The 72089-nt window shown below is 40.2% G+C and overlaps 1 protein-coding gene across 3 annotated transcripts; it reads left to right on the top strand.

Annotated features, from left to right (window-relative positions):
• The first annotated feature begins 27293 nt into the window (after positions 1–27293).
• LOC110628052 lies at positions 27294–45445 on the top strand. Of its 3 annotated transcripts, none has more exons than XM_021774496.2 (2): positions 27294–27875; positions 45240–45445. In XM_021774496.2, the coding sequence occupies exons 1-2, from the start codon at positions 27307–27309 to the stop codon at positions 45256–45258; spliced, it is 588 nt and encodes a 195-aa protein (XP_021630188.1). In that variant the 5' UTR covers positions 27294–27306; the 3' UTR covers positions 45259–45445. The 3 variants fall into 3 exon arrangements, 1 of the variants encoding a protein (XP_021630188.1); XR_006347904.1 differs by lacking the exon at positions 27294–27875 and adding an exon at positions 43613–44014; XR_002489953.2 differs by lacking the exon at positions 27294–27875 and adding an exon at positions 43613–44027.
• Positions 45446–72089: the final 26644 nt, after the last annotated feature.

The following is a 72089-nucleotide window of genomic DNA, read 5'->3' as shown; positions in this document are numbered from 1 at the left end:
TTGTGAGTAATAAGAGTCGGGTCTACACTCGTTACATCTTTTGGGAATCAAGTGAAAGTAAACGCCTGACTTTTTAACAATTCCACCAGACAAGATCTTGCTTTATTGGTTAATGTTGTGCCGAAGTGTACCTTCCCTTCCTCTCCTATCTAGACCTCCTCTACTGGATCTGCTGCTTCTAGTTTTACATGATATTTCAGTTTTTTTCGCAAGTCAATGGGCATGGTCGCTTTTCTGAGACTTTCTATTGGGGTTCGTAATCTTTCTTGGTTAACCTTGGATGGCCTCGGACCACTTTTATGCCACTTGGAGCTGGAAGCTTGATCAGACCAAATTTAGACCATTTTATTACGTTGTTATTAATGTTAATATACACTTTTTCTGCTTAATTTTGTGATTTTGATCTTATTTTGCAGAAAATAGTGTAAATAAGTAATTTGGTGAAAATGCTCTTAAAACTGCCTAAAACAGGATAAAGGAGAACAAACATGTTTGCACAAGCCAAGTGGCAGCTGAAAAGGAGATAAATAAAGAAAGTACAATCAGCAGAGTAATTTGAAATTCAAATTTCAAATCTTCAAGAAGTCTTTCCCTTATTGAGGAAGCCAAATCTCAAGAAGATGTTCTTGCCTCCCAAGGATTTAAAATTCAAAATTCAAACGAGGACATTCAAAATCCAAAATTCAAAATTCAGCATTCAAAATTCAAAATTCAAAAGAAGGCTCCACCTCATCAAGAAAACCTAGGACAACACTTTCATGCTATAAAAGCATAAGGAGCCGCACGCCCCCCCTTAGACTCTCTCTCCCATTTGGCCACACACCTCCTTCACTCTAAGCCGCCGGCCACTATTCTCCTTCTTCTCTTTCTTTTATTTTTTATTTTGTTTCAGCCATGAGTGGCTGAAACCTCTTTTTCTAGTTGAAGATTAGGTAAAACTTTAGTTGTTTTATAGATTGGGAGATCTGAACATACATTGTTTATCTTTTGTTTTTCAATATTTATGCAATTTTATGCTTAATTCCATTCTTGCTTTGTGTTTTAGATCAATAGGGCCCATTGATTCTTGATTGCAAGGTAATAATTTATTAGTTTGGATAGTTTTAAGTCCGTAATTGCTTGGAGTATTCAAACACAAGTAGCTCTTGGTGTAAAAACTAAGGAAATTACATGATCTAGCAATATCACCATGCATTTGGGTAGCTAGAATTAGATCTCTCTATTTCTTAATGCAATTGACAGTTATTAGATGGCAAAGGCCCAGGGACGTTCCTTGGCAACTTGTTGACTAGTGATTAGTTAGAGGACGTTCCCTAACTAATTTATGCTTAAGAAGGGATATGGTGGTGAGAAGCGTCTTCCACCTCCATAACTAATTTATTGAATCAAATAAAAGAACCTAAATGTCAATGATCAATCCCAACAACTAAAGTGGATTCAATTCTTCAACTAGAGTTTTTCTCATTATTGAATTTCTTTACTTTAATTATTTGCTTTACTTTATTGCTTTCAGTATTAGTTTAATTTAATCAATCTCAAAACCCCCATTTTTATTTTACTTTCAGTTTATTTACTTGGTCTTGATAAGGAAAATATGTAATTATCAATTCCCTGTGGATTCGATCATTTTGCCACTATCTACAGTTGTAAAATTGTTGATAACTAAAAAGGTTATTTTTGACCGGCTTCGACAACCACACAGTCAAAGCTTAAGACATATAGTACCTGTAACGACCCCAAAATGGACCGTCACCAACGCTAGGATTCAGGTCGGCTTAAGGCCGCCAGAACCCGTAGCAAGCCTGCTATACTCTCTGTGTACCTGTAAATCTCATACATGATCATATATTTTCTGTGAAAATAAAAACTCTTTTCTGAACCAAGGCTTAACCTGTGCATGCACTATCTCTGTACTCTGTACTCTGTACTCTGTACCCCTGACTAGAGCTTGCTCTAGATGGGTTAACTCATACCTGTTAAGCCTGGTTTTTTTCACATACTCTGTAAAACATATACATATACAGATCATGTACATAACACAAGATTTACAACACAAAATAACTAAGTCAAGCACCATTCTAACTTTATACACAACTGTTACGTCTCTTTAACATTACATGTCCACTCTAAGCTATTACAAATCTCTTTACTCTTTCTGTACTCTGCTGACCTCCCCTGTACACTGTACACTGAACCTGCAAAACTGGGGTTAAGGGAGTGGGATGAGCTCTATAGCCCAGTGAGTAGAACAGTAAAACAAGTCATTAAAATATGATCTCATGGAATGCATCATATCACAGACAATTCACATTAAGGGTAAATCTGTCACCACATAGTCCCAGTATCTGTTCCGTGCTAGGCCGTAGAATGGGGTCCTGGTCTTCCTGTACTGTATATGTATATGTGTATATAACACCTGTACTTACCATTTTCCAGGGCGTAGACTGGGCACCTGGTCTTTACTATACCTGCCAGGGCGTAGACTGGGCACCTGGACTTTTCTATACCTGCCAGGCCGTAGAATGGGGTCCTGGACTTCCTGTCTGGAACTATTGGATCATTCAGCAGTTACCCATATCAACAAATAAGTATGCAACGCAACATCTTTGTGGATTCTAATGCAATCAGCCTATTGCATAATCATGGTGCATGAAATATGCTAAAAGCATTCAATGTCTCAATTAAAATGAGTATTAAGTTTAGTTCCACTCACCTCTGACTATCTGGACTGACTCTGCAAGTTCTGAACACTCTGGAGCAGTACTCACGGCTGCTCTCTCTGGTTCCTCTGGTCTGTACCTACACAGATAGACTCAACTGAGGGACCAAACTAGCTTATGACCAATTCTATTAAACTCCCCAAGAATCCCCTTAAACTCACTCAAACATTCATGCCAAGCATATAAAGGAAGGCTAGATAGGACACTTTCGGCGGCAGGTTCGGCGGCTGAAAGTCCTCTCCAGAGCCGAAACTCATGCACCTTCGGCGGCCAAATCTCAACTTTCGGCAGCCGAACCCTTTCGGGAGCAAGTTTCGGGGGCTGAAAGGCACTCCAGAGACGAAAGTTTCTAACCTTCAGCGGCACCTTCGGCGGCCGAACCTCCCCTCCAGAGCCGAAAGTCCAAAGGCTCGGGGGAAGCTTGGGCAGCCGAAGCCACCTCTTCAGCACATTCGGCGGCCGAACCTTCCTTCGGCGGCCGAAGCTGGGTTCATCAGCAAGGCAGAACCTTGCTCTGCCTCACGCCAAAATGCACCAATCTTCCTCCAACTCAAACACCTCAACTCCTCAACATGCATACACCCAAGTATATGCTCAAAGGGGTCAGAAACTACCTTAAAACCCCAACAACACAAACATATAACACATATACAAGCTGTTCTCACAAAAATAGCAAAAACACTCTCTTTTACCCTAATCATGCAACTCTCCCCCAAAACCTTAAAAAAACTTCCATAAATCATGAAAACAAGCTCAGGATCTTCACTTACCTCTTGAAACCAAGAAGATGAACGATCCTAACGTGGAGTTTTGGAGCAACTCTCCTTCAAACTCTCCAAACTTCAAAATCTCAAGTGTTTAGTGCAAAACCTTCAAAATAACATAAAAATCAATCAAACCTTTGCATGATTTGATGAAAACATGAAGAAAACTTAAGAGGGACAGGGTCTCACCTCAGAAAGTGAAAGAAACGGCAGAGGTTATCCTTTCAACCGACTGAGGGCCTTTTATAGGTGGCTGGCCAGACCACCTTCGGCGGCCTATCGTGAAACCGAAAGCCATGCATGTTCGGCGGCCGAATGTCACCTTTGGCGGCCGAACCTGGCTTTTCTGCCTTGGTTCTTTTCTTTCAAACACTCATTTCTTTTTAACTTTAAAACATGAAAACATACTAATGACTTTAGAAAAAAACATAAATCTCACCCGTCTAAAGATTCTGACATCCTGGATTCCACCGGACGATAGGAATTCTGATGCCGGACTCTAGCCGGGTATTACATTCTCCCCCCCTTAAGACCATTCGTCCTCAAATGTTTATAAACAAAAAAAAAAACACATAAAAAAAAGGAAACTCACCTCAAAACAGATATGGATACTGCTGGAGCATCGACTCCCGCGTCTCCCAGGTACACTCTTCGAGATTATTGTGGTTCCACAGAACTTTCACCATCGGAATTTCCTTGTTCCTTAGCTGCCTGATCTGCGTGTCCAGAATCTGTACTGGCTGCTCGATATAGGTGAGATCTCTATGAATCTCCACATCAGGGTCACTCAGAACCTGATTCGGACCTGACACAAACTGCCGTAGCATAGAAACATGAAATACCGGGTGAATTCTCTCCATAGAAGTAGGTAAATCCAGCTTATACGACACATTTCCGATCCTCTACAAAATCTCAAAGGGTCCAATGTACCGTGAAGCTAGCTTACCCTTCTTTCCAAAACGAAGCACTCCTTTCATTGGAGACACTTTCAGCAATACCATACTACCCTCCTGAAACTCTATCTGCTTTCTGCGTACGTCTGCATAGCTTTTCTGTCTACTCTGAGCTGTTCTGATTCTCTCTCTGATCATAGGCACTGTTCTAATGGTAATCTCTATGAACTCTGGCCCTGCAAGAGCCTTCTCTCCTACCTCTTCCCAGCAAACATGTGATCTGCACTTCCTCCCATACAACGCTTCATAAGGAGCCATCCCGATGCTAGCATGATGACTGTTATTGTAGGCAAACTCCACCAGAGGTAGATGTTGCCTCCAAGAACCGCCAAAGCCTAACACACACATTCTGAGCATATCCTCAATGGTCTGGATGGTCCTCTCTGACTGTCCATCAGTCTGCAGATGGAAAGCAGTGCTAAAATCCAACCTCGTGCCCATCGCACTCTGCAGACTTCGCCAAAATCTGGAGGTGAACTAAGGTCCTCTGTGTAATACCCGGCTAGATTCCGGCATCGGAATCCCTACCTTTCGGCGGAATCTCCGTTGGAATATGGAATTTTGATGATACCAGAGTCTTCTAGAGGGGTAAAATGTGATTTCTAAAATGATTTTTACTGATTTCATGGTTTTAAATGAAAGAGAATTTAGTTTTGAAAAGAAAAGACAAAGGAGGTTTTTGCCAGGTTCGGCCGCCGAAAGTGAAGTTCGGCCGCCGAACATGAGTAGGTTTCGGGAGTGCTTTTGGCCTCCGAAAGCTATGTTTGAACAAACCAGGTTCGGCCGCCGAACCTCAAGTTCGGCCGCCGAACATGGGGGTGTTTCGCATGCACATTAGGCCGCCGAAGGAGGTTTGGCTGGCCACCTATAAAAGCCCCTCAGACCGAAAATGGGCGAGATTTCTCCCCATTCTCGAGCTCAGGTGTGTTCATGTCCTCCTTTGGTCATTTTCATGTTTTCTCTTCATCTCCTTCATATTTTTATGAGTTCCATGGTTGTTTTGAAGAGTTTTCAAGCTTAGATCAAAGTTTTGGGAGCTTGGAGACCCAAGGAGTAGTTTCCTCCCATCTCCAAGTTAGAGCTCGCACAAACCCTCGATCTTCAAGAGGTAAGTGTGGATCTATGCTTTCTTTTACGTTTCATGAAATTTTAAGTGAGTTTTAAGAGGTTTTGATGGTTGAATATGGGTAGATATGCATGTTAGGGTTCATGTGGGTTTTATGCCCAATGTATGATAATGTATGTTCTTGTGATGTTTGTGTTGGGGTTTAGGACAGTTTTCAAGCCCCTTGAGCTTATGGGAGAGAGTATGCATGATTGGGAGAGAGTATGTGAGGTTTGGTTTGTTTTGGTGGTTTTGGCCTATGAGGGTCATAAACTATCTATGTATGCTTTAGATGTTGTTTTTGGGAGTTTAAGCTTGTTTGAGCTCCTTTGTGCATGGTTAAGGATGTATGCCTGTGTTTGAGAAGTTGGGTGCTTGTTTTGGGGTGTATGGAAGGTTTGGGAGGCTTGAAATGCACAAAGGCTGAGTTCTGGATGAACTCAGGTTCGGCCGCCGAAGGTGGTTTCGGCCGCCGAACCTACCTGAGGATGCAGAGATTGGCCGCCTAACCTTGCCCCCGAAAGTTTAGTTTTGGCTTGAAAGTAGACTTTCGGCCGCTGAAGGTAATGTTCGGCCGCCGAAAGTGCCTGACTTTCGTCTCTGGAGAGAGGGTTCAGCCGCCGAAGGTGCCGCCGAACCTGCCTGACTTTCGTCTCTGTCTGGGACTTTCGGCCGCCGAAGGTGCCGCCGAAAATGCCCTGTCCAGCCTTTTCTTGAGTGTTTTCTATGCATGTTTAAGTGATGCTTTAGGGGGTTTTTGGGTAGTTGTTTATGAGTTGTTTAGAGTATGTTTGGCACCTCACTGGAGTCCACCTGTGTAGGATCGGACCCGAGGAACCGAGGTGTTTAGCAGTGTTAGCTGCTTCAGAGTTAGTCCAGAGCTAGCCAGAGGTGAGTGGAACTAACCCTTATGTTTTAAATCAAATGTTTTTAGCATGTTCATGCATCATGAATACCATGTTATGCAATAGGTTGTTTGCATTAGAATTCACGAATATGATGCATTGCATAATACGATGATGATGATGTGGATGGATACTGGATGATCCTCTAGCCCTCAGTATGTTATGACATGATATGGAATGATATGATATGGCATGTACGATATGATATGAGATGAGAAGTCCAGGCGTGGCCGTATCGCCCCTGGCATATAGTATTGTTGACTTGTTATGGTACGAGATTGATATGTAGAGGGCTATTGGTGACAGAATCATCCTTGAAGTGATATATTTGTGATGTGATGCATTCCATGACAGCATATGTTAAAATGAATTGTTTTCTCTTATGGTTTCTGCTCACTGGGCTTTTAGCTTACCCCTCTCCCCTAACCCCAGGTTTGCAGGGTCAGAGGTAGTTCAGGAAGACGGCAAGATATGGTTATGGTCATGATATGTAATAGAATAGTAGTGGACATGATGTAACGTAAGGTTATGTATTGTTGTAAATAGGAGTTGTATTGCATAATGATATTATGATATATGTTCAGAGTTATTGTAACGACCCCAAAATGGTCCGTCACCGGCGCTAGGATTCAGGTCGGCTTAAGGCCGCCAGAACCCGTAGCAAGCCTACTATACTCTCTGTGAACCTGTAAATCTCATACATGATCATACATTTTCTGTGAAAATAAAAACTCCAAGGCTTAACCTGTGCATGCACTAACTCTGTACTCTGTACTCTGTACTCTGTACCCCTGACTAGAGCTTGCTCTAGATGGGTAAGTCATACCTGTTAAGCCTCATTGTTCACATACAGTAAAACGTATATACATATACAGATCATGTACAAAGCATACATCACTAAGTCAAGCATATTTCTAACTTTATACACAACTTTAATATTACATGTCCACTCTAAGCTATTACAAATCTCTTTACTTTTTCTGTACTCTGCTGGACTGTCCCTGTACACTGTACACTGAATCCTGCAAGACTGGGATTAAGGGAGTGGGATGAGCTCTATAGCCCAGTGAGTAGAATAATAAAATCAGTCATAAAATATGATCTCATGGAATGCGTCATAACACAGACAAGCCACATCAAGAGTAAACCTGTCACCACATAGCCTCAGTAACTTCCGTGCCAGGGCGTAGAATCGAGCACCTGGTCTTCCTGTCATATATGTATATGTGTATAACACCTCTGTACTTACCATTGCCAGGGCGTAGTCAAAGGCTCCTGGTCTTTACTATACCTGCCAGGGCGTAGTCAAAGGCTCCTGGTCTTTACTCAGAGACTATTGGATCATTCAGCATTTACTCACACCAACAATAAGCAATGCAATGCAACATATTCGTGAATACTAATGCAATCAACCTATTTGCATAATCATGATGCATGAAATATGCTAAAACATTCCATTGGTTCATTAAAAACACTAAATTTTGTTCCACTCACCTCTGGCTCTGGACTGACTCTGCAGGTTCAGTAAACTCTGGAGCAGTACTCACTGCTGCTCTCTCTGGTTCCTCTGGTCTGTATAAACACATAAAGACTTAAATGAGGGACCAAACTACCTTAAATGAACTACCCAAGAATCCCCTTAGTTTCACTCTAAAACTCATGCCAAGCATGCAAAAGAAAAGCTGGACAGAACACTTTCGGCGGCAGGTTCGGCTGCCGAATGTCCTTTCCAGAGACGAAACTCAAGCACCTTCGGCGGCACCTTCGGCGGCCGAATCCCCCCAAACAGAGCCGAACATGTAAAAATACTCGGGGGCCAGCTGTGGCAACCAAGCCACCATGCAGGAGGTTCGGCGGCCGAATGAACCTTCGGCTGCCGAACCTGAGTTCATCCAGAACTCAGCTTCAACGGCAAACCATCTCCTTCTTCCCTTCAACTTCTCAAAACATGCATACTTCAACTATTCAACACACATATACTCAAGTATATGTTCACAGGGGTCCAAAACTATCTAATAACCCCAACAACCAATCAAACATAACACATAAACATGTATACATGCATAAATCATCAAAACTACCATTGTTTTCACCTAAACATGCATCTCCTTCCTTAACCCCATAAAACCTTCAGAAAACATATAAACAAATTCCAAATCTTCTTACCTCCTGTATAACTAGAAGATAAACAATCCTCACGTGAAGTTTTTGGACAAACTCTCCTTCAAACACCTTAACCCTTAAGACTTAACTTTTATGCACAAAACCTTCAAACACTTAGCAAACTAACAGAAATTCTGTATGAGCTGCTGAAAAATGCTTGCAGATGAGTCATAGAAGACGTGGCTAATACATGGCAAGAATCTGAGGCCAACATCTGTCAAAATGCATGACTCAACTGGCTGGCCAACTCATCTTCGGCTGCCCAATTACATGCAAGACCATGCAACGTTCGGGGGCCGAACTTGAACTTCGGAAGCCGAACACTTTCAGCGGCCGAACTTACCTTCGGCGGCCGAACTTACCTTCGGCGGCCGAACTTGGCTCAACTGCCTTAGGTCATTTCAACTCAAAACTCACTTCTATTAACCTTAAACCATCAACACACATCACACCACTTAGGAAAACATAAATCCTACCCTTTTTATAGAATTCCGACACCCCGGATTCCACCAAACAACAGGAATTCCGGTGCCGGACTCTAGCCGGGTATTACATTCTCCCCCCTTTAAGAACATTCGTCCTCGGATGTTCCTAAAACACACAAATAAAGGAGGAAACTTACCTCAAAACAGATGTGGATACTGCTGGAGCATAGACTCCCGTGTCTCCCACGTGCACTCTTCTAGGTTATGGTGGTTCCACAAAACTTTCATCATCGGAATCTCCTTGTTCCTTAGCTGTCTGATCTGTGTGTCCAGAATCCGTACCGGCTGCTCTACATAAGTGAGATCCCCTAGAATCTCCACATCAGGCTCACTAATAACCTGATCCGGATCTGACACAAATTTCCGTAGCATAGAAACATGAAACACCGGGTGAATCCTCTCCATAGAAGTAGGTAAATCTAGCTTATATGATACATTTCTGATCCTTTGTAAAATCTCAAAGGGTCCAATGTAGCGTGGAGCTAACTTACCTTTCTTCCCAAAACGAACTACTCCTTTCATCGGAGACACTTTCAGCAATACCCAATCTCCCTCCTGAAACTCTAACAGTTTCCTGCGAATATCTGCGTAGCTTTTCTGTCTACTCTGTGCTATTCTGATTCTCTCCCTGATCACTGGCACTGTTCTACTGGTAATCTCTACCAACTCTGGTCCGGCAAGAGCTTTCTCTCCTACCTCTTCCCAGCAAACAGGTGATCTACACTTCCTCCCATATAATGCTTCATAAGGAGCCATCCCAATGCTAGCATGATGACTGTTATTGTAGGCAAACTCTACCAAAGGTAGATGCTGCCTCCAAGAACCGCCAAAGTCTAACACGCACATTCTGAGCATATCCTCAATGGTCTGGATGGTCCTCTCTGATTGCCCATCCGTCTGTGGGTGGAAAGCAGTACTAAACTCTAATCTCGTGCCCATAGCACTCTGCAAACTTCGCCAGAATCTGGAGGTAAACTGAGGTCCTCTGTCTGAAACTATAGACACTGGGATTCCATGCAATCTCACTATCTCATCCAGATAAACCTGTGCTAACTTATCCACAGAATAGTTACTCCTAACTGGAATGAAATGAGCAGATTTCGTGAGTCTGTCCACAATCACCCATATAGAGTCTATCCTGTTGGACGCTGCTGGTAAGCCTACTACGAAATCCATAGCTATGTTTTCCCATTTCCATTCTGGAATCGGCAGTGGGTTAAGCATTCCAGCCGGCTTCTGATGTTCTAACTTTACCCTCTGACAAGTCTCACAGGCTGTCACAAACTGCACCACTTTCTTTTTCATGGCTGGCCACCAATACACTCTCTTTAGGTCTCGATACATCTTGGTGGCTCATGGGTGAACACTATACCTTGCATTATGAGCTTCCCTCATAATGTCTTCCTTCAGACTGCTATTATCTGGTACACAAAGTCGACTTCCAAAACGAAGGATCCCTTTGCTGTCAAATCTGAACTCTGCACTGTTGCCTGACTGAACAGTCCTGGCAATTTTCATTAACTCAGGGTCCTCGTGCTGTCTCTGTGCTATCTGCTCCAGAAACACTGGTGTCACTCTCATCTGTGCTATCAACGCACCTGTACCAGACAACTCTAGCTGTAACCCCTCCTCGATGAGCTTGTAAAGCTCCATCACTACTGGTCTTCGCTCTGCTGCTATATGAGATAAACTGCCTAGTGACTTCCGACTTAAGGCGTCTGCCACAACATTCGCCTTACCCGGATGATACTGGATCTTACAATCATAATCACTAAGCAATTCTACCCATCTTCTCTGCCTCAAATTCAGTTCTTTCTGGCTTAAGATGTACTGTAAACTCTTGTGATCAGTGAAGATCTCGCATTTAACCCCGTAGAGGTAATGCCTCCACATCTTGAGTGCAAAGATAACTGCTGCCATCTCAAGGTCATGGGTGGGGTAATTCAACTCGTGCTTCTTTAACTGTCTGGAAGCATAAGCAATCACCCTATCCTGCTGCATCAGAACACAACCCAATCCCACTCGAGACGCATCACAGAACACTGTGAAATCCTTGTCACTAACAGGCAGAGCTAGCACTGGTGCTGTAGTCAATTTCCTCTTGAGCTCCTCAAAGCTCTCTTCACACTGGTCTGACCAGATAAACTTCTGGTTCTTCTGAGTCAATTTGGTTATAGGAGCTGCTATCTTCGAGAAGTCCTGTACGAACCTCCTGTAGTAACCTGCCAGTCCCAGAAAGCTTTTAATCTCAGTCACTGTAGTGGGTCTGGGCCAGTTAGCTACAGCCTCTATCTTCTTGGGATCTACCTCAATACCATCTGCTGACACCACATGTCCCAAGAAAGAAATGCTCCTCAACCAAAACTCACACTTCGAGAACTTGGCACACAAACCATGCTCTCTCAGTGTCTGCAGAACTATCCGCAGATGATGGGCATGCTCTTCTGCATTTCTGGAATACACTAAGATGTCATCAATAAAAACAATCACAAAGTGATCCAGAAACTCGCTGAAAACTCGATTCATGAGATCCATGAATGCTGCAGGGGCATTAGTCAACCCGAACGGCATCACTAAGAACTCATAGTGCCCATATCTGGTCCTGAATGCTGTTTTAGGCACATCTGCCTCTCTAACTCTCAACTGATGATATCCGGATCTCAGATCTATTTTAGAGAAACAACCTGCTCCAGCTAGCTGGTCAAACAGATCATCAATCCGAGGTAGAGGATACCTATTCTTGGTAGTGACCTTGTTTAACTGTCTATAGTCAATACAAAGTCTGAGGGATCCATCCTTCTTTTTAACAAAAAGTACTGGAGCACCCCAAGGTGAGGTACTAGGGCGGATGAAACCCTTATCTACCAAGTCCTGCAACTGTTCTTTTAACTCTTTTAACTCTGCTGGCGCCATCCTGTAGGGAGGAATAGAGATAGGTCTGGTATCAGGCAGCAATTCTATTTCAAACTCTATCTCCCTACCAGGTGGTAGTCCTGGAAGTTCGTCTGGAAAAACATCGAGAAACTCTCGGACTACTGGTACTGCAGCTGGTTCCCTAACCTGACTGTCTAGCTCTCTCACATGAGCTAGAAACCCCTGACAACCTCTCCTAAGCAAACGACGAGCCTGAAGGGCTGAAATCATACCTCTGGGTGTACCTCTCCTGTCTCCTCTGAAGACACACTCTGACCCATCCTGGTCTCTGAGACTCACTACCTTGTCTCTACAGTCCAAGGTAGCACCATATGTAGATAACCAATCCATCCCTAGAATGACATCAAAATCTGTCAAATCTAGAACCACAAGGTCAGCTGGAAGGCATCTACCCTCAATAAACACTGGACTGAAATGACAGACTGACACTGCCACTGATGGGTCACATTTGGGTCCACTGACCCAGAGAGGATACTCTAACTCAGAACTGATCAAACCCAACCTCTCTATGGCTCTCGAAGCAACAAAGGAATGAGAAGCACCGGGGTCCATCAAAGCATACACATCAGAACACCCAATGATAAGATTACCTGACACCACTGTGTTCGATGTATTAGCCTCCTCCTGAGTCATAGTGAAAATCCGTGCTGGGGCTACAGGATTTCCACCTCGGGAACCTGCTGCTGAAGTAGAGGCTGCCCCTCTCCCTCTACCTCTACCACTACCCTGAGGTATAGCTGAAGCCACTGGCTGCCCTACTGGCTGTGCTACACTGCCTGAACTCATCTGCTGGGAAGGTGCCACAAAAGTCACCTGAGGACACTCTCGAGCAAAATGCCCTACCTGTCCACATCTAAAACAGGCTGACGATCCCAACTGACAAGCTCCTCTGTGTGGTCTCCCACATTTTCCACATACTGGAACAGCTGTGCCAGAGCTTGAGCCACTACCCATTCCCAGACCTGACTTAACTTTACTCCAGAACCCTTTCCTTGTTCCTCTCGCTCTATCCCATCTCTTACTGCCTGTAGAACCTAAACTGGGGGCCTTAGAACCCGAAGCCTGTGCCTTTGACTGTTTCTGTATATTGGCACTAGCTTCCATCTTTCTGGCTGCATCTATTATAGAGTGAAAACTCTCCTTTTCTGCTGGAAGGATCAAAGAAGAATACCTAGGATGAAGTCTCATGGTATATCTCCTCGCCTTCTTCGGATCAGTATCATAGGCCTGACCCACGTACTGAAGCAGATCTAGGAACTTATCTGTGAACTCATCAACAGTCATCTCATCTGTTTGTCTCAACTGTTCAAACTCAATTATCTTCATCTCCCTGGAACTGTCAGGAAAAGCCCACCCTGCAAACTCATTAGCGAACTCTCCCCACGACATACTATTCATTCTGGGCTCTATATAGTTCTTGAACCATTCCCGAGCCTTCTTACACTTCAGTGTAAATCCTGCCATCTCTATGGCTCTACTGTCATCTGTACCCAACTCATCAGTGATCATCTTCACAAATCTCAGGTACTCAAATGGATCATCTCCTGTATTGAACTTAGGAGCATCCAATTTAAGGTATTCAGTCATCTTTACCTTACTTCCAGATGAACTAGATGGAAAAATTTGGGCAACAGGGACTACTGGTTCTGTTTGTGGTGGTGGAGGTGCTGGTGGTTCATTTATTTCTGGGTGTGCTGCACTTAGATGTATAGGGGAGGGTGGATACATAGGATATGGTGGATATGATGGGTAATAGTGAGGATATGGCATATATGGCATGTATGTAGGATATGGGTCAAAACGAGAGTATTCCGACATACCCTCCATCGGATACTCTGGATCCTGAAACAAGGATGGATAACCATAACCTGAGGCCTGAACACCTCCCTCGGATTCTCCCATACCTTCATCCATAGACGGATCAGTCTCCATAGCCTCCCTCTCTTCCTCTGATCTACCTCCTCTAACTACTCCTCTTCTGCTCTCGTCTACAGACCTTCTAGGGTCTATTGACATGCCTTCCCTGCTAGATCTTTGCGACCTTGCCCTTGGCAATGCAGGAGGACGAGCAGCTACTCCCTCACTATCTGATGGGACTCCAGTCAATCGAGCTGATCGACGAGTTCCTCGCATCTTAACTCTGAAAACAACACATACTATAGCATATCAGCACATAAACACATATATCTTAATCATAAAAACACATGCATATGCATCTCATAGCAGCAATCAGACAGGACTCAACATCCTATCCTAGTGGACATGATTCCTATTGTGCTTGACCAACTCTAATCTCTATGAGCCCGACACTCTCTCTATAGGTCCGATCATATGAACCTAGGGCTCTGATACCAATCTGTAACGACCCCAAAATGGTCCGTCACCGGCGCTAGGATTCAGGTCGGCTTAAGGCCGCCAGAACCCGTAGCAAGCCTACTATACTCTCTGTGAACCTGTAAATCTCATACATGATCATACATTTTCTGTGAAAATAAAAACTCCAAGGCTTAACCTGTGCATGCACTAACTCTGTACTCTGTACTCTGTACTCTGTACCCCTGACTAGAGCTTGCTCTAGATGGGTAAGTCATACCTGTTAAGCCTCATTGTTCACATACAGTAAAACGTATATACATATACAGATCATGTACAAAGCATACATCACTAAGTCAAGCATATTTCTAACTTTATACACAACTTTAATATTACATGTCCACTCTAAGCTATTACAAATCTCTTTACTTTTTCTGTACTCTGCTGGACTGTCCCTGTACACTGTACACTGAATCCTGCAAGACTGGGATTAAGGGAGTGGGATGAGCTCTATAGCCCAGTGAGTAGAATAATAAAATCAGTCATAAAATATGATCTCATGGAATGCGTCATAACACAGACAAGCCACATCAAGAGTAAACCTGTCACCACATAGCCTCAGTAACTTCCGTGCCAGGGCGTAGAATCGAGCACCTGGTCTTCCTGTCATATATGTATATGTGTATAACACCTCTGTACTTACCATTGCCAGGGCGTAGTCAAAGGCTCCTGGTCTTTACTATACCTGCCAGGGCGTAGTCAAAGGCTCCTGGTCTTTACTCAGAGACTATTGGATCATTCAGCATTTACTCACACCAACAATAAGCAATGCAATGCAACATATTCGTGAATACTAATGCAATCAACCTATTTGCATAATCATGATGCATGAAATATGCTAAAACATTCCATTGGTTCATTAAAAACACTAAATTTTGTTCCACTCACCTCTGGCTCTGGACTGACTCTGCAGGTTCAGTAAACTCTGGAGCAGTACTCACTGCTGCTCTCTCTGGTTCCTCTGGTCTGTATAAACACATAAAGACTTAAATGAGGGACCAAACTACCTTAAATGAACTACCCAAGAATCCCCTTAGTTTCACTCTAAAACTCATGCCAAGCATGCAAAAGAAAAGCTGGACAGAACACTTTCGGCGGCAGGTTCGGCTGCCGAATGTCCTTTCCAGAGACGAAACTCAAGCACCTTCGGCGGCACCTTCGGCGGCCGAATCCCCCCAAACAGAGCCGAACATGTAAAAATACTCGGGGGCCAGCTGTGGCAACCAAGCCACCATGCAGGAGGTTCGGCGGCCGAATGAACCTTCGGCTGCCGAACCTGAGTTCATCCAGAACTCAGCTTCAACGGCAAACCATCTCCTTCTTCCCTTCAACTTCTCAAAACATGCATACTTCAACTATTCAACACACATATACTCAAGTATATGTTCACAGGGGTCCAAAACTATCTAATAACCCCAACAACCAATCAAACATAACACATAAACATGTATACATGCATAAATCATCAAAACTACCATTGTTTTCACCTAAACATGCATCTCCTTCCTTAACCCCATAAAACCTTCAGAAAACATATAAACAAATTCCAAATCTTCTTACCTCCTGTATAACTAGAAGATAAACAATCCTCACGTGAAGTTTTTGGACAAACTCTCCTTCAAACACCTTAACCCTTAAGACTTAACTTTTATGCACAAAACCTTCAAACACTTAGCAAACTAACAGAAATTCTGTATGAGCTGCTGAAAAATGCTTGCAGATGAGTCATAGAAGACGTGGCTAATACATGGCAAGAATCTGAGGCCAACATCTGTCAAAATGCATGACTCAACTGGCTGGCCAACTCATCTTCGGCTGCCCAATCACATGCAAGACCATGCAACGTTCGGGGGCCGAACTTGAACTTCGGAAGCCGAACACTTTCGGCGGTCGAACTTACCTTCGGCAGCCGAACTTGGCTCAACTGCCTTAGGTCATTTCAACTCAAAACTCACTTCTATTAACCTTAAACCATCAACACACATCACACCACTTAGGAAAACATAAATCCTACCCTTTTTATAGAATTCCGACACCCCGGATTCCACCAAACAACAGGAATTCCGGTGCCGGACTCTAGCCGGGTATTACAGTTATAGTATTGTGCTTGGCCCGAGTTGGATAATCCCTTTGTACATGAGTTTTATTTTATGTTGTTACATGTGATGGACCGAGTTTGACATAGGGTATGCTGACCCTAGGGGTTCTATGAGTTCAGTCATAGTGCATACACAGGTCAAACTGGTTAAAGGTAAAGTTTTAAATGTTTTATGGATATGTTTGATCATGTTTGGGATTACACCAGCTGTACAGGATGCATAGTAGGCTTGCTACGGGTCCCGGCGGCCTTATGCCGATCTGGATCCTAGCGCCGGTAGCGGTCCGGATTTTCGGGTCGTTACAGAAATTGGAACAATTGGTACTCACTCTCACCAGACTATTCCCTTAAAGTGGGAGGTCAAGGGTTCGAGCAGTGGGGGAGGCGACCTAATTCCCAGAGGAAGGAATTGGGCCAAATCCACTCGGGCTAGGGCGGGCAGTAATGGCTCCCCCGAGGGACAAATCCTGCCTGGAACCCGTGAGGGTGAAGGGATGTTAAGAGCTGCTCACAGTGGCTGGGCCCAGAGGAAGGTCACGGGCTGTGAGCGGTAACAGTGCCGGGGTTCACGTCCGGGCTGTTACACTCTGTCTGAAACTATAGACACTGGAACTCCATGTAATCTCACTATCTCATCCAGATATACCTGTGCCAACTTATCCACAGAATAGTTACTCCTAACTGGAATGAAATGAGCAGATTTCGTGAGTCTGTCCACAATTACCCATATGGAGTCTATCATGTTGGATGCTGCCGGTAAGCCCACTACAAAATCCATAGCTATGTTCTCCCATTTTCATTCTGGAATCGGCAGTGGGTTAAGCATTCCAGCCGGCTTCTGATGTTTCAGTTTCACCCGCTGACAAACCTCACAGGCTGTCACGAACTGCGCCACTTCTTTCTTCATGGCTGGCCACCAATATACCCTCTTCAGATTCTGATACATCTTGGTGGCTCCTGGGTGAACACTCTACCGCGCATTATGAGCTTCCCTCATAATGTCTTCCTTCAGACTACTACTAGCTGGTACACAAAGTCGACTCCCATAGCGAAGGATCCCTTTGTCATCAAATCTGAACTCTGCACTGTTGCCTGACTGAACAGTCCTGACAATTTTCATCAACGCAGGGTCCTCATGCTGTTTCTGAGCTATCTGCTCCAGAAACACAGGTGTCACTCTCATCTGTGCTATCAACGCACCTGTACCAGACAATTCTAGCTGTAACCCTTCCTCTATGAGCTTATAAAGCTCCCTCACTATTGGTCTCCGCTCTGCTGCTATATGGGATAAACTGCCTAGTGACTTCCGGCTTAGGGCATCTGCCACAACATTTGCCTTACCCGGATGATACTGGATCTTACAATCAAAATCACTGAGCAATTCTACCCATCTTCTCTGCCTCAAATTCAGCTCTCTCTAACTCAGGATGTACTGTAAACTCTTATGATCGGTGAAGATCTCACATTTAACCCCGTAGAGGTAATGCCTCCACATCTTGAGTGCAAAGATAACTGCTGCCATCTCTAGGTCATGGGTGGGGTAATTCAACTCGTGCTTCTTCAACTGTCTAGAAGCATAAGCAATCACCCTATCTTACTGCATCAAAACACAACCTAATCCCACTCGAGACGCATCACAGAACACTGTGAAATCCTCATGACTAACAGGCAGAGCTAGCACTGGTGTTGATGTCAATCTCCTCTTGAGCTCCTCAAAGCTCTCTTCACACTGGTCTGACCAGACAAACTTCTGATTCTTCTGAGTCAGTTTGGTCATAGGAGCAGCTATCTTCGAGAAGTCCTGAACGAACCTCCTGTAGTAACCTGCCAGTCCCAAAAAGCTTTTAATCTCAGTCACTGTAGTGGGTCTGGGCCAGTTAGCTACAGCCTCTATCTTCTTAGGGTCTACCTCAATCCCTTCTGCTGATACCACATGTCCCAAGAAGGAAATGCTCCTCAACCAAAACTCACACTTCGAGAACTTGGCATATAAACCATGCTCTCTCAGTGTCTGCAGAACTATCCTCAGAAGTTGGGCATGCTCCTTTGCATCTCTGGAATACACTAAGATATCATCAATGAAAACAATAACAAAGTGATCCAAATACTCGCTGAAAACTCTATTCATGAGATCCATGAATGCTGCAGGGGCGTTAGTCAACCCGAACGGCATCACTAAGAACTCATAATGCCCATATCTAGTCCTGAAAGTTGTCTTTGGCACATCTGCCTCTCTAACTCTCAACTGATGATACCCGGATCTCAGATCTATTTTAGAGAAACAACCTGCTCCAGCTAGCTGGTTGAACAGATCATCAATCCTAGGTAGAGGATACCTATTCTTGGTAGTGACCTTGTTCAACTGTCTGTAGTCGATACAAAGTCTGAGGGATCCATCCTTCTTTCTGACAAAAAGCACTGGAGCACCCCAAGGTGAGGTACTAGGGCGGATGAAACCCTTATCTACCAAATCCTGCAACTGTGCTTTCAACTCCTTTAACTCTGCTGGCGCCATCCTATAGGGAGGAATAGAGATAGGTCTGGTACCAGGCAGCAATTCTATTTCAAACTCTATCTCCCTATCAGGTGGTAGTCCTGGTAAGTCGTCTGGGAACACATCGGGAAATTCTCGAACTACTGGTACTGCGGCTGGTTCCCTAACCTGACTATCTAGCTCTCTCACATGAGCTAGAAACCCCTGACAACCCCTCCTAAGCAAACGACGAGCCTGAAGGGCTGAAATCAAACCTCTGGGTGTACCCCTCATGTCTCCTTTGAAGACACACTCTGATCCATCCTGGTCTCTGAGACTAACTACCTTCTCTCTACAGTCCAAGGTCGCACCATATGCAGATAACCAATCCATCCCTAGAATGACATCAAAATCTGTCAAGTCTAGAACCACAAGGTCAGCTGGAAGGCATCTACCCTCTATGAACACTGGACTGAAATGACAGACTGACACTGCCACTGATGGGTCACACTTGGGTCCACTGACCCAGAGAGGATACTCTAACTCAGAAATCATCAAACCCAACCTCTTTATGGCTCTCGAAGCAATAAAGGAATGAGAAGCACCGGGGTCCATCAAAGCATACACATCTGAACACCCAATGATGAGATTACCTGACACCACTGTGTTCGATGTGTTAGCCTCCTCTTGTGTCACAGTGAAAATCCGTGCTGGGGCTACCGGATTTCCACCTCGGGAACCTGCTGCTGAAGTATAGGCTGCCCCTCTCCCTCTACCTCTGCCACTACTCTGAGGCATGACTGGAGCTGCTGGCTGTACTATACTACCTGAACTCATCTGCTGGGATGGTGCAAAAGTCACCTGAGGACATTCCCGAGCAAAATGCCCTTCCTGTCCACATTTATAACAAGCTGAAGATCCCAACTGACAAGCTCCCTTGTGTGGTCTCCCACATCTCCTACATACTGGACTGCTTGCACCAGAGCTTGAGCCACTACCTATTCCCAAACCAGACTTAACTTTACTCCAGAACTTCTTCTTTGTTCCTTTTGCCTTTTCCCATCTTTTGCTGCCTGAAGTTACTGCATTAGGGGCCTTAGAACCCGAAGCTTGTGCCTTTGACTGTCTTTGAATATTGGCACTTGCTTCCATTTTCCTGGCTGCATCTACTATAGAGTGAAAACTCTCCTTTTCTGCTGGTAGAATCAAGGAAGAATACCTGGGATGCAATCTCATAGTATATCTCCTTGCCTTCTTCTGATCAGTATCATAGGCTTGACCCACATACTGAAGCAAATCCAGGAACTTATCTGTAAACTCATCAACACTCATCTCATCTGTCTGTCTCAACTGCTCAAATTCTATGACTTTCATCTCCCTGGAGCTATCAGGAAAAGCCCACCCTGCAAACTCATTGGCGAACTCTCCCCATGACATACTGTCCACCCTGGGCTCCATATAATTCTTAAACCATTCTCGAGCTTTCTTACACTTAAGTGTAAACCCCGCCATTTGTATGTCTCTACTGTCATCTGCTCCCAACTCATAAGTGATCATCTTCACAGTTCGAAGATACTCAAATGGATAATCTCCTGGATTGAATTTAGGAGCATCCAATTTTACATACTCTGTCATTTGCACCTTACCTCCAGATGAGCTAGGTTGATGCCTTTAAGCAACAACAGGGGCTACTGGTTCTGGTTGTGATGGTGGAGGTACTGGTTCATTTAACTCTGGGTGTGCTGCACTTGGATGGGTAGGGGAAGGTGGATACATAGGATATGGTGGGTAATACTGAGGATAAGGCATATATGGCATGTAGGTAGGATATGGGACAAAACTAGAGTACTCCGACATACCTCCCATCGGATACCCTGGGTCCTGAGGAAAGGATGGATAGTCAAAACCTGAGACCTGAGCGCCTCCCTGCGATTCTCCCATACCTTCTTCAGATCTGCCTACACTCATGCTTTCATCTATAGACTGGTCAATCTCCATAGCCTCCCTCACTTCCTCTGATTTACCTCCTCTAACTGTACCTCTTCTGCTCTCGTCTACAGACCTTCTAGGGTCTATTGACGTACCTTCCCTGCTAGATCTCTGAGACCTTGCCCTTGGCAATGCAGGAGGATGAGCAGCTGTTCTCTCACTATCTGGTGGGACTCCAGTCAATCGAGCTGATCGACGAGTTCCTCGCATTTTAACTCTGGAAAACAACTCATAACATAGCATATCAGCATATATTTAACTCATATATCTCACTACTGCACATGCATATCATGGCATTTCATAGCATCAAATAGACAGGACTCAACATCCTATCCTAGTGGACATGTTTCCCTATTGTGATTGACTTCCTCTCACCTCTATGAGCCCGACACTCTCTCTATAGGTCCGATGATGTGAACCTAGGGCTCTGATACCAATCTGTAACGACCCCAAAATGGACCGTCACCGGCGCTAGGATTCAGGTCGGCTTAAGCCCGCCAGAACCCGTAGCAAGCCTGCTATACTCTCTGTGTACCTGTAAATCTCATACATGATCATACATTTTCTGTGAAAATAAAAACTCTTTTCTGAACCAAGGCTTAACCTGTGCATGCACTATCTCTGTACTCTGTACTCTATACTCTGTACTCTGTACCCCTGACTAGAGCTTGCTCTAGATGGGTTAACTCATACCTGTTAAGCCTGGTTTTTTTCACATACTCTATAAAACATATACATATACAGATCATGTACATAGCACAAGATTTACAACACAAAATAACTAAGTCAAGCACCATTCTAACTTTATACACAACTGTTACGTCTCTTTAATATTGCATGTCCACTCTAAGCTATTACAAATCTCTTTACTCTTTCTGTACTCTGCTGATCTCCCCTGTACACTGTACACTGAACCTGCAAAACTGGGGTTAAGGGAGTAGGATGAGCTCTATAGCCCAGTGAGTAGAACAGTAAAACAAGTCATTAAAATATGATCTCATGGAATGCATCATATCACAGACAATTTAAATCAAGGGTAAATCTGTCACCACATAGTCCCAGTATCTTTTCCGTGCCAGGCCGTAGAATGGGGTCCTGGTCTTCCTGTACTGTGTATGTATACGTGTATATAACACCTGTACTTACCATTTGCCAGGGCGTAGACTGGGCACCTGGTCTTTACTATACCTGCCAGGGCGTAGACTGGGCACCTGGACTTTCCTATACCTGCCAGGCCGTAGAATGGGGTCTTGGACTTCCTGTCTGGAACTATTGGATCATTCAGCAGTTACCCACATCAACAAATAAGTATGCAATGCAACATCTTTGTGGATTCTAATGCAATCAGCCTATTGCATAATCATGGTGCATGAAATATGCTAAAAGCATTCAATGTCTCAATTAAAACGAGTATTAAGTTTAGTTCCACTCACCTCTGACTATCTGGACTGACTCTGCAGGTTCTGAACACTCTGGAGCAGTACTCACGGCTGCTCTCTCTGATTCCTCTGGTCTGTACCTACACAGATAGACTCAATTGAGGGACCAAACTAGCTTATGACCAATTCTATTAAACTCCCCAAGAATCCCCTTAAACTCACTCAAACATTCATGCCAAGCATATAAAGGAAGGCTGGACAGGACACTTTCGGCGGCAGGTTCGGTGGCCGAAAGTCCTCTCCAGAGCCGAAACTCAACTTTCGGCAGCCGAACCCTTTCGGGGGCAAGTTTCGGGGGCTGAAAGGCACTTCAGAGACGAAAGTTTCTAACCTTCGGCGGCACCTTCGGCGGCCGAACCTCCCCTCCAGAGCCGAAAGTCCAAAGGCTCGGGGGAAGCTTGGGCAGCCGAAGCCACCTCCTCAGCACATTCGGTGGTCGAACCATCCTTCGGCGGCCGAAGCTGGGTTCATCAGCAAGGCAGAACCTTGCTCTGCCTCACGCCAAAATGCACCAATCTTCCTCCAACTCAAACACCTCAACTCCTCAACATGCATACACCCAAGTATATGCTCAAAGGGGTCAGAAACTACCTTAAAACCCCAACAACACAAACATATAACACATATACAAGCTGTTCTCACAAAAATAGCAAAAACACTCTCTTTTACCCTAATCATGCAACTCTCCCCCAAAACCTTAAAAAAACTTCCATAAATCATGAAAACAAGCTCAGGATCTTCACTTACCTCTTGAAACCAAGAAGATGAACGATCCTAACGTGGAGTTTTGGAGCAACTCTCCTTCAAACTCTCCAAACTTCAAAATCTCAAGTGTTTAGTGCAAAACCTTCAAAATAACATAAAAATCATTCAAACCTTTGCATGATTTGATGAAAACATGAAGAAAACTTAAGAAGGACAGGGTCTCACCTCAGAAAGTGAAAGAAACGGCAGAGCTTATCCTTTCAACCGACTGAGGGCCTTTTATAGGTGGCTGGCCAGACCACCTTTGGCGGCCTATCGTGAAACCGAAAGCCATGCATGTTCGGCGGCCGAATGTCACCTTCGGCGGCCGAACCTGGCTTTTCTGCCTTGGTTCTTTTCTTTCAAATACTCATTTCTTTTTAACTTTAAAACATGAAAACATACTAATGACTTTAGAAAAAAAACATAAATCTCACCCGTCTAAAGATTCCGACATCCTGGATTCCACCGGACGACAGGAATTCCGATGCCGGACTCTAGCCAGGTATTACAGTACCCATGTTAATAACAATACTATAGCAATTTAGGACTGGATGACCGAGTATCACGTTGCATGCAAACGGAATATCTACCACCACAAACTCTGCATATCACTCTCGCTTATATTTTTCATCACCCAACACCAGGGGGAGGTTAATGGTGCCCAATACCGCCACAGTCTTGTCTCTCAATTCTACTAAAGGATAGGAAACTCTAGTGAGACTATTTTTATCTAAGCCCAACTTGTTGAAAACATTAAAGATAAGAAGATTAACAGAATTACTTGTATCCACAAGCTCCCGCCTTACTTCGTATCGATTCAGTAGGATCTTAACGATCAAGGGATCATTTTGAAAGAAGCCTACCGCCTTATCAGCAGGACCGAATCTTACCTCCTATTTGGTCCATAGCTCTTGATGGACGGAGAGGACGTCCCCTGCCTCGTGCTTATTTTTTCTATTATCCTTATTAGGTCCTCCCATAATAACATGTACCATTTCGTGCATTTTGAGTGTGTGGAAAGATGATGAAAAATTGGTTGTGATCCAAATGAATACAAAGGATTCAATAAAACTTTTCGGCAGCAAAATCAAATGATATAGATGAGATTTAAACTAATGACGTGACTAGAATGGAGCTAGACTGCGATTGGCTAGCACCTACAAGGAAGACATGTGAGGTAGTGGTGGGTGCCCATGACAGTCACTCCGACACTCAAGTCAGTAACCGGATGAGAGAAAGTGTAAAGAAACGTTTAGAGTTTTAGTGTTTAAGAATTACATGCCTTTATCTTTATGGTTCTTCCTTTATATTGTAGGAAGATCATGATGAGTATGATATTTCTCTGACAATCCGGCGGTAATTCGACCGTCTGCTTGATATGGGATGTCCCCAACTATTTAGATGGAAATCCCGCAATCATAGGTATAATACAGATATGCTAGACTGCATTTACTAACTGTAACTTCATGCCGAGACTCGCCTATTAAGAGAGTGACGAGTCTTTACACGAGTGTCAAGGTGTCTGGATTTCCCTTACTTCGAAATGGACCGCGTTCATGACTCACCAGACTATTGCCACGTAGACATATCTCATGATCACAGCTCATGACTTGACAATTGTTATATAGCATCACTCCTTACATAATTTTATCTTTTCACATCAAACTTTAATAGATTTTAAATATTTAACTAACAATAATATATTTGTACTAACAACATTATATATAAAATTAATTTGTATTATTTTTAATTATTAATATAAAATTTTTAATTTTTTTAAATAGAATTAAAATTTTTTTATACTCTTTTTATTTATTATTTCATAAAATTAAATAATAAATAAATATTCAAATTTTAACTAAATAGTAGTAATTTATAAATTTTTGACTATTACTATAAATATTAAAATATTTTAATATTATAAGCTATTATTATTAAAAGTAATTTAGATATTTTATTTAGCTAAAATATTTATTTAATATTAATATTTAAAATAAAATAATGCAATAAATTAATGAAAATAAACTAATTCAATGTCCTAACTTTTTGTTTTGCCTTTTCTTTTATTTGTTTACTTTGTTGTTAGCAATCAACATGATTAAAAAAACTTTCTACATGTTGAAATATGTTAGAAGATCTTGACAGTATAATTGGATAACAACCGAAATGGACAAAATCAACACATTTCTTAATAATAATAATATCTTAAAATTAATAGTATATTTAACAAATAATATTTTAGTTTGAAATTTAAAAATATAAAAAAAATTTTAATGTTAAAACTATTAGTATATTTTTTCAAAAAAGCATAAGAAAAAAATTTAATAAAAATTATTGGAGAAAGAGATAAAAATAATCTTTTTTATTTTTTTAAATTAAAAATTTAGAATAATAAGTAATAAGGAGTTTTATAATAATAAAATTAAAGTTGAGAAAATTTTAAAAAAATAATAAATTGAATAATTAAATTGAAAACAAGACTAGAATCTAAAATTAAGGGAAAGTAATGTTATTTATATGACTCATTCAAAGTAATGTTATTTATATGACTCATTCATATATTTATATAAATAATGCGTGGAAAATCTAAATAGAGTCTAATGTTTCAGAAAGTCCCATTCAAATGATTAAATATTTTTTTTTAGTTTGCTGAGATAGGTTACAGAAACTTCTCTCCCTCTTCACAGAAAATTCTTACCTATAAACAATTAATTAATTCTAAGTCACTGGGATCATTTTCATTAGCAATTCTCAATTTTATTATATTTTTTATTTAATCATTCAATTTTAATTTTTCTCTTAATTTTTTTTTAAAGAAATATCATTAAATTTAGTCTTATCTTTTATTACAGATTTCTAGATTACTTTAATTATAATATTGTTTCTCTTTCTTTACCTTTTATATGATTGTATCTTTTTTAATTAAAATTTAATAAATTTTAGATATTTAATTAATAATAATATATTTACACGGACAACATTATATATAAAATTAATTTTTATTATTTTGAATTATTGAATATAAACTATTTAATTTTTTTTAAATAGAATTAAAATTTTTATACTCTTCTTATTTATTTTTTCATGAAATTAAATAATAAATAAATATTCAAATATTAACTAAATAGTAGTAATTCAATAATTTTTAAATATCACTATAAATATTAATAATATGTTAATATGATAATTATTATAAGCTATTATTATTAAAAATAATTTTAATATTTTATCTAGTTAAAATATTTATTTAATATTAATATCCAAAATAAAATAAATAAAAATAAGATAATGAAAATAAACTAATTCGATGCCCTACCTTTTTTTGCCTTTTTCTTTTATTTGTTTACTTTGTTAACTGTTTGGAATTAACATGGTTAAGAAAAAGTTTTTCATTAATAATAATGTTCCTACTCGTAATTTTTATTTATTTTAATTTTTTATATATTTTAAGAAATATAATTTTTTTATTAATTTTTTAATTATATTTATTTTAAATACATTAAATTTTATTAAATACTAAAAGATATTTTGAAAAATTTTTTAAAAATAAAATAAATAAAATAAAATTATAATAATCAATTTATATGTTATTATAGTTTAGAAAAGAAAAATTAATAATAATTTTAAAATAATTAAAAAAATTGAAGAAATTTAAAATTTTAAAAATTTTTATGTTAAAATTATTAATATATTTTTTCTTAAAAAATAAAAAAATTAAACAAAAACTATATATTGAAAAAAAGAGATAAAAATATTTTTATTATTTTTTTTTAATTTGAAAACTTGCAATAATGAGTAACAATGAGTTTTATGATATAATAAAATTAAAATTGAGAAAATTTAAAAAAAAATAAATTAAGTAATTAAATTTAAAATACTATTAAAATTAAAAGAATCTAAGTAAATATGCATACATCTAGATTTCCCCTAATTTGACTTGTTTGCGTCAGTGGTTAGGACAGCAGCAGTGAATTTGTATTAGGTCTTGGTCATCCCGCGTCTTCTTGGCAGGTCCCATCCCCGATTTGAAAAGTTCCAAGCAGCTTGTTCCGCTTAATTTCCTTCGTATCAAACTAAATAACCATTAGTTTCTCTTATATATACATTTCAGGATTCTTCTACATAAAGCTAAATTTTGTTCCATAGCTACTGCTTATAATGAGTGTTGTTGAAGAGGCTGCTGTCGGAGCCGCTCTTGGATTTTTGCTTCAAGCAATTAAAGAAGCAAAAGAAAAGGCAGTCTTCTTCAGAAGAACCCTTCAAAGTCTCCAGGATACGCTTCAGAACGTGAGGCCGATCATTCATGAAGTCCTGAAGATTGAAAATGCTCCTACTGATGCATGCAACAGATTTGTCCAGATGTTGAAGAAAGCTGAGATGCTTGTTGAAATGTATTCGGACATCAGTAAATGGAAATTGCTTAAGAAGCGTAAGGTCAAGAAGCTGATTCAAGAAATGGATGCTTCAATTCAAAGGTTTATGACAAGGGATTTTCAGGCTGAACAACTTCTCTACCTTGCAAAAATTAACGAGAAAATGGATCGTGTAATAGTATTGTTAGGGTTAGATTGTGATGCAGTTAATGGAAAAGAATTCAGTACTGAGACTGTAACCAATGGGAAGTCATCAAAGCCCAAGATTGAGAATGGGAGTGAAGGTCAGTCATCCAATCCTAAATTTGAATTCCACTGGAAAAGCAAGGGAAAATGCATTGACATTCGCTTCTGGTAAGTAGTTTCCTTTTCCAGTTTACAGATCCATGGGATTTTAGCCTGATATTTTTCTTTGTAGCTGTAGGGTTGCTTTTCTTGTCAATGCATGAGCATAAATATCTCGGTAATTCTACAAATATGGATTACTTCAACTGATATAAATAAAAGGAGTTACTTTTTTTAGGTTAATTTATATAGACTTTCATGAGATTTGACAAAACGCCTAGAATAGTCTCTTATTAAATTTTTATTAATAAATTAATTTTTAAATTTAATTTTCATATAATAAAATAAATTTTCTATTAATAAAAAGTATAAATTCTTGTTAGTTGACCATTTGATTAGATATTTTATATTTTTAATGATCAAAATACGCTTTTAAGTGATGAATATTTTTTTTTAATAAAAAGTTATATTATTCATTATTTTAATAATAAAATATTTAAAAATTACTATTTTAATTTTTAAAAATCGATGAATTTATAGTTTTTATCCATTATTATTTTTTATTTATTATCATTATAAATAATCTTAATTTTTAAAATATAAAAATTTATATTCATAATTTTTATACTTATAAAAATCAATTTAAGAAGATTCCAACTATAATATATAAGTATAAATTAATTTTTAAATTAAGTATAAAAATATATAAAAATTAATTTAGACGGACTCCTAAATATAAAGTTAATTTTTAATTAAGTATAAAATTAATATTTAATTTTTAAATCTGTCATTTTTATACTTACATAATATAAAATTAACTTTTAATTAAAAAAATTAACGTTTAATTAAAATAATGAATAAAATTAACTTTTAATTAAAAAAAAATAGCCACCTTGAAAGGTATTTTGATTATTAAGAAACATAAAACCTCTACTTAATGGTGAACTAATAAAAATTTGTACATTTTATTAATGGAATAACTATTTTGTTAAATGAAAATTAAATTTAAGAACTAATTTGTTATTGAAAATTTAATAAAACAATATTCTGTAGATTTTGTCAAATCTAAGGGAGATATCTGTAAATTACATTTGTTTAATACGACTTATAGACTATTAAAAGAAGTAGCCTTCTCTTTTTATTTAATCATAAAAGTGAATATCTCAAAATTAATAGTTGAGAAGACTGAATTTAAAATTTGACCCACTTAGAAAAAATCAACCAAATCATTCGTGATTAGCAATAAAAAAAAAGTTATTTGTATGTGATCCTCTATATATGCTACTAGTAGACCATGAATTTCTATTTTATTGGAATTGATGTTGCTGAAAATCAAATGACGATGTAGTTTAAACAAAACTATACTGTGATTGGCTAAACTTGTAAGGAAGAGAATGTGAAATGGTGATTGGTGCTCATAGCAGCCACTTCGATACTCAAATCAATATGCTGAAGAGTGGAAAGAATGCAATGAATTGCATAAAACTTGAGTAGTGTTTAAGAATAGCATATCTCTACTTCTGTAATTATTCTCCTTTTATATTGTAAGGAAGTGGGTATAAATATAGTATTTCCTGATATTCAGACAATAATATGGTCGACTTATTGATAAAGGATTTTCACCGGCTAATTGGTCGAGAATCTCGTGATCAAAGGTGTGAAAGGATCTGCTATATTGTAGTTGTTAACGGTAACTTCCTTATGGAGTCTTGCCCTAAAGTTACGAGGGCAGTCTTGTCCAACCTGAGACCAACCTGTCCTGAAGCGCCCAGGTCTCCTTTTCTCTTTGGATCCTGGCACCATAGTCATCCGGGTCTTACTTTCTACAAGTGGACCACATATTGGTTTATCAAATCCTTGCCATGTGGCCCAGTCTTATGGTGACAGCTCACTGCCTACTTTGAGCGAATCTCATGTAGCATCAGAGGTCCCCCACTGGACTTTGATTCTTTAGATTCAAAGATAACAGTTGTCTTCATGATCTGGGTCATTTGGCTTATTTGTCCAGGCTGAGCACATGATGTCCTTGCTTTCTTCTTGCTTGCCCTGCCGATGAGTCAATTTTAGGATCTTGTCCTGGCAAAAATTGATCCGAGAGATATAATAATGCCTTGACAAGTTTTCGAGCATTTTTCAGCCCTTGCGAGCTCTCGGATCTTTTGTAACCTTGTTGTGCTTTCGAGCATTTTCCAGCCCTGGCATGGCTTTCTCTAGCCCTGACAACCTTTCTAGCATCAAATGCATTTGCGAGCTTTTAGGCATTTTTCTAGCCCTAGTGCGCTTTCGGCCTTTCTCTTGCCCTGATGGACTTTTGGGAATCAAATGTCTTTGCGAGTTTCCGGGTATTTTTCTAGCCCTGTTGTGCTTCCAAGCTTTCTCTAGCCCTGACGAGCTTCAGGCATCAAATGCCTTTGTGAGCTTCTGGGATTTTCCAACCCTGACGTAGCTTTCTCTAGCCCTGATGAGCTTTCTAGCATTAAATGCATTTATGAGCTTCTGGGCATTTTTCTAACCCTGGCGTACTTTCGGGCTTTCTCTAGCCCTAATGAGATTTTGGGCATCAAATGCCTTTACGAGCTTTCGGGTATTTTCCAATCCTGGCGTGGCTTTCTCGTGTTCTGATAAGCTTTCTCGCATCAAATGCCTTTACATGTTTCCGAGCAATTTTCTAATCCTTACGAGCTCCTTGGCCTTTTCTAGCCTTTACGAGCATTTTTTATCCCTGATCCTAGTCCTGATATGCCTCCAGGCATCAAATGCCTTTGCGAGCTTTTGGGCATTTTTTCAGCCTGTCGTGCTTCCCGGCTTTCTATAGCCTTGGCCTGCTTCTAGGGTTTCTCTAGCCTTGTCGAGCTTTCTAGCCTTTTATAGCCCTGACGAGCTTTTGATCATTTTTCTCATTGTAAAAAGTTTTAGATTTTCAGGAGTGATTGTAAGAGTAGCGACACATGCCTGTAATTCTCTTTGTGAGATGGGACCAACGCTCTCAGTCGCTTGGCTTGGTATATAACCAACTTGCAGCCTGGCATCAAATATCTTAAAAACTTCTTGTGAAGTAGGACTAAGACCTGGTAGGTTGACCTAGCGTACTGTAACGACCCATAAACCGGACCGCTACTGGTGCTAGGATCCAGATCAGCTTAAGGCCGCCGGGACCCATAGCAAGCCTAACATATCTCCTATCACCTGGTCAAATCCCATACATGATCAAAACATTATCATAAAAACTTTAAAACATTTCATATACCAAGCTTGATCCGTATACTACATAACCGAAGACATAAAGAACCCCCCTACTAAAGCCCTCAACAAAGCTCTAGCTGGGTCAACATAACATACATCAAGCTGGGATCACATCCGATGAACCAAAACCTAACCTGTACATGCATCAAAACCATAAGCATAAGACCTCCACTAGAGTCCTCATCAAATACTCTAGCGTGGTAAACATCACATGCCACCAGTTTGGTTCACACACAACTCAACAATAAAAACATAACATACATCATGTACAAAAAGGGACTAACCAAGCCTTAGGGCCAAGCACAATTCTAATCCATAAACATAACTCTACTTTACGTTACATTACATCACATTGTCTTCCATTACATTATATCAATTTACATTACATGTCCACACTAAAACACTAATCTATTACAAAGCCATAACCTTTACCCTTGACGTCTTCCCGGACTACCTCAGACCTACAAACCTGGGGGTTAGGGAGAGAGGTGAGCTAAAAAGCCCAGTGAGCAGAACAGGGAAAACAATAATAATAAAACATGCTTTCATGGAATGCGTCACAGCACAAACATTTCACATAACGGATGGACATGACCACCAAAACTCCCTCTGTCTGTGTCCGGCCCTCAAAGGAGCTCCTCAGGACTTCTGTAACATAACACGGTGCCCGGCCCTTCGGACTCCTCAGGACTTCATTATGCCCGGCCCTCGGTAGGGCTCCTCAGAACTTCATTAACATATCATAGCTAGGGCTATTGGGGTCGCCTTGGTCCATCCACATCAATAATAAATTATGCAATGCAGCATATTCGTGATCTCTAATGCAAGCAACCTACTACATATACATGGTATTCATGATGCGTGAAACATGCTAAAAACATTTGAGTTAGTTCTACTCACCTCTGGCAGACGCTGGACTGACTCTGCAACCGCTAACACTGCTGGCCCCCTCGGTCCCTCGGGTCCGATCCTACACAGGTGGACTCGAATGAGGTGCCAAACACACTCTAAACAACTCATAAACAACTCCCCAAAAACCCCCTAAAACATCATAGAATAACTATAGAAATCATGCAAAGGAAGGCTGAACAGGGCACTTTCGGCGGCAGGTTCGGCGGCCGAAAGTCCCTCCAGAGCCGAAAGCCATGCACCTTCGGCGGCACCTTCGGCAGCCGAAGGTTCCTTCCAGATCCGAAACTCATGCATGTTCGGCGGCACCTTCGGTGGCCGAAACTCCCTTCCAGAGCCGAAAGTCCAACTCTCAAGGGCAGGGTTCGGCAGCCAAAAGCTTGCCTCCACAGGCAGGTTCGGCAGCCGAAAGTCCTTTCGGCTGCCGAACCTGAGTTCTTCCAGAATGGCAGAACTCAGCTTCCTCATGCACAAACAGCCTCCAACCCTTCCAAAACAACCCAAAACCTCACATGCTCTCTCCCAAGCATGCATACACACTCCCACATGCATAAACTAGCCTAAACCTCCAACATAACATCACATAAACATACATTAAGCATAAAACCACCATAATCTCTAACATGCACATCTACTCTATCCCATGCATCAAAACTTCTTAAAACTTCATTAAACATAAAGGAAAGCAAAGATCCACACTTACCTCTTGAAGATCGAGGGTTGGTGCGATTCCTAACTTAGAGATGGGAGAAATCTAGCTCCTTGGGTCTCCAAGTTCCCAAAACTTGATTTAATCTTTAAAACTTCAAAACCCAAAAGGAAACTCATAAAAACATGGAGGATTTGAAGAAAGAACATGAAATCAACCAAAGGAGGACATGAACACACCTGAGCTCGAGAATGGGGAGAAAACTCGCCCATTTTCGGTCTGAGGGCCTTTTATAGGTGGCCGCTCAACCACCTTCGGCGGCCTATGCTGCTTCCGCAACTTCACCACCTTCGGCAGCCTAACGTGCCTCCTAAACTATCCCATGTTCGGCGGCCGAACCTGGTTTCTGCCCTCAAAGCCTTCGGAGGCCTAAAGCACTCCCGAAACAGCCCCATGTTCGGCGGCCGAACTTGAGGTTCGGCGGCCGGACCTTGGTCCTTCCTCCTTGGCCTATTCTTTTCAAAACTCTATTTCTTTTCCATTTAAAACCATAAAATCATGTGAAAACATTTTAGAAAACACATTTTATCCTTCTAGAAGGCTCTGGCATTTTTGAATTCCGGATTCTGACAGCGATGCCGCCGAAAAGTTGGGATTCCGATGCCAGGATCTAGCCGGGTATTACACGTACACCCGCCTTCAGGCCTGGCATTAAATGCCTTAGAAATTCCTCGGGGTTAACACCCGATCTTTTGGCTTGGCATATACCCGCCATGCGATCTTGGTATGAAATTCCTTAGAAACTTCTCGGGACTAACACCCGGTAGGTCAGCCTAGCGTATTCCCACCTTCAGGCTTGGCATTAAATGTTTTAGAAACTCATCGAAATTTACACCCGGAAGGTCAATTTGCCGTATACCTACCTTGAGACCTGGCATGAGCTGCCTTAGAAATTTCTCGAGATTAACACCCGATCTTCTGGTCTAGCGTATACCCGCCATGCGACCTTGGCATGAAATATCTTAGAAACTTCTCGGGACTAACACTCGATCGGTCAGCCTAGCATATACCAACCTTCAGGCCTAGTATTAAATGCCTTAGAAACTCCTCAGGACTAACACATGGGAGGTCGGTCTGCGTATGCCCCCATTGAGACCTGGCATGAACTTCATTAGAAACTTCTCGAGATTAACACTTGGTCTTTTGGCCTGGCATATACTCGCCTTGAGGCCTTTCTATGAAATTCCTTAGAAATTTTTTTATGATACAAGACTAACACCCAGTCTTTTGGCTTGGCGTATACCCACCTTGCAGCCTGACATGAAAATGCCTTATTGTGCGGGACCCATGCCCGGATGGCCATGTGGCCATTTTTTGAATGTGTTTCCGCGGACCAATGCATAGATTTTGGCTTGGCGTTTGCCTTGTGGCCTGGCATAAGATACATTGTTTATGCGAAACCTATGCCCGAATGGCCTTATGGCCTTTTATGAATTTGTACCCGCGGACCAATACCCGGATTATAATGTAGGACCCATGCCCGGATGGCCTGATAATTGCCTTATGGCCTTTGTTCTTGTCTCTATACTTTCGTCCATCCAATCGATTTTGATTTTTCTATCAAAAAGAAGCTTGAAGAATGCATCCGATTTTATAACATTACCATAAATCATAAATATTTCTCTAATGATAAAATAAAAGACTCAATCTTCTGACTTGACCAATTTCAAAACTCGGAGTTTGACCCACAAGCTAGACATCTGTGACATTTCCCCTATTTTCACTACTAGTAACACTCAGTCCTCCTACAACCACATGAATAATCCCTACAAGTTCATTGTCAGGGGTAGTTTCGAGAATTATTACCTCAAGCTTAGGCCTCCTATCTTTTTCTACTCTCTCTGATGAACTTTTGAATTCTGTCATTTTTATCGATTTCGTCTTTCAAATGCCAGCACTCCTCCATTTGTATGTCCATAGTCTTCATGAAAACAACGGTACTTAGTCCTGTCTCATTTTGTAGCTTTCTTAGGGTTGAGTTTGAGAGACCACCTGATCTTCTCATTGTATTTTCTAATCCACATTAGAATATGTGTTCATGAGTCATTCAATGGAATATAATTCTTATACTTACTTTGGTCATTCCTTCCTCGGAAGTCTGGATAACTTTTGTGTTTTCCCCTATATCCTTGCTTCTCCAGCTTTTGGTCTTATTTTTGGGTTCTTTTGTCCTCATCCTTCCTTTCTAGTACCTTGGAGCAGCCTATACTACCTTCCAGTCTTCGTCTTTTGGATCAACGTCTAATGAATCCTCTTCCTCGAACTTATCATTCCCTTTGAACCGCGTCTAGATTGCCCTTGTCCGAGGCCTTGAGGTATCAATAGAGACTTCCTCTCTTCCTCTGGGAGCCATGAAAGACGCATCTTCCCAAGCTTGTATTGCTAGTAAATAACGTGCAACCTTCTAACGTACTGAAATATTTGATCAATGCTCAGGTTATTGGGACCTGCCTTGTTGATAATAGGGAGTTTGTTTTGTCCACTAGTAGGAGTAAAAAAAAATTATAACATCCTTATTTATAGCAACCATAGCAGCAGCCCGTGAATTGTCGGCCATTTCTAAAGATTAAAAAAAAATTCTTTTTGAGAGAAAAGGGATAATAGATCGATTTTAATCCAAATGAACAGAGAGAATTCAATAGATTTCCTGACAACAGATTTAAATGATACTGCTGAAAATAAAATGATGACATGGCCAGAACGGAGCTGTACTGTGATTGGCTAAACTTGCAAGAAAGAGAATGTGTGGTGGTGAGTGCCAACGGCAACCACTCCGACGCTCAAGTCAGTATGCTAAAAAATAGAGAGAATGTAATGAACTGCATAGAACTTGAGTAGTATCTAAGAATAGCGTACATTTACCTCTGTAATCATTCTCTTTTTATACTGTAAGGAAGTGGGTATAAATATAGTATTTCTTGATAATTCAGTAATGATGTGGCCGGCTTGTTGGTAAAAGATTTTCTCTAGCTAATTGGTTGAGAATCCCGTACTTGAAGGTACGAAGGGAATCTGCTAGATTGTAGTTGTTAACGGTAACTTTCTTATAGAGTCTCGTCTTGAAGATATGAGGGTGAGTCTTGTCCAACTTGAGGTTAACCTGTCCTGAAGCGTCCGGACCTCCTTTTCTCTTTGGATTCAGATACCATGGTCGTCTGGTCCTTCTTTTCTATAGGTGCAATCGCATATTGATTTATTAGATTCTTATTATGTGGCCCAGTCTTATAGTAATAATTTATTGCTTACCTTAGAGCGAATTTCATGTAGCATCAGAAATCAGAACCTCTAGTATTTCTAAGGAAAGAAGAGCTCATATATTTTATGGTTAAGACTACTACAACAAGCTCATATATATATTTTATGGTTAAGACTACTTGAGCATGCTGAAGAATTATTATATATAATATATAATTATTATATTTAAAACGTTTAGATGACCATTGATCATGATGAATTCATCATTGCATACAACAGTTATATACACTGATTGCATGGTAAAATTTTATTTTCATGCTCAGTTGAAACTTATGAAGCATATCATTTAGTTGACTCCCTGGTGTTAAAACAAACAAGGATGCCATTGTGAAATTCCCATGTTTTGGAATCTCACAAAACTTTTTCTCACTTTTAAAACTTTTTCATCTCAAGTAAATGCCCCAACCGTAAAACTCACTGGAAAGGGCTGCCGCGGATTTATGTTATTAATAATTTATTTATTTTATTTCTGTAAAAAAAAATAATTATATTGGTGAATATTTTTATATTAATTTTAAACATGATTTTGATGATAAAAAGTTTGAATTTGGTTAAATGAGTGATAATTAATAGTTGTATTAAATATGATTTAAATGTTTGCATGTAAGAATTATATATGTGATTATTTTATTTATGTTAAATATTTTATATTAGCATTACAAATGTATATTAAAATTTTACTGAATAAGGTAGGATTTGTCGAAAATAAACAACATTTATTTTCTTTAAATTATTGCTTTACTTGATTCATAATGATTTATGAAACTATCTAATTTATTAATTAAATGAAATATATTTTTAAACTTATAAGTCTTGTTGAATCGAAGTGGTTCTTAGCGAATCAAGGTTGTTCACTAATATTTTGGTTTTAATAAATAATTGGACTATTAATAATGGACATACTTATATGAAACCATTACTATAAAAAACAAAGTTTCTGCGACGGATAACATATCTGTTGCAAAAAAAGTTTAGTTTTCGATGGATTGGGGTACAGATTTTGTGTCCGTAGCAAAGAATTTAATTACCGATGGAATCTGCGACAGATCAATGATAAAAAATATTTTAACAGTTAGTGACGGATTTCAGATAGATTAGTGATGAATTTAAAGAAAATTAGTGACGGATCTAGATCCGTCGCTAATTGCATTAGAGGATATATGGGTGGGTATTCGACCCACTCCAACGTTATGGAGATGGGTTTGAGCATTTCAAATTAATTTGAATGGGTTTAAAGTTTTTAATAATTAATTTAACCTTTAATAAATAATATTAACAAATAAAATTCAAAATAATGTATTATATAATTAAATTTAATATTTCATAAAACCTATATTTCTCACCCATATAAATTAGCAAATATATAACGAATAATTCTTTTTTTAACTATTTATATATAATTTTTTACTTTGTTTAATACTTTTTTCTTTATTATCTCTTTTATTTTATGTAATATTAATTACTTTTATCATTTCTTAATACTCTATTTCTCCTTGTATTTATATTATAAGATAAAATACTATATGTTAATTGATGCACAACAATTAGCCTTAAATTTTAAGTTTGATTTAACTTCTGCTGCTAACGTTTCGTTGAAGGCCCACAAAAACTTTTCGAAAAGAAAATTTTAGTAGGCACAACTTTTAAAAGTGTAATAAGGACCGTAGGCTTGTCATAAAATTCGAGACAAAAATTCTAGCGTTTAAGGAGTCAATTTTATATTTTAATATTTTTTAGATTTTTTTCATAATTTTCCATATTAGGATTTTTTTTCTATTATAAATAACTCTTTTTTTGACTATTTGGGACACTTTTTAATTTTTTAGAATTCAATAAGAAATTTCAATTTCTAGGTTTTTATTTTCTAAATTTCATCTTAACCAAATGTTATTGGTTAAAATTCCGAACGGAGTCTAAATAGTCCTATTTCAGTTGGTATTAGAGTGAAGTTCATCCATGGCCGACAACCAAGAGGCATGACTCGTTGCAATAAGATTACAAGATAAAGATAGACCTTCAAAACTTTTTTGGTTTGTTGGATGTAGAATCTGTCCTTGATTGCTTAGAGAAGGTTGATCGATTTTTCAAAGTTATGAACGTGGAAGAGGATCGAAAGGTTTTGATTGTGGCTTATAAAGCAAAGAGTGGTGCAGTAGCATGGTAGAATTATGTTCAAAACGAACTCTATCGCAGGAGGCTGCAACTTATACGAAACTGACTGTTGATGAAATAGATGATTAACAGTGATTCTTGCCTAGTAATCACGCTCCAAAAAGAGAATTTCGATATGCACGACTTTCAAAAGTGTGATATGAACCGTAGACCTGTCACAAAGTTCGAGATAAAAATTCCATCGTTTAAGGGGTCAATTTTACATTTTAATATTTTATAGATTTTTTTCATAATTTTCTATATTAGGATTTTTTTTCTATTACAAATAGCTATTTTCTTGGCTGTTTGGGATATTTTTCAATTTTTGAGAATTCAATAAGAAATTTCGGCTTCTAGTCTTTTGTTTTCTAAATTTCATTTTAACCAAACGTTATTGGTTAAAAATCTGGACAGAGTCTAAACAGTCCTATTTTAGTTGGTATTAGAGTGAAGTTCATCCATGGCCAACAACTAAGAGGCGCGACTCGCTGCAATTGAGGTTACAAGATAAAGATAAACCTTCAAAACTTTTTTTGTTCGTTGGATGCAGAATCTGTCCTTGATTGGTTAGCGGAGGTTAATTAATTTTTCAAAGTTATGAACATTGAAGAGGATCGAAAGGTTTCGATTGTGGCTTATAAATTAAAAGGTTGTGCAGCAGCATAGTGAAATTATGTTCAAAACGAACTCTGTCGCAGAAGGCTAGAACCTATACGAAACTGGCTGTTGATGAAGCAGATGATTGAACAATGATTCTTGCCTAGTAATCACGCTCAGATTTTATATAACCGGTATCATGACTATATTTAAGGGAGTCGAAGGGTGGATGAATATACAGAGGAGTGTTTGAGGTTGCAAGCAAGGTATGATGATTGTGGGAATAAAGCCCAGCAAGTTGCTCATTATAAGAGGGGACAGAATCACGAAATTTGTTGTATGATGGGAGTAACTGCAATTTTCACTTTGGCAGATGCTATTGAGATGGCGAAAAGAGCAGAAGAACGTGTTGAATGGTAGGCTCGACAATAGTCTAATCAGAACTTTAATTACAGAAATTCTGGTTCGACAGGAACTCAATAGTATAGAGGTAATTATAACGAATAGCCCTCTAGGGTTGTAAATTCTAGCAATCATCAGAATACTGTAGAAGAAAGGAGAGACAATAAGGGAAAGGCAATCATCAATATAGCAGACAAATGAGCCAAGACCAACATTTATTAGAAACCAACCGGAGACATAAGTTATCATTGCAGGCAATCTGGACATTGATCGAATAATTGTCTAGAATGCAAAGGAGTTAATAATAATCACCGACAAGTTATTGTGGTTGAATCTGAGGAGGAAAGGGATGAAGATGATAGGTCTATTGCTAGTTCTGAAGATGGGGAGACACCTATGTGGTGAAAAAAATTTTATGCTCGACGAAACAATAGGATGAGACACAAAGGAGAAAGATTTTTTAGGCAAAGTATAGTGCGGGAGAAGCAATTTGCAGGCTAATTATAGATAGTTGCAATTGTGAGAATTTGATAGCTAAACAATTGGTGGAGAAACTACAGTTGCCTACACAGCCTCACCCTTCGCCATACAAAGTTGGGTGGATTAAGGAAGTACCAACAATTGAAGTCAATAGAATCTACAGCGTGCCTATTTCGATTAGTAAATCTTACACTAAATCTGTTAATTATGATGTTATGGATATAGATTGCTGTGAAATTTTGTTAGATTGTCCTTGGCAGTTTGATGTTGATGCTTTGCATAAGGGGAAGGAGAATTCATATATATTTATGTTTACATGGAATCGGAAGAAGATTACTATTTTACCTTCTGGTTCTATGAAACATTCTAAAGTGGAGGGAAAAATTATTGTTACTGTCTCTACGGGGGTGCAAAGGCTATCAGGCGCAGTTGAGAAATCTAGAGGCACACTGTTTTATTGGTGAGAGAAAAGGTGAAGTGGAGGATGCACCATATTTACCACCACCCATCAAAGAGCTGTTGAAGGAGTTTCCTAGGGTAGTAGAGGAACCTTCAAAGCTTCCACTTTCGTGGAATTTTCAACATCGAATTGATCTCATTCTTGGATCCAAATTATCGAATTTGCGTCATTATAAGATGAGCCCAAAGAAGAGCGAAATCCTTCAAGAACAGGTTGAAGAATGATTGAAGAATTATTGAAGAAGTGGCACATTCGGGAGAGTATTAGCCCTTGCAGAGTTCCTGCCTTATTGGTTCTAAATAAAGAAGGAACCTAGAGAATGTGTGTGGATAGTGGAGCCATCAACAAGATTACGGTTCAATATCAATTTCCTATTCCTCAACTGGATGACATGCTGGATCAGTTACCAGGGTCTAAAATCTTCTCAAATATCAACCTTAAAAGTAGCTACCACCAAGTTCAGATTAAGGAGGGAGATGAATGGAAAACAACCATTAAAACTAAGAAAGGCTTGTACGAGTAGCTAGTTATGCCGTTTAGTTTGACGAATGCACCTAATACTTTCATGCAACTTATGAACCAAGTTTTGCATCCTTTCTTACGCAAATTTGTGTTGTTTATTTTGATGATATCTTAATTTTTAGTCGCAGCAAAGAAGAACAATTATAGTACCTCCGTCAAGTCATAATAGTCTTGCAAAAAAGTGAGTGGGTTATTAATTTAAAAAAATACATCGATATAACGAAGTGCATTCTGTTTCTTAGATTTGTTGTTAGTGAAAAATGGATACATGTTGATAAGAAAAAGGTAGAAGCAATACGGAATTGGCCCATTCCCAAAAATATTTTAGAAGTCCGCAGTTTTCATGGACTTGCTACTTTCTATCAGCAGTTTATCAGAAATTTCAGCAGTATCGTTGCCCCTATCACAGATTGTTTGAAGAAAGAGAGAGTGCAGAAATTTACTTGGATTGACACTGCCAACAAAAGCTTTAAGGATATTAAAGATAAGCTTACTTCTGCCCCTATTCTTACTCTACCTGATTTTGATAAATTGTTTGAGGTTGAATGTGATGCTTGTGGAGTTAGGATTGATGATGTATTATTGCAGTCTAATAGGCCTATTGCCTTCTTTAGTGAGAAATTGAATGATGCTAGGAAGAAATGGTTTACTTATGAGCAATAATTATATGTAGTATTTCAGGCCTTTAAAATTTGAGAACAATATCTGATGGGGCGAAAGTTCATTATTCACACAGATCATCAACCTTTGATTCACTTTAAGACTAAAAAATATGTGAATAAGATGCATGCTCGATGGGTGATTTATTTTGAAGTTTTTTATTATGTCATAAAATATAAGGCTAGCCATAGTAATAAGGTAGTAGACGTTTTGAGTAGGAGAGCTACTTTGTTGATTACAGTTAGTCAGGAGGTTGTGAGTTTTGAATTCTTGAAGGATTTATATGCTACAGAAAATGATTTTGCTGATAAATGAGCAAAGGTCCAAGTTGGCTAGCTTGCTGATGGATTTTTAATATATGATGGCTTTCTTTTTAAGGAGAATAGGTTATGCATTTCTCGCCCTTTTCTGTGGAAAAAATTTATTCGAAAGGTCCATGGAGGAGGTTTGAGTGGGCATTTGAGATATGATAAGACTATTCTGGTTTAGAAGAGCATTTTTATTGGACACAATTAAAAAATAATACAGGTCGAATGGTCCAGAAGTGCCCAGTTTGTCAAACTTAAAAGGGTCATTCGCAGAATACGGGTTTATACACTCCATTGCCTATTCCAGAATATCATTGGGAGGACTTGTTTATAGATTTTATTCTTGGCCTTCCACGTATTCAACGTGAATCTGATTCCATTTTTGTTATCGTTGACAACTTCTCCAAAATGGCGCATTTTATTCCTTACAAAAACACTAATGATACTTCTCACATTGCAAATTTTTTTTTCAGAAGGTTATTCATTTACATTGCATTCCTAAAACCATTACTTCTGACAGAGATTTGAAGTTTCTTGCTCACCTTTGAGTGACTTTATAGAAGTATTTTGGGACTAAACTTTGATACAGTAGTGTTGTCCATCCCAAACTGATGGCCAAACTGAAATAGTAAACTGCACTCTTGGCAATATTTTGTGTTGCATTTGCAGTGATAAGAAAACTGCTTGAAATCTTGCTCTTGTCCAAGCAGAATTTGCTTGCAACAATTTTGTCCACAGCTCTACAAAGATGTCATCCTTTCCAATTATGTATAGAAAAATTTCAGCGCATACAATTGATCTTATTACCCTTCTTATAGGTTTTTACAACAGTATTGCAACAAACAATTTGGTAAATCAACATGTGGACATTTTCAAACAGATACAACATTGCCTTATAGAAACCAATGACAAGTATAAAGTTACAGCTGATAAACATAGGCGTTTCAAGTCCTTCAATGTTGGTGATCAAGTTATAAGGTATTTACGCAAGGAACGAAGTGAAGGACAGAAAAAACTTGACCAAAAAAAGATTGGTTCATTTTAGATTATTCGAAAGATTAATGATAATGCCTATATTATTGACCTCCTAGATTATATGAAAATTTTCAAGACGTTTAACGTGGCAGATTTATTTCAGTACTACTTCACTGATAGCAACTCGAGATCATGTTCTTTACAAGTGGAAAGGAAAGATGTGGAGCAATTAGTTTTGAATCTTATGGCAGACTTGGACCAACCTTAACCTCTGCTACCAACGTCCGTTGGAGGCGCACAATAATTTTTTTTTTTTAAAAAATTTTGAGACGCACGACTTTTAAATGTGTGATGAGGGCCATAGGCTTAGTTACAAAGTTCGAGGTGAAAAATTTATCATTTTAGAAGGTCAATTTTACATTTTAATTAATTTTTTTAAATTTTTTATAATTTTCTATATTAAAGTTTTTTCTATTATAAATAGTTATTTTCTTTAACTGTTTGAGACACTTTTTAATTTTTAAAAATTCAATAAGAAATTTTAATTTTTAATATTTTTTTAAATTTTATTTTAATTAAATATTATTGGTTAAAATTTTGAGATAACTTAAATAGTCCTATTTCATTAATTAGTTTTAGTTAACACTTTTTATATTCTAATGTGGAGTGTTTAAAACTTATTTTATTGGATCTATTTACTGATTAGACTCTTCTCGTAAGTTGATAGTATATCAAATTAGATAAGCATCTTCTAATCTCTTAAAAAATATTTTAAAAAAATATAAAATTTACCCCTCATTTGAGAGTAGCTTTTTTATTTGTGATCATATTTTCATTTTAAATTACATTTATAAATAAATAAAATATTTTACTATAAAAAAAATAATTGTAGGGTTATATGTTTATAAAATTAACAATTTAAAGTAATAAATTTATATTTTAAAAATAATTTACCAATGCAATTTGCAAACATAATATCTCAATTTAAACATATTATTACTTTATCATATAATAGTTTAATTAAATATTAAAATTTAATATTTTTACTCAGTTTAACTTATTATGACAAAAAGATAAAATTTTTATTTTTATTTGATGAAAGTAATAGTACTAGTTTTTTAATTCAAACAAAAAATCTTATTCTCACCCCACTCTCACCAAGCCGTCAGCCTTCCTCTCCAAGTGTAATTAGACCTTCTCCTCCCCTCACACAGTCGGCAGCCTGCTTCTCACGCAACAGGTGGCAGCGGCCGCTAACAACCGTGGCAACGAAGCACAAAAATAATCTCCCTTCATCGGCGCTCACGTTCTGGCACCACTAGCGAGGCCCCTCAACGACGACATCATCTCGCTGTTGTTCGCATCTCTTCTTGGCATTTGGTGCATCTCGACGTCCATTTGGTCCAGCTACTCTACTATCCGGTGCTCGCCTCCGCTATGCACTACTCGCTACTTTTTGGTGCTCGCCGTCCTCGCCTATGGTCACCCGCTGCTCGCCTCTTGCCGAGAATCTAGCCGCTACACTGTCAAATCCACTGTTCGTAACCCTAGTAATCCCTCTCTATCTTTCCCTTTTTTGCCTTTTACAAGCTCAGTTGGATCATTTATGAACCTTAATTTCTTTGAATGAGGTTCAGCCTTTTAATTTCTAGGTTATGGGTTGATTTTATACTGACTTTGGTTGTGCCTGTGCGGCTGTGAATCTAATCTTATTGTTTTACTTCTGATTTTGACTTCATTTTTAAGCATTTTCACTGGTATTTTAATTTTTTATAGAATTTTTAATGTGTTATTGTTGATTACTGTTAATTTTATATCCTGCAATTTGCTTGTTAGCATTTCACTTCCATGAACTGACCAAATCCTACAACTTCACCAGTGTCTAGAATTTGAGTTACTGTAGCACTGACTACTCGTGCTACAGTGAGATGGTAAAATATGCACTATCTTGAGGTTGAATGCTCCTTGTGAACTTGTTTGATTTGATGTTAATGACTTGTAGAGCAGTTGATTGGATGATAGAACATTTAATATCAGAATTATAACATTGTTGCTGCATAATTTTATTAAAATTTTGTCAAAGACCGCCATCTCTACCAAAACAGCTCCAAATTATGAATCTGTAAATTTTGTCTCAATGCATAGAAAAGAAATTGGGAAACCTACCATTCTATTACTGTGTTTTAGCATTGTATTGAACCTAATTGGTGGTTAGGACATGATAACATTCTGTTAATGATAAATGGGATATTTTCCGACCCATATATAAATGATTTTGAGTCATTATTAGAAAAATTACTTATGATGAAACCATTAGTTGGCAATCACATGGTGTGTTTTGCATGCTTCCCTCTTTGACTTGGTGTTTAGTTCTGGGAAAACATCAATCTTGTTGGGTTGGGAAACCTGTTAGCACACATAATAAAGAGGACTGATTGCCAACTGCTCTAGGTGTAAGTTGATGAAAGAGATGTAATATTTTAAGGTTGGTATTCTTTCTTCACTTAATGAAATTCATTATTTTTCTCTTTTCTTTTAGGTTTTATTGGAGCAATTTTGAAGTAGGTTAGTGTTAGATTTCCATTGCAACATGGCCAAACTTTTTTTACTTTGTATATTTTATTGTTTTATTTGAAGAGTAATGTGGCACTACTTCTCTTTCTACTTCTGATTTATGCTTTTTTTTTTTTTTTAATTTCTCACATATTGAGAATGAGGCTGCATTTGACCATATTATTAAATACTATGGATCTCTTTTCTAGGCACGACAGGCACGACTAAACCAATGAGGGAGTAACTCATCGTGCAACCAGACAACCCACTTAACAGTTAATGTCCAACAAATTGATGGATTAGTTCTGAACTTTATGAATATTGGTAAATACTATGGATTTACTCTAAACTTTCAATTTTATAAACATTATTAAGTAATTGTGTATACGAACATGAATTATAATGAGTATGAATGATGTTTGATTTATATTGAATATGTTTCTTAGTTTTAAATTATTTAGATTATACAGGAAATGTCTAAATAAAAACAGGAAATTATTTTGTTGTTGATAATAAATATTGTTGAAAATATAAATAATTTTGCGATCGTTTTTCAATAGATTTGCAACAGATTTAATAAAATAATCTTAATATTTTCAATAGGTTTAGGTTGATTTTTATTAAAAGTCTTAATATTTTTTATAGATTTTTCGACAACCATGTTTAGTCGCCAATTATTTTTTGACAGATTAGCGACGAATTGATTATCGGATGAATTCAAAATTTCTGATGTATTTAATGAGGAATAAAGTTTGTTGCAAATATTTTTGATGGAATAATTCATTGAAAATTCGTGTTTAGATCTGTTACAAATATTTAAATGGATTGTAAATCCGTTGGAAAAAATTAATAACATGACTTTAAGTGACGGATTTGAGTTTGTTGGAAATTTATGGTTTAAAGTATCAGTGACGGATTTCGATTTCGTTGCTGATAGTCTTTTTTTTTTTTTAAATACATGAACCAAGTATTTTCAAATCATAAATAAGTGGGTTCTCCATGAAAAAAATAGTGAGACTCATTTTAATATTTCTTCGGTTCATGGTAGACCGGGTCAACCTAAAAATTTTCTATTAATAATTATGTTAGCATGTGATTGTGGGATCCTGATCATGACTTTTAATGATTAAAATTATTGACTTACTCTAATGAGTAAATTACAATCATATTTATGAGATTTAATTTAACTAATTAAAATATTCTTGTATTTTTGTTATTACATTAAAAAATCCTTATTATTTGATTTTGTTAACGAGTAAGAACATCCATTCAATTAGACATCATTCTTCCGTTAATTAGTAATGAAAAAACCTAATTACCCTTAGTGCATTATAAGCTTTCGAGTTTTGTAAGTAGCCTTTAATTACATTGGTACAAGGTTAGTCATTTCAGAATCCATGTTCATTGTCCAACTGGGAGTATTCATTTCTTTCTCCTTTTTTTCTTTACCATCTGCTCTTTTCCCAAGCAGTGACAACAAGGCGTAATATTACACGACAATTTGACATGCAAAAACTAAATATTTGTTCCAAAAAAAAAAAAAACAAGAAAAACATTTATATAACTATATTCTATCTTTAGTAAAAATCTCACTTCTTAATTACTAACCTCTATTTAGGTGGAGCGGGTGCTTCTCCACTTGTAAGAAAGTTCCATTTGGTAATGGCACCATCCAAATAAAAGTTAACAATCATAGGGTAGGTAGGATATCAACTACAATATTTCTTACAAGACCTTCATGATAATCAAGTCTCATAACTTGAGCTCCACTTACCATATCGTAAATATAAATAGAACAATCACTGGATCTGCTGTAAATACGCTTTTGACTGGTGCTATATTCTAGAGAGTAGTAACAGCAAATCAAAAGACATCTTTTTGGAATCTCAAAGCAGTTTGATCTTTACCATTTCCTATGGCTTGTCCCGCATTAAAGCAATGCCTATCCCACACCTTACGGATGTTATCATCACTTCTAGAATATATGATAACATCACACTGATGGGGAGTACCCATTTTTTGTCCTCTTTTTCGTTAGAATCAATAGTAATAATAGAAAAAAAAATTATTATGAAGGACTTGCATGATTGAAATTGATGTTGCCCATAGATTTCTTTATCTGGTTGATCAAATATTGAATCTGCAAGGGAAGAGAAAGTGAGGTGGTTGGTGTCTATGGCCATTGCTCCGACGCTCAAGTTAGTAAATAATACTCTGAATTAAAAGATTAAGAGATTAGAGAGAAATAAAATTGATTAAGAAGAAGCACCTACCTTAATGTGATAAATGATACCTTTATTATAGGGTTTAGATGGTGGTTAGCTCCTATTTTAGAGGATTCTATATAAGATAGGATTGAGAATTCCAAAAGATAGGGATTGTAATCTTTGACTGATATTTTTATATTTTCTAGATGAGTCTCTTGGTTGCTCATCCATGACTGGATGAGTCATGCCGAGAGACAAGTCACTGTGAATGAGCCATTATGAATGAGTCTTACTGTTGACTCATCAACGATTGGACAAGTCTCACTATGGCCGAGATGAGTTGTTACAGATGAGTCTTATAGTTGAGTCATCCATAACAGGGTGAGTCTTCCAATTGACACCTCCATGGTCGAGTGGATGAGGCATTATGGATGGGTCTTATGATTGACTCATTCATAACTAAGCGAGTCTTCCAATTGACTCCTCCATGGCCGAATGGATGTGGCATTATGGATGAGTTTTACAGTTGACTCATCCATGACTAGACAAGTCTTCCAATTGACTCATCCATGGCGGGATGAATCTTACAATTACTCATCTATGGTAGAATGAGCCTTACTATTGACCTATCCATAACTAGTTGAGCCTTATGGTTGACCCATCCATGACTGGATGAGCCTTATGGATGACTCATCTATGGCTAGATGAGCCATTTTGGAATGATGTTACATCAGAAATAGAAGTTTTTTTAATGTAATTTATATACAAGATATTAGCAGTTATGACATATATGCAGAAAATTGAGATGCTATATGTCTCTAAAGGTGGGATAGTAAAAGACTTAGAACTCAAGTCTTGGAAGTTCCACCTCACGTACAACGGTGAATCTGTCTTTTGCAGTAGAATCCTTGACATACTCCTCTCATCTTGCTCTTCAAAAGAATAAAGGGGGGATATTGACTCGCGGTTGTCGAAGCCGGTCAAAAATAACCTTTTTGGTTATCAACAATTTTACAACTGTAGATAGTGGCAAAAGGATCGCATCCACAGGGAATTGATACTTACTTATTTTTCTTATCAAGACTAAGTAAATAAAAAGACAATAATATAAAAAAGGGAGTTTTGAGATTGTTGAGTTAAACTAGAATTGAAAGCAAGCAAGTAAAGTAAAGAATAAAGTAAAGAGAAATCAATAAAGGGAAAAGCCTAGTTGAAGATTTGGGTCCACTTTAGTTGTTGGGATTGATCATTGACACAAAGATTCTTTTATTTGATTCAATAAATTAGTTATGGAGGTGGAAGACGCTTCTCACTAACCAAATCCCTCCTTAAGCATAAATCAATTAGGGAACATCCTCTAATTAATCACTAATCAACAAGTTGTCAAGGAACGTCCTTGGGCCTTAGGCAACAAACAACTGTCAATTGCATTAAGAGATAGAGAGACCTAATTCTAGCTACCCAAACGCATAGTGATATTGCTAGATTATGCAATTTCCTTAGTTTTTACACCAAGTGTTCTTGTGTTTGAATAATTCCAGCAATTACGGACTAAAAACTATCTAAACTAACAAATTATTACCTTGCAATCAAGATTCAATGGGCCCTATTGATCTAAAATAACAAAGCAACAATGATGTTAAGCATGAAATTGCATAAATATTGATAAATAAAAGAAGGACATATAGGTTCAGGTCTCCTAATCCATAAACAGCTAAAGTTTCACCTTATTCTTCAACTAGAAAAAGGGTTTCAGCCACTCATGGCTGAAACTAACATAAAAGAAAAGAAAGAAAGCAAAAAGAAGAAGAAAAAGGGCCAATAGGCCTGCTGGTGTGGTGCGACTATTGGTGCAGCTTCTGCCGTGGATGAGTGATGATCCGAAGATTATTCTTCTGCTGGTTTGCTGGTACTTTTATAGGCTGGAGTGGCTGCCCTAGGGTTTCCTTGTTGAGTTGGGACTCCTTTTTCTATTTGGACTTGGATTCTTGGAGGGTATTTTTGTCTTTTTTATTTTTGGCTTCCCAAATATATAGGAGAGAGTGCTGAGGTGGAATTATGTGTTGCTGAGATGTCCCACGTGATTGGAGTGTAAAAAGGCTCGTGTTGACTTGGTCCCCAAGTTTGGCAGATTTGCTGGTTTTCTGGTTGCTGGTGCTGTTTGCCCGGTGTTGTTTGGGCAAACAGGCTGTCTGTCATGACTGCTGTCTGCATGCCTGGTCCTTGTCTCTATCTTGCTCTGCTGTTTTACCAATAAGCTTTGTTCCTATGGAGGATGATTTAGTGGAACCTCTTCCACTACTTCCATCATGGGGGTTTTAGCCTCCATTGGGTATGGAATGAATGTTCATGGAGGTGGCTTGCATATTCTGGAAGTTGCTGTATGGAGATTTGCTGTTCGGGCAAACAAAATTTTGCCTTGTCTTGCTGTTCAGATGGACAGCTTGCTGCCTGTGTGTTCTGCTGTTTGGAAAAGCTGGGTTCTCCTTTCTCCTGCTGTTTGGGCGAACAACAATTTTTCTGGGTCAGCAGCTTGGGAGAACTGGATTTTGCTTTTTCTTGTTGTTTGGGCAAACATGATTCTGCCTTGACTTTCTGTTTGGGCAGATAGCAATCTTCTTGTACAATCTGCATAGCTTGTTCTGGCAAACAAGCTTTTTCTTTCTTTTCCTCTGCTGGTGGTTTGGTCAGACAGCAACTTTCTTGTGCCAGCAATCTGGTTGTGCTGGATTCTGCCCTCTCATGCTATTTGGCAAACAACAATCTGCTTGTTCCTTCTCTACTGGTTGTTCAGGTGAATAGTGTTTTATCAAAGCTGTTTGCCCAGCTTGTGTGGGCATCCTGTTTTCTGCTTGCTGAAGTAATTTGGACAGGCTGCCATTATTCTCAACTGTCTGCTGGAATATTTATGCAATTTGATGCTTAATTCTATTGTTGATTTGTTATTTAGATCAATAGGGCCAATTGATTCTTGATTGCAAAGTGATAATTTGTTAGTTTGGATAGTTTGAAGTCCGTAATTACTTGAATTATTCAAATACAAGTAACCCTTGGTGTAAAAACCTAGGAAATTGCATGATCTAGCAACATCACCATACGTTTGGGTAGCTAGAATTAGGTCTCTCTATTTCTTAATGCAATTAACAACTGGATAGAAAGTTTCTTAAATCTAGTTTACAATGGTTCAACAATTTATAAATTAGAGTTCTCTATCGAAAACTATATATAAGGTTTTAAGTTATAGCTATTTTGGATGCTTTGGTATGAAAATCTTAGCCTTTTCTAGTAGACTACTTGCAGAAGCCAATCGACTGCTTCATTACTTGATGGTGCACTTTTTTCTTTTAAGTAAATCAGTTGACCAGTTGTATACATAGTCAAAAAGCTTAATTGATTTTTTTATGCCTAAGGATTATTTTTTTCTCTCTATAAGAGCATTGGACATATAAATAGGAGCTTTTAAGGTCAAAACAAATGCGAAATGAATATAATGATGTGAAATGCACATAAAAAACTAATAAATGATTCTTATGTAATGGAGGAGTACTGGCCTCTTTCTCTTTCTTTGAAGAGAGAGGTTCTTCTTTGAGGAGTGTTGTCCTCTTCTTTTTGGAGTTGGTGATGCTAGTGTCTCATTTGGAGTTTCCCTCTACCTTTTAGGAGGAGGGAAGCCTCTCTCTATGCCCGGTATAGGTTTCACCTCTCTCAGCCGAGTGGAGATGTGAATAGGTTTTTTTTTTTTTATGGTAGCAATTCTGTTTGGAAGCTTTCCTCAAGTTGCCTTTGTTCTTATTTTTCCTTGTTTTTATTTGTGTTTTGTTGCTTTTGTTTTTTAGATCTGGAGCCCCTCCCTTATTTTGTGCTTATGTGTTTGTCTTCTTGCAGGTGAGGTGAAAGAATAATGAGGGATGGATATATATTTAAAACTTCATTTGCAAGAGCTCTTTCTGAGGGATTCTTCTCCTGTGATCCAGATGGAGAGGAGGTGGATGATCCTCTCTTTTAGTGCCAACCTCTCTCTGTGTTTCTCGGTCAAGTTGCATGCATGCACTTCGACTTCTGTCCTTGTAATACCCGGCTAGACTCCGGTGTCGGAATTCCAACCTTATGATGGAATCTCCGTTAGAATCCAAAATCTCAGATGTCAGAACCTCTTAGAAGGGTAAAATATGTTTTCACAAAATGTTTTTCATTATTTTATTGATTGGTTTTGAGTTAAGGTTTTAAATTGAAAGAAAAATGTTTTTGAGGGACAAGCCTAGGTTCGGCCGCCGAACCTTATGTTCACCCGACGAACATGGTGCTGCCACGGGAGCTCTCCTATCGGCCCCCGAAGGTGGTCGGCTAGCCACCTATAAAGGGCCTTCAGCCCGAAAATGCGAGGGTTTTCATCTCCATTTTCGTGCAAAGTTGAGTTCACGCCCTCCCTTTGTGTTCGTGTTAGTTTTCCTCCAAATCTTTTACATATTCATGAGTTTTTCTCCTATTTTGAAGTTTTAAAGCTTGAATCTAAGATTTTAAAGTTTGGAGACCGTTTCTCCTCAACACCAAGTTTGGGATCACATCTACCTTCGATCTTCAAGAGGTAAGTGTAGATTCTTGCTCTTTATTATATTTTAAGTAAGTTTTAGAAAGGGTTAAGGGTAAAAAAATGCATGAAATGGCTAGATCTAAGGTTATAGGCTTTGAGTAGGTTTTTTGATGAATTTATGCTTATGTGATGTTTTTGTTGTTGTTGTTGGGGCTTAAGTTAGTTTTTATGCCCCTTATACATGTTGGAGTGAGTATGCTTGTTGTGGAAAGTTGGGTGTGAGAATTTGAGAGTTTTGGGGTTGAAATGCATGAGGCAGAATCGGGTTTTGCCATTCTGGAGAACCCAGGTTCGGCCGCCGAACCTGCATGGGAGGTAGCCTTTTGGCCGCCTAACATGCCCCCGAAAGCATGCACTTTCGGATCTGGAAGGGAGTTTCAGCCGCCGAACCTGCCCCCGAAAGTCCCTGACTTTCAGATTTGTGGAGGACCTTCGGCCGCCAAACCTGCCCTCGAAGGACCCCGACTTTCGGATCTGTAGAGGACCTCTGGCCGCCAATCCTACCGCCAAAAGTCCTCTACCCAGCCTTCCTTTGCTTGTTTTATATGCATGTTTTGTGATGTTTTAGGGGGTTTTTTTGGGGAATTGTTTAGAGTCTTGTTAGAGATGTGTTTGGTCCCTCACTTGAGTCCACCTGTGTAGGATCGGACCCGAGAGACCGTAAAGGCCAGCAGTGAGTCAGCTGCTACAGTTGTAGTCGAGCGTCAGCCAGAGGTGAGTAAAACTAATCTAATCTATTGTTTTAAAGTAATCAAACTTTTAAAGCATGTTCATGCATCATGAATGCCATGTCTATGTATTAGGATGTTTGCATTAGAATTCACGAATATGCTGCATTACATAATTTATTGTTGGTGTGGATGTGTAATACCCGGCTAGACCCCGATACCGAAATTCCTACCTTCCGGCGGAATCTCCATTGGAATCCAGAATTTCTCGGATGTCGGAGCCTTCTAGAAGGGTAAAATAAAGGTTTTGTAAAATGTTTTTTCATGTTTTTATGGTTTTATTAAAGAAAGAAATTGAGTTTTGAAAAAGAAAAGAGCTTGGAGGCAAACCCAGGTTCGGCCGCCGAACCTCATGTTCGGCCGCCGAACATGGGGCGGATGCGAAGGCACTTTTGGCCGCCAAAAGTGGTCTGGCCAGCCACCTATAAAGAGCCCCTGTCTGAAAATGGGCGAGTTATCTCTCTCTATTTCCGAGCAAGGTGAGTCTCTGCCACCCCTTGTTGATCTTGTGCTTTTCCTTCAAGTCTCTCATGATTTTTATGAGTTTTCACCTTTGTTTTGAAGATTTTAAGCTAAGATCAAGGTTTTGAAGCTTGGAGACCCACGGAGCTCGATTTCTCCCAATCTCCAAGTTTGGATCACATTTCCTCTCGATCTTCAAGAGGTAAGTGTAGATCCTCGTCTTCTTTTATGTTTTAAGCAAGTTTTAAGAAGGGGTTAAGGGTTTTGATGCATGTTTAGAGTAGAGGTAAAATGTTAGGGTTTATGTTAGTTTAATGATGAATGTATGTTTATGAGATGATATGTTGATGTTTGTTGGGGTTTAGGCTAGTTTTATGCCCCTATATGCTTGATTGAGTGTTTATGCATGTTTTAGAATAGTTGAATGCATGTTGTGAGGTTTTAGGTGGTTGGAAGTGAGAGGCAGAATCGGGTTCTGCCCTTTAGGAGAGCCCAGGTTCGGCCGCCGAAGCCAGTTTTGGCCGCCGAACCTGCCTGTGGAGGCAGCTTTAGGCCGCCTAAACTCGCCTCCGAAAGTTGGACTTTCGGCTCTGGAGGGGAGTTTCGGCCGCCGAACCTGCCTCCGAAGGATGGTGACTTTCGGCTCTGGAAGGACTTTCGGTCGCCGAACCCTGCCCCCGAAAGTGCTTGACTTTCGGCTTTGGAGGGACCTTCGGCCGCCGAACCTGCCGCCGAAAGTCTCATGCCCAGCCTTCCTTTGCATGTTTTCTATGCATGTTTTATGATATTTTAGAGGGTTTTTGGGGAGATGTTTAGTGTCATGATAGAATATGTTTGGTCCCTCATTTGAGTCCACCTGTGTAGGATCGGACCTGAGGAACCGAGGTGATTAGCAGTGAGATAGCTGCTTCAGAGTTAGTTCAGAGTCAGCCAGAGGTGAGTGGAACTAAACTAATCTTTTATTTCAAGAAATCAAATGTTTTAAGCATGTTCATGCATCATGATATATAACAGGTTGTTTGCATTAGAATTCACGAATATGATGCATTGCATTATTCATTGTAGGTGTGGATGGACAACATGACGACCCATTAGCCCTCTAGATATTATGTTATGTAATAGAAGTCTTGAGGAGCCCCACCGAGGGCCGAGCACAGAGCTTATGTATGTAATAGAAGTCCTGAGGAGCTCCACCAAGGGCCGGGCATAAAGTAGAGGGATTTTTGGGTCAGTCCATCCTTGATGTGATTTGATTGTGATGTGATACATTTCATGAAAGCATATGTTTAAATAACTGTTTTATTGTTCTGCTCACTGGGCTTTTGTAGCTCACCCCTCTCCCTTAACCCCCAGGTTTGCAGGTTCAGAACAGACCGGGAAGTCGTCAAGGTTAAAGGCTATGTTAAGTGTAATAGTCTAGTAGTGGACATGATATGTAAAATAGTATAATGTAATGTTATGTAGAGATGTGTTTCATGGATTAGTATTGTGCTTGGCCCTAATGTATGGTTAATCCATTTTGGTACATGATCTTAATGAAATGTTTTAAAGATGAGAAATGTTGAACCAAGCTTGATGTATGTTATGTTGACCCACTAGAGCATTTGATGAGGGCTTTAGTATGGGGTTTTTATGTTTACAGTTTTAGTGCATGCACAGGTCAAGCTTGGTATGTAAAAAGTTTAAAGTTTTTATGAAAATGTATGATCATTTATGGGATTTTAGCAGGTATACAGGATGTATGTAACGACCCCAAAATGGACCGTCACCGGCGCTAGGATTTAGGTCGGCTTAAGGCCGCCAGAACCCGTAGCAAGCCTGCTATACTCTCTGTGTATCTGTAAAACTCATACATGATCATACATTTTCTGTGAAAAAATAAAAACTCTTTTCTCTGTACCAAGGCTTAACCTGTGCATGCACTATCTCTGTACTCTGTACTCTGTACCCCTGACTAGAGCTTGCTCTAGATGGGTTAACTCATACCTGTTAAGCCTGGTTTTTCACATACAGTCAAACATATATACATATCCAGATCATGTACAAAACATACATCACTAAGTCAAGCACATTTCTAGCTTTATACACAACTATTACATCTCTTTACTATTACATGTCCACTCTACACTATTACAATTCTCTTTTCTCTTTACTCTTTTGGCACTTTGCTGACCCTTCCCTGTACACTGTACATTGAACCTGCAAGACTGGGGTTAAGGGAGTGGGATGAGCTCTAGAGCCCAGTGAGTAGAACAGTAAAACAACTCATTAAAATATGATCTCATGGAATGCGTCATAATACAGACAAACCACATCAAGAGTAAACCTGTCACCACATAGTCCCAGTAACTCTGTGCCAGGGCGTAGAATCGAGCACCTGGTCTTCCTGTCATATATGTATATGTGTATATAACACTTCTGTACTTACCATTGCCAGGGCGTAGTCAAAGGCTCCTGGTCTTTACTATATACCTGCCAGGGCGAAGTCAAAGGCTCCTGGACTTCTCTATACCTACCAGGGCGTAGTCAAAGGCTCCTGGACTTCCTGTCTGAGACTATTGGATCATTCAGCATTCACCCACATCAACAAATAACTATGCAATGCAACATATTCGTGGATACGAATGCAATCAACCTAGTGCATAATCATGATGCATGAGATATGCTAAAACATTCCATTGTGCAAGTAAAAGAGTTAAAGTTAGTTCCACTCACCTCTGGCTATCTGGACTGACTGACTCTGCAGGCTCTGTAAACTCTGGAGCAGTACTCACTGCTGCTCTCTCTGGTTCCTCTGGTCTGTACCTATACAGATAGACTTCAAATGAGGGACCAAACTAGCTTATGAACAACACTATGAAACTCCCCAAGACTCCCCTTAAACTCACTCTAAAACTCATGCAAAGCATGCAAAGGAAAACTGGACAGAACACTTTCGGCGGCAGGTTCGGCGGCCGAAAGTCCTCTCCAGAGACGAAACTCAAGCACCTTCGGCGGCCGAAACTCTAATTTCGGCTGCCGAACCCTTTCGGGGGCAAGCTTCGGAGGCCAAAAGGCACTCCAGAGACGAAAGTCTCTAACCTTCGGCGACACCTTCGTCGGCCGAACTTCCCTCCAGAGCTGAAAGTCCAAAAGCTCGGGGGCAAGCTTGGGCAGCCGAAGCCACCTCCTCTCTCCTCCTCAGGGGTTCGGCGGCCGAATGTACCTTCGGCTGCTGAAGCTGAGTTCATCAGCAGGGCAGAAACTTGCCCTGCCTCTCGCCAAAGGCACCAAACTCCTCTCCAACTTCACACCACACTTCCTCAACTTGCATACACTCATGTATATGCTCAAAGGGGTCAAACACTACCTAAAAACCCCAAACACACAACAAAAACAACACAGAAACAAGCTCTATGCACAAAATCTACAAAACCTCACACATAACCCTATTCATGCATCTCTCTCCATAAACCCCATAAAACCTTCAGAAAACATAAACACAAGCTCAGGATCTTCACTTACCTCTTGAAATCAAGAAGATGAACGATCCTAACGTGGAGTTTTGGAGCAACTTTCCTTCAAACTCTCCAAACTTCACAACTTTGAGTTTTTAGCTTAAAACCTTCAAAAGATCATAAAAATTAATCAAATCTTTGGTTGATTTAATGAAAACATGAAGAAAGACTCACAAAGGGCAGGATCTCACCTCAGAAGACAAAAGAAACGGTGTTCTTACCGCTTCAACCGACTGAGGGCCATTTATAGGTGGCTGGCTAGACCACCTTCAGTGGCCACACGTGAAACCGAAAGCCATGCATGTTCGGCGGCCGAACCTCAACTTCGGCGGCCGAACTTGGCTTTTCTACCTTGGTTCATTTCTCTCAAAACTCATTTCCTTATGCTTTAAAACTAGGAACATATCAAAACAGTTAAGAAAAACATTACTCTAACCCTTCTAGAGACTTCTGACATCCCGGATTCCACCGGAAAATAGAATTCCGATGCCGGACTCTAGGTGTCTGATCTGTGTGTCCAGAATCCGCACTGGCTGCTCTATATAGGTGAGATCTGTAAGAATCTCCACTTCAGGCTCACTCAGAACCTGATTCGGATCTGACACAAACTGCCGTAGCATAGAAACATAAAATACCGGGTGAATTCTCTCCATAGAAGGAGGTAAATCCAGCTTATACGACACATTTCCGATCCTCTGCACAACCTCAAAGGGTCCAATGTATCGTGGGGCTAACTTACCCTTCTTTCCAAACCGAACCACTCCTTTCATTGGAGACACTTTTAGCAATACCCAATTACCCTCCTGGAACTCTAACTGCTTTCTGCGAACGTCTGCATAACTTTTCTGTCTGCTCTGAGCTGTTCTGATTCTATCTCTGATCACGGGCACCACTCGACTAGTAATCTCTACTAACTCTGGCCCTGCAAGAGCCTTCTCTCCTATCTCTTCCCAGCAAACAGGGGATCTGCACTTCCTCCCATATAAAGCTTTATAAGGAGCCATCCCTATGCTAGCATGATGGCTGTTATTGTAGGCAAACTCCACCAAAGGTAGATGCTGCCTCCAAGAACCGCCAAAGTCTAACACACACAGGCGAAGCATATCCTCTATGGTCTGGATGGTCCTCTCTGACTGTCCATCAGTCTGTGGGTGGAAAGCAGTGCTAAAATCTAATCTCGTGCCCATCGCACTCTGCAGACTTCGCCAAAATCTGGAGGTAAACTGAGGTCCTCTGTCTGAAACTATAGACACTGGAACGCCATGTAATCTCACTATCTCATCCAGATATACCTGTGCCAACTTATCCACAGAATAGTTACTCCGAACTGGAAGAAAATGAGCAGATTTCGTGAGTCTGTCCACAATCACCCATATAGAGTCTATCCTGTTAGACACTGCTGATAAACCCACTACAAAATCCATGGCTATGTTCTCCCATTTCCACTCTGGAATCGGCAATGGGTTAAGCATTCCGGCTGGTTTCTGATGCTCTAGTTTCATCCTCTGGCAAACCTCACAGGCTGTCACAAACTGCGCCACTTCTTTCTTCATGGCTGGCCACCAATAGACCCGTTTCAGATCCTGGTACATCTTGGTGGCTCCTGGGTGAACACTATATCTCGCATTATGAGCTTCCCTCATAATGTCTTCCTTCACACTGCCACGATCTGGTACACAAAGTCGACTTCCATAACGGAGGATCCCTTTGCTGTCAAATCTGAACTCTGCACTGTTGCCTGACTGAACAGTCCTGGCAATTCTCATCAACTCAGGGTCCTCATGCTGTCTCTGAGCTATCTGCTCCAGAAACACAGGTGTCACTCTCATCTGTGCTATCAACGCACCTATACCAGACAACTCTAACTGTAACCCCTCTTCTAAGAGCTTGTAAAGCTCCATCACGACTGGTCTCTATTCTGCTGCTATATGGGATAAACTGCCTAGTGACTTCCGGCTTAGGGCGTCTGCTACAACATTTGCCTTACCCGGATGATACTGGATCTTACAATCATAATCACTGAGCAATTCCACCCATCTCCTCTGCCTCAAATTCAGCTCTCTCTGACTCAAGATGTACTGTAAACTCTTGTGATCAGTGAAGATCTCGCATTTAACCCCGTAGAGGTAATGCCGCCACATCTTAAGTGCAAAGATAACTGCTGCCATCTCTAGGTCATGGGTGGGGTAATTCAACTCGTGCTTCTTCAACTGTCTAGAAGCATAAGCTATCACCCTATCACTCTGCATCAAAACACAACCCAATCCCACTCGAGATGCATCACAGAATATTGTGAAATCCTCATTACTGACAGGCAGAGCTAACACTGGTGCTGTTGTCAATCTCCTCTTGAGCTCTTCAAAGCTCGCTTCACACTGGTCTGACCAGATAAACTTCTGGTTCTTCTGAGTCAGTTTGGTCATAGGAGCTGCTATCTTGGAGAAGTCCTGAACGAACCTCCTGTAGTAACCTGCCAGTCCCAGAAAGCTTTTAATCTCAGTCACTGTAGTGGGTCTGGGCCAGTTAGCTACAGCCTCTATCTTCTTGGGATCTACCTCAATACCCTCTGCTGATACTACATGTCCCAAGAAGGAAATGCTCCTCAACCAAAACTCACACTTCGAGAACTTGGCATACAAACCATGCTCTCTCAGTGTCTGCAGAACTATCCTCAGATGCTAGGCATGCTCCTCTGCATTTCTGGAATACACTAAAATATCATCGATGAAAACAATGACAAAGTGATCCAGAAACTCACTGAAAACTCTGTTCATGAGATCCATGAATGCTGCAGGGGCATTAGTCAACCCGAACGGCATCACTAAGAACTCATAATGCCCATATCTGGTCCTAAAAGTTGTCTTAGGCACATCTGCCTCTCTGACTCTCAACTGATGATACCCGGATCTCAGATCTATTTTCGAGAAACAACCTGCTCCAGCTAGCTGGTCAAATAGATCATCAATCCTAGGTAGAGGATACCTATTCTTGGTAGTGACCTTGTTCAACTGTCTGTAGTCAATACAAAGTCTGAGGGATCCATCCTTCTTTCTGACAAAGAGCACTGGAGCACCCCAAGGTGAGGTACTAGGGCGGATGAAACCCTTATCTACCAAGTCCTACAACTGTTCTTTTAACTCTTTTAACTTTGCTGGCGCCATCCTGTAGGGAGGAATAGAGATAGGTCTGGTACCTGGCAGCAATTCGATTTCAAACCCTATCTCCCTATCAGGTGGTAGTCCTGGTAAATCGTCTGGGAACACATCGAGAAACTCTCGGACTACTGGTACTGCGGCTGGTTCCCTAACCTGACTGTCCAGCTCTCTCACATGAGCTAGAAACCCCTGACAACCCCTCCTAAGCAAACGACGAGCCTGAAGGGCTGAAATCATACCTCTGGGTGTACCTCTCCTGTCTCCTCTGAAGACACACTCTGACCCATCCTGGTCTCTGAGACTCACTAGCTTTTCTCTACAGTCCAACGTAGCACTATGTGTAGATAACCAATCCATCCCTAGAATGACATCAAAATCTGTCAAGTCTAGAACCACAAGGTCAGCTGGAAGGCATCTACCCTCTATAAACACTGGACTAAAACGACAGACTGACACTACCACTTATGGATCACATTTAGGTCCACTGACCCAGAGAGGATACTCTAACTCAGAACTGATCAAACCCAATCTCTCTATGGCTCTCGAAGCAATAAAGGAATGAGAAGCACCGGGGTCCATCAAAGCATACACATCTGAACACCCAATGATGAGATTACCTGACACCACTGTGTTCGACATGTTAGCCTCCTCCTGTGTCACAGTGAAAATCCGTGCTGGGGCTACCGGATTTCCACCTCGGGAACCTGCTGCTGAAGTAGAGGCTGCCCCTCTCCCTCTACCTCTGCCACTACTCTGAGGCATGACTGGAGCTACTGGCTGACCAACTGGCTGTACCACACTGCCTGAACTCATCTGCTGGGATGGTGCAAAAGTCATCTGCGGACAATCCCGAGCAATATGCCCTTCCTGTCCACATCGAAAACAAGCTGTAGATCCCAACCGACAAACTCCTCCATGTGGTTTTCCGCATCTTCTGCAGACTGGAGCTGTGCCAGAGCTTGAGCCACTACCTATTCCCAGACCTGACTTCACTTTACTCCAGAACTTACTCTTTGTTCCTTTTGCTCTATCCCATCTCTTACTGCCTGAAGTGGGGGCTTTAGAACCCGAAGCCTGTGCCTTTGACTGTTTCTGAATATTGGCACTAGCTTCCATTTTCCTGGCTGCGTCCACTATGGTGTGGAAACTCTCCTTTTCTGCTGGAAGAATCAAGGAAGAATACCTGGGATGCAATCTCATAGTATATCTCCTTGCCTTCTTCTGATCAGTATCATAGGCTTGACCCACATACTGAAGCAAATTCAGGAACTTATCTGTGAATTCATCCACACTCATCTCATCTGTCTGTCTCAACTGTTCGAACTCTATTACTTTCATCTCCCTGGAACTGTCAGGAAAAGCCCACCCTGCAAACTCATTGGCGAACTCTCCCCATGACATGCTGTCCATTCTGGGTTCCACATAGTTCTTGAACCATTCTCTGGCCTTCTTGCATTTTAATGTAAACCCTGCCATCTCAATGGCTCTCCTACAATCAGCTCCCAATTCACTAGTTATCATCCTAACTGATCTGAGGTAGTCAAATGGATCATCTCCCGTGGTATATTTAGGAGCATCCAATTTCAAGTACTCCGTCATTTGTACCTTACCTCCAGATGAGCTAGGTTGATGTCTGTCAACAACAGGGGCTACTGGTTCTGGTGGTAGTACTGATTCATTTGGCTCTAGGGGTGCTGCACTTGGATGGGTAGGGGATGATGGATACATAGGATATGGTGGATAGTATGGAGGATAAGGCATATATGGCATGTAAGGAGGATATGGGACAAAACTAGAGTACTCCGACATACCTCCCATCGGATACTCTGGATAGCCAAAACCTGAGGTCTGAGCACCTCCCTGCGACTCTCCCATACCTTCCTCAAATCTGCCTATACCCATGCTGTCATCTCTAGACCGGTCAATCTCCATAGCTTCCCTCCTTTCCTATGATCTTTCTCCCCTAGCTGTACCTCTTCTGCTCTCGTCTACAGACCTTCTAGGGTCTATTGACGTACCTTCCCTGCTAGATCTCTAAGACCTTGCCCTTGGCAATGCAGGAGGACGAGCAGTTGGTCTCTCACTGTCTGGTGGGACTCCAGTCAATCGAGCTGATCGACGAGTTCCTCTCATCTTTACTTTCTGAAAAACAACACATAACATAGCACTTAGCACATAAACATCACATATCAATAAGGCACATGCATAACTCATGGCATGAAACAGATAGGACTCAACACCCTAACCGAGTGGACAAGATTTCCTATTGTGCTTGACCACTTCTAACCTCTATGAGCCCGACACTGTCTAGAGGTCCGATCATGTGAACCTAGGGCTCTGATACCAATCTGTAACGACCCCAAAATGGACCGTCACCGGCGCTAGGATTCAGGTCGGCTTAAGGCTGCCAGAACCCGTAGCAAGCCTGCTATACTCTCTGTGTATCTGTAAAACTCATACATGATCATACATTTTCTGTGAAAAAATAAAAACTCTTTTCTCTGTACCAAGGCTTAACCTGTGCATGCACTATCTCTGTACTCTGTACTCTGTACTCTGTACCCCTGACTAGAGCTTGCTCTAGATGGGTTAACTCATACCTGTTAAGCCTGGTTTTTCACATACAGTCAAACATATATACATATCCAGATCATGTACAAAACATACATCACTAAGTCAAGCACATTTTTAGCTTTATACACAACTATTACATCTCTTTACTATTACATGTCCACTCTACACTATTACAATTCTCTTTTCTCTTTACTCTTTTGGCACTTTGCTGACCCTTCCCTGTACACTGTACATTGAACCTGCAAGACTGGGGTTAAGGGAGTGGGATGAGCTCTAGAGCCCAGTGAGTAGAACAGTAAAACAACTCATTAAAATATGATCTCATGGAATACGTCATAACACAGACAAACCACATCAAGAGTAAACCTGTCACCACATAGTCCCAGTAACTCTGTGCCAGGGCGTAGAATCAAGCACCTGGTCTTACTGTCATATATGTATATGTGTATATAACACCTCTGTACTTACCATTGCCAGGGTATAGTCAAAGGCTCCTGGTCTTTACTATATACCTGCCAGGGCGTAGTCAAAGGCTCCTGGACTTCCTGTCTGAGACTATTGGATCATTCAGCATTCACCCACATCAACAAATAACTATGCAATGCAACATATTCGTGGATACGAATGCAATCAACCTAGTGCATAATCATGATGCATGAGATATGCTAAAACATTCCATTGTGCAAGTAAAAGAGTTAAAGTTAGTTCCACTCACCTCTGGCTATCTGGACTGACTGACTCTGCAGGCCTTGTAAACTCTGGAGCAGTACTCACTGCTGCTCTCTCTGGTTCCTCTGGTCTGTACCTATACAGATAGACTTCAAATGAGGGACCAAACTAGCTTATGAACAACACTATGAAACTCCCCAAGACTCCCCTTAAACTCACTCTAAAACTCATGCAAAGCATGCAGAGGAAAACTGGACAGAACACTTTCGGCAGCAGGTTCGGCGGCCGAAAGTCCTCTCCAGAGACGAAACTCAAGCACCTTCGGCGGCCGAAACTCTAATTTCGGCTGCCGAACCCTTTCGGGGGCAAGCTTCGGAGGCCAAAAGGCACTCCAGAGACGAAAGTCTCTAACCTTCGGCGGTCGAACTTCCCTCCAGAGCCGAAAGTCCAAAAGCTCGGGGGCAAGCTTGGGCAGCCGAAGCCACCTCCTCTCTCCTCCTCAGGGGTTCGGCGGCCGAATGTACCTTCGGCTGCTGAAGCTGAGTTCATCAGCAGGGCAGAAACTTGCCCTGCCTCTCGCCAAAGGCACCAAACTCCTCTCCAACTTCACACCACACTTCCTCAACTTGCATACACTCATGTATATGCTCAAAGGGGTCAAACACTACCTAAAAACCCCAAACACACAACAAAAACAACACAGAAACAAGCTCTATGCACAAAATCAACAAAACCTCACACATAACCCTATTCATGCATCTCTCTCCATAAACCCCATAAAACCTTCAGAAAACATAAACACAAGCTCAGGATCTTCACTTACCTCTTGAAATCAAGAAGATGAACGATCCTAACGTGGAGTTTTGGAGCAACTTTCCTTCAAACTCTCCAAACTTCACAACTTTGAGTTTTTAGCTTAAAACCTTCAAAAGATCATAAAAACTAATCAAATCTTTGGATGATTTAATGAAAACATGAAGAAAGACTCACAAAGGGCAGGATCTCACCTCAGAAGACAAAAGAAACGGTGTTCTTACCGCTTCAACCGACTGAGGGCCATTTATAAGTGGCTGGCCAGACCACCTTTGGTGGCCACACGTGAAACCGAAAGCCATGCATGTTCGGCGGCCGAACCTGGCTTTTCTGCCTTGGTTCATTTCACTCAAAACTCATGTCCTTATGCTTTAAAACTAGGAACATATCAAAACAGTTAAGAAAAACATTACTCTAACCCTTCTAGAGACTTCCGACATCCAGGATTCCACCGGAAAATAGAATTCCGATGCCGGACTCTAGCCGGGTATTACAATGTATGTTAGGCTTGCTATGGATTTTGGCGACCTTAAGTCGATCTGAATCCTAGCGCTGGTAGCAGTCCGGTTTTTGAGTCGTTACAGAGTGGTATCAAAGCCCTAGGTTCATATGGTCAGACCTAGAGAGTGTCGGGCTCATAGATGTCATAGAAAGGCAAGCACAATAGGAAAAATCATATCCACTAGGATAGGATATAGAGTCCTGTCTTGATGATGATGTGTAATGCCATGACTATATGCATGTGCATTAATGATATGTGATGTATGTGATGCGGGTTCATGTGTTTCCACATGAACCATATGATGCTAATGTTTATGTGATGTATGTTGTTTTCCAGAAAACAGAATGAGAGGCACTCGTCGATCTGCACGATTGACTGGAGTCCCACCTGAGAATAAGGGCATGGATGCCCTTCCTCCTGCCTTGTCAAGGGCAATGTCTAGTAGGTCCAGCAGAGAAGGGACATCAAGAGACCCTAGAAGGTCTTTTGATGTAAACAGGAGGAGAACAGATCCAGGTAGAATGTCAGCTGATGTGAGGGGATTAGAGGAGGATGAGTAGAGAAGAGATGGTAGCTTGGGCATGAGTATGTCAGAAGAGGGCATGGGAGAATCTCAAGGAGGCGCTCAGGCCTCGGGGTTTGGTTATCCACCCCAGTATCAACCCTTTCCATAGGGCCCAGGGTATTTGATGGGGGTACATCAGATTACTCCAGCTTTAACCCATATCCCTCCTACATGCCTTACCCTTCTTTTTACCCACCATATCCCTAGTACCCTATGTATCCACCCTCACCCTTCTACCCAAATCCAGCAAACCCTAACCCAGGGAATGCTACACCTCCTCCACCACCAGCAGAACCTATGGTCCCTGATATCCAAACAGCCAAACCTAGCTCATCTGTGGTTAGCAAGGTAAAGATGATAGATTACCTGAAGCTCCCTGATCCTTGCAGCAGAGAGGGAGAGCTTCCACACCATAGTGGATGCAGCACGGAAAATTGAAGCTAGTGCCATTATTCAGGGGACAGTGAAACAGCAAGTGGCATAGCTGATACGGATCCAATAGGACAAATTTCTAACAATGGTGTGGAGCAAACTTATATCATTCCAATGGATCCAAGAGTAGTTCAAAATCATATTCATATAATCCATATATATTTGGGGCGTGCTTTAATTCATATGGGACAGATTTGGTGCAACACTTGCAATCATAGGCTGAGGGAGCCTAATCAAACCTATGGGCTAAAACTACATAAAGGAAAGCCTAAAGTGAAGATCAAGTAAGGCTTTTGTGAAGATTCAACTTTGTTATGATGGGCTTGCTAGTTTTATTATTTAAACACTTGTTTTATTTTAGTTTTGTTTGGGCTTATATTCTGGCCATATTTTATCTTTTAAGTTTTAGAGTGTTGGGCCATGTTGTGGGCTTATATTTAAATACCTATGTGTTATTTTAGTGTGTGATTAGGCTTGGGTCTTATGTGTTTAAGTCAGGCCCAAGAAGAGTGTCTTAGGGTTTTATTTGTTTTTCTCCTTACTATATAAGGATAAGAAACAATTGTAAGATGCAGCTTTTAATCAAATTTTTCAGAATTCTCTTCATGCCTTTGGCGTGTATTGCTTTGAGTGAGAGTGAGGATTTGCTTTCATCAATTGCACCAGGAATCTTGGCTAACTTATCAACTACTCGTTGTGGCGTTTATCGGATTATCATCTAAATCATTCGATCATTGGTGTTTCAGCTTCTTTAAGTTTGGGGTGCCATAGGAGGTGGGTTTATCAAATCTTTGGATTCCGTATCTACTTGTGCGTGTGGGTTTGAGGCTTATGCCATAGGGTTCCGCATCAGTTGGTATTAGAGCCAAAGTGAGGTAAATTCCTATTTATCTCAGGATCTAGAGTTATTTTTTTGAGTTTTCCTTTGTCTTTCTTGTTGATTTCGGTGAAAGCTTTTGTATCCATGACTGCACCTTCTTGATTATTAATCTAAAAAAAAAAAAAAATTGAAATCCAAAAAAAAAAAAAAAATCGCCTTTGCCTTATTTACCTTGATCTGGCCGAAATTGTGATATACTTCCTTTTTCGTCCATATTGCCTTACCTATTTCAATTGATTGCAGTAAATTATAGGAATCAATTTTGAATTTTGAATTTTGAATTGGGTTGAATCCAGATTATGAGATAAAAGAAATTCTGCCTATTGCCTAAAGTGCACATTTAAGGCAATTGCATCTACATTGATTTGATGTCAAATCCTTCTTTTAACACCAGAATTTTCGTCCATGTCTCTGATCTGAGAGAAATTTACATTTTTTTTCTGATTCTATTTGCAGTGTTTTGATACTTTCCTTTTTGGGTAGATTTAATTAGATCCATATTTAATTTGCTTTGAAGTGAATTAATTTCAAACTTTTGTCCAGGTTCGTTTTTATTTGAATTCAAAGTTTCTTTTTTGATTTAAACTTGCTTTTGCTTCCTTGACATTGCTGGAGTATTGTTTGCTTGGGTCTATACTCTAGGTGATATTTTCAAGTAGCACAAAACCTAGTTCGTGTGTTACTTTCCAAATTGTCAGTGTCTTCTTTCTAGTTTTTGCGCTCTTCGTTCTTTCTTTAGGTTTTCTTTTTTTTTTTGTTTCATTAAACGCACCTTGTGGTTAGTTGGTTGACCTTAGTTTCTGAAGTGCAATTGAAGAATCAGCAAAAGAGTGGTAAGTGTGCAAACACTTGAGTTCTTTCTTTTCTAACACAATATTTGCTAGTTCTCTTTGTTCTTTGTTGATTAAAGGTAGGATGAGTAAAGATCAGAATGTCTCACCAGCGTCCACTTCTACAAGAATACCTCAAAGAACTCATAATTGCAATAATGACTGTGATGATTCGGATGTGTTTGTTAATAATGTGTTGCTTGCTGCACATTGTGAGATGCTTGTTGCTAGGCGTGCTCTGAATATGCAAGTTAAGGAAGAAAGCCTGAAACAACGGGAAAACATATTTCACACTAGGTGTTTGGTTAATGGAAAAGTGTGTACTGTCATTATTGATGGAGGTAGTTGTGCAAATGTGGCTAGTGTGTATATGGTGGAGAAATTGGGCTTGGCTTCTATTAAACACCCTAAGCCATACAGATTGCAATGGTTGAATGACTGTGGTGAGGTCAGAGTTACACGCCAGGTGGTTATACCATTTTCTATTGGTAGGTATAAGGATGAGATCTTGTGCGATGTGGTACCTATGCAGGCAAGCCATATATTGTTGGGTAGGCCGTGGCAATATGATAGAAAGGTGCAACATGATGGGCTCAATAACAAGTACTCCTTCACTCATGAAGGACAGAAGCTTATACTCGCTCCTTTATCACCTCAAGAGGTATATGCCGATCACATAAAAATGCTGGAGAGGGAAAGGGAGGCTTCGGGCTTGGCTACAAAGGTGAGTGAGAGCTTGAGTTCTGTGGAAAAAATGAGAGAAAAGAGTGAGTTTGAGGGTAACGAGGCTGGAAAAGAATCAAGACTAGTTCAAGGAGGGAAGATGGAGAAAGAAAAGGAGAAAGAAGAGGCTAAAGTTCCAATGTCAACTTTCATAGAGATTCAAATTGAAGAGGAAGTTGTAATGCAATCATCTAATGTAGTTGTTCTTGAAAATTCCATTAATGAGCTTATAGAAGAGGTTGTGAATGATGGTGGACATGGGGAGCACATGATTGATGAGGTGGAGGAGGTGAATAAGACTGTTTTGGAAGTTGTAGAGGAGAATGGGTCACATCCACATGATCTTTCTATGACTAATATTTTTATGTCTAGTTCATTTGTTCTTGATGTGCAGGTTGTTGATGAAAACATCCATGATGAAAGTTTTATACTATTTCCACCTATTCAAAAGGAGGTCTTTGAAGATACATGGGTGCCTAAAGCTTTCCTTCTTGACATAAATATCAGCAAGATTCGAGGACGAATCTTTTCTAAAGAAAGAGGGAATGATACGGATCCAATAGGACAAATTTCTAACAATGGTGTGGAGCAAACTTATATCATTCCAATGGATCCAAGAGTAGTTCAAAATCATATTCATATAATCCATATATATTTGGGGCGTGCTTTAATTCATATGGGACAGATTTGGTGCAACACTTGCAATCATAGGCTGAGGGAGCCTAATCAAACCTATGGGCTAAAACTACATAAAGGAAAGCCTAAAGTGAAGATCAAGTAAGGCTTTTGTGAAGATTCAACTTTGTTATGATGGGCTTGCTAGTTTTATTATTTAAACACTTGTTTTATTTTAGTTTTGTTTGGGCTTGTATTCTGGCCATATTTTATCTTTTAAGTTTTAGAGTGTTGGGCCATGTTGTGGGCTTATATTTTAATACCTATGTGTTATTTTAGTGTGTGATTAGGCTTGGGTCTTATGTGTTTAAGTCAGGCCCAAGAAGAGTGTCTTAGGGTTTTATTTGTTTTTATCCTTACTATATAAGGATAACAAACAATTGTAAGATGCAGCTTTTAATCAAATTTTTCAGAATTCTCTTCATGCCTTTGGCGTGTATTGCTTTGAGTGAGAGTGAGGATTTGCTTTCATCAATTGCACCAGGAATCTTGGCTAACTTATCAACTACTTGTTGTGGCGTTTGTCGGATTATCATCTAAATCCTTCGATCATTTGTGTTTCAGCTTCTTTAAGTTTGGGGTGCCATAGGAGGTGGGTTTATCAAATCTTTGGATTCCGTATCTACTTGTGCGTGTGGGTTTGAGACTTATGCCATAGGGTTCCGCGTCAATAGCCCTCGGGTTCCAAGACCCCAGGTTCAGGGAAGTTCGACCTCTCTTCTTTGAGTACAGCTGCTTCGGGTGGCAAAAAGTGGGACAGAGGCTCTAAAAAGCCCAAGAAGAACAAGTTCTGGAATCGTTTGAAGTCAGGTCTGGGTTTAGGTGGTGGCTCGAGCTCAAGTTCAGATGGTTCAGAATGCTTGAGGTGCGGTAAACCACACAAGGGAGTCTGTCGGTTTGGGACATCAGCATGTTACAGATGTGGACAAGAAGGACACATAGCACGGGAGTGTCCGAGGGCAGCCTTTATGGCACCGTCCCAGCAGACAGTTTCGGGTAGTGTAGCTCAGCAGCCGGCAGCTCCAGCCATGACGCAGGGCAGTGGTAGAGGCAGAGGGAGAGGGACAACCTCTTCTTTAGTAGGTTCCCGGGGTGAAGGTCCATCAGCTCCAGCTCGGATCTTCACTATGACACAGCAGGAGGCAAACACGTCCAACACCGTGGTGTCAGGTAATCTCATCATTGGTTGTTCAGATGTGTATGCTTTAATGGACCCTGGTGCATCTCATTCTTTTGTCGCTCCGAGAGCAGTAGGGAGGTTGGGTTTGATAGTCTCTGGGTTAGAGTGTCCCCTCTAGGTCAGTGGACCCAAGTGTGACCCATCAATGGCAGAGTCAGTCTGCCGGTTCAGTCCAGTTTTTGTTGAGGGTGGATGCCTTCCAACCGACCTTGTAGTTCTAGACTTGACGGATTTTGATGTCATTCTAGGGATGGATTGCCTATCTGCTCATGGTGCTACCTTGGACTGCAGAGACAAGGTAGTCAGGTTCAGAGATCAAGATGGGTTAGAGGTTGTCTTCAGGGGAGACAGGAGGGGTACACCTAAAGTGTAATACCCGGCTAGACTCCAGCATCGGGATTCCCACTTTTCGGCGGAATCTCGGATGTCGGAACCTTCTAGAAGGGTAAAATATGTTTTTATAAAGTGTTTTCATGTGTTTTTATAGTTTTAATAAAGGAAGAAATTGAGTTTTGAAAGAAAAGACCAAGGAAGGAAAAAGCCAGGTTCGACTGCCGAACCTCATGTTTGGCCGCCGAACATTGGCCTCTTGTGGAGGCACCTTTGGCCCCCCGAAGCTGGTCTGGCTAGCCAACTATAAAAGGCCCCTTGTCCGAAAATGGGCGAGTTTTCTCTCTCTATTTTCGGGCATAGGTGAGATTTCGCCCTCCTTTGGTTGATTTTATGTTTTCCTTCAAATCCCTTCAAGTTTTGATGAGTTTTTACTTTGTTTTGAAGATTTTTAAGCTAAGATCAAGTTTTTGAAGCTTGGAGACCTCCGGAGCTCGATTTCTCCCAATCTCCAAGTTTGGATCACCCTCCTCTCGATCTTCAAGAGGTAAGTGTAGATCCTTCTCTTCTTTCATGTTTTAAGTAAGTTTTAAGAAAAGGTTAAGGGTTTTGATGCATGTTTAGGCTAAGGGTAAAATGTTAGGGTTTATGTTAGTTAAATGATAAATGTATGCTTATTGTGATGTTTGTTGTGGTATAATATAGTTTTATGCCCCTGTATGCTTGATTAAGTGTTTATGCATGTTTTAGAATAGTTGAATGCATGTTGGGAAGTTGGGATGGCTGAATGTGGGATGGCAGAATCGGGTTCTGCCACTCAGAAGGATCCAGGTTCGGCCGCCGAAGCAAGGTTTGGCCACCGAACCTGCCAGGGAAGGCAGTTTAGGCCGCCTAAACTCGCCCCCGAAAGTTTGGACTTTCGGCTCTGGAGGGGAGTTTCGGCTGCCAAACCTGTCCCCGAAAGTGGGTGACTTTCGGCTCTGGAGGGACTTTCGGCCGTCGAACCTGCCGTTGAAAGTGCCCTGTTCAGCCTTCCTTTGCATGTTTTCTATGAATATTTTATGGTGTTTTAGGGGATTTTTGGAGAGTTGTTTAGAGTCATGTTAGAGTTTGTTTGGTCCCTCATTTGAGTCCACCTGTGTAGGATCGGACCCGAGGAACCAAGGAGGCCAGCAGTGTTAGCTACTTCAGAGTTAGTTCAGAGTCAGTCTAAGGTGAGTAGAACACAACTCTTTTTATTAAAAGCAATTAAACTTTTAAGCATGTTCATGCATCATGAATGCCATGTATGTAATAGGTTGTATTGCATTAGAATTCACGAATATGACGCATTGCATATTATGATGTTGATGTGGATGGATGTTGGATGACCCATTGGCCTTTGATATGATATGATATGATACGGTATGGAAGTCCAGGTCGAGGCCCATTCTACGCCCCTGGCATAGAGTAAGAGAAAGTCCAGGTCGAGGCCCATTCTATGCCCCTGGCACATTGGATATGTTATGTTATGATATGTTAAGCGAAAGTCCTGAGGAGCTCCCGTTGTGGGCCGGGCACATTGGATTATGTAGAGGGCCATTGGTGACAAGTCCATCCTTCATGTGATTTGTTTGTGATGTGATGCATTTCATGGAAGCATATGTTATTTAAATTATTTTATCGTTCTGCTCACTGGGCTTTAGTAGCTCACCCCTTTTCCCTAACCCCCAGGTTTGCAGGTTCAGGATAGACCGAGAAGTCATGAAGGGTAAAGGCTTGTTTATGTAATAGATTAGTAGTGGACATGATATGTAAAATGATGTAATGTAATGTAAGGTATTTTCCAGTGATGTAATGAGGATTAGTATTGTACTTGGCCCTATTGTATGGTAAATCCCTTTTTGTACATGATTTTATGAAATGTTTTAATGATGAGTTATGTTGAACCAGGCTTGACATATGATATGTTACCCCGCTAGAGCATTTGATGAGGGCTCTAGTGTGGGGTTTTATGTTTACAGTTATAGTGCATGCACAGGTCAAGCTTGGTGTATAAAAAGTTTAAAGTTTTTTTGAAATGTTGATCATGTATGGGATTTTATCAGGTGTACAGGATGTATAGTTGGCTTGCTACGGGTCTCGGCGACCTTAAGTAGATTTGGATCCTAGCGCCGATAGCAGTCCGGTTTTCGGGTCGTTACAGAGTGGTATCAGAGCCCTAGGTTCATATGATCGGACCTAGAGAGTGTCGGGCTCATGGATGT

The sequence above is a fragment of the Manihot esculenta genome, chromosome 12, assembly GCF_001659605.2.
Source record: "Manihot esculenta cultivar AM560-2 chromosome 12, M.esculenta_v8, whole genome shotgun sequence".
Taxonomy (NCBI): domain Eukaryota; kingdom Viridiplantae; phylum Streptophyta; class Magnoliopsida; order Malpighiales; family Euphorbiaceae; genus Manihot; species Manihot esculenta.
The sequence above is the reverse complement of the archived record's forward strand: the minus strand, read 5'-3'. Positions and strand labels throughout refer to the sequence as shown.

What these genes read in the sequence shown, in the direction of transcription:
- LOC110628052 (XM_021774496.2), top strand. Translation starts at nt 27,307, where the DNA reads ATGAGTGTTGTTGAAGAGGCTGCTGTCGGAGCCGCTCTTGGATTTTTG.